This window comes from Vulpes vulpes, chromosome 1 (genome assembly GCF_048418805.1).
Source record: "Vulpes vulpes isolate BD-2025 chromosome 1, VulVul3, whole genome shotgun sequence".
Taxonomy (NCBI): Eukaryota; Metazoa; Chordata; class Mammalia; order Carnivora; family Canidae; genus Vulpes; species Vulpes vulpes.
In genome coordinates, this window is record NC_132780.1 from 3,670,944 (window position 1) to 3,729,428 (window position 58,485).

The window sequence follows — 58,485 nt, forward strand, 5'->3', positions numbered from 1 at the left end:
AGGGTCAGAGAAGCTCTAAGCAGATAACTGAAGGTGAGGGAGTGAGTCATGCGGCATCTGGGAGAAGGACATTCCAAGCCAAAGGAACAGTGAATGAGTGAATGCAAAGGCCCTGCAAACAGACAGTGCTGAGAGCGAGCGCCCACGCAGCAGCCCCACTCCCAGAGACCCCGGTTTGGAAGCCCTGGGCGATGCAGAGGGGATTTTTAACAACATCCTGGTGATTCTGACTCATGCCAACTTCTGACCCTCATTTTGAAAACCTGGGCTTCCAGATCTGGTTTTCATCTCAACCTCACCCCGCCCCCCCCCCCCCCCAGTAAGCTGAGCTTCGTGTTTCCCTTCTGTAAAAAGGAGTTTGGGAGTGGGAGTGGGATTACAGCAGCCCGGCGGAGACAGGGCTCTCGCTTTAGGTTCAATAGGGACGTCCTGAGCATCCCCACCCCACCTCACCGCAGGCTTGTGCCAATCCTGTGGCTTTTTGTTTCCGCTTTCTTGGCTCCTTTCTTTTAGTCTTCTCCCCCCCCCCTTTTTTTTCTTTCTTTTTTCTCCCGAGCCTTGTCTTCTCTCTTTTTAGTCTTCTTCCTCCCTCCCCTTCTTTCTTCCTTTTCTTCTTTCTTTCTTCTTTCTTTCTTTCTTTTTTTCTTTTTCCTTCCTTCCTTCCTTTCCTTTCTCCTTCCTTCCCTCTTCTCCCGAGCCTTGTCTTCTCTCTTTTTAGTCTTCTTCCTCCCTCCCCTTCTTTCTTCCTTCCTTTTTTCTTTTTTTTTCTTTTTCTTTCTTTTCTTCTTTCCTTCTTTCTTTCCTTCCTTCCTTCTTTCCTTTCCTTTCTCCTTCCTTCCTTCCTTCCTTCCTTCCTTCCTTCCTTCCTTCCTTCCTTCCTTCCTTCCCTCTTCTCCCGAGCCTTGTCTTCTCTTTTTAGTCTTCTTCCCCACGTTCTTTCCTCCTCTCCCCTCCTCTCCTTTTTTTCTCCCGGGCCGCCTTAACCATGCACATTGGAGCTGCAGGGTCCCTGAATCCTTGCAGAGGTTTGGGAGGGCTGCACCTGCCAGCCTAGGAGCGACCTGCACAAAGCGCGCGTGCGTGCGCGCCCCGGGAAGCTCAGGCACCTTCCAAGCAGGTGGCGGGTGGGGGTGGGGTGGAGGTGGGCTGCGAGGTTGCAGGCGGGGAGAGGGGGTCGGGGGCCAACAGGTGCAGGCGGCGGGGCGGAGCCGACGTCCCCCAGTGCCAGCCCCGCGGCGGGACTTCGGGGCGGCGTCCAGCTCGTCCCAGGCGCCTCCTGCGGACGTAGGATGGGGCGTCGCGGCTGCCGGGCCTGGCTCTCCCGCGACGACTTTGCACGCCCGGGCGCAGACCCCGGCCTCATCGGCTCCGCGGAGCAGAAAGGGCTGCGGGGTTTGGCCCTTCGAGGCTTCCGTCGCGAGGGGGCGGGGCCCGGGAGGGAGCGCGATGGCGGCGCCGGACGGCGACAGCGACGAGGACCTGGTCAGCTACGGGACAGGCCTGGAGCCGCTGGAAGAAGGTGCGGGCCGCACTGGCCGCCGGGCTCCGTGGGAAACAGACCCCGGGTTCGGCGGAAACGCTCCGCCCTGCGCCGCGCCTCGTGCGGTCCCGGGTGCTGCGCGGGCTCAGGGTCTGCAGGGGCGGCTGGGAGACCCCGGAGGGCCGGGAAGCAGGAGGGCGGAGCGGGCTCGCGTGGGGTGGGGGCGGCCAGGACGGCCGAGGTCGGACTTGAAGCCGGGGGCCGATGGGGTGGAGGGAGCGGCGAGCGCACAGCCCCCGGAGTCGGAGACCGCTGCGGGTGGAGCCGCCGGCGCGGGCGGGATGACGTCACAGGCGCGGGGAGATGGCGTCACGGGCGGGGCGGGGATGACGTCAGAGGCGGGGGCTGCACCTGCTCCGCACATCTGGGGTGTCTTGGATTCCGCTCCGTGTAGAGGAGCCATTGCGGGTTTTTTTGTTTTTTGTTTTTTTGTTTTATAAGATTTTATTTATTTATTCATGAGAGACAGAGAGAGGCAGAGACACAGGCAGAGGGAGGAGCAGGCTCCATGCGGGGGGCCCCATGCGGGACTCGATCCCGGGACCCAGGGGTCACGCCCCGGGCTGAAGGCGGGCGCTCAGCCGCTGAGCCACCCGGGCTGCCCCATTGCGGGGTTTTACACGAGGGAGAGATGTACGTTTGTATGATTATTCCCCAATATTAAGATTTGGGGGGGGTAGGTGAGTTGGGGGTGGTGGGCAAGACCGAAGGAGGGAGGTCGTACACAGAAGTCTGGAGCCGAGGATGGCTTGGACTGGGGTGATGGCGGTGGCGGGGACAGGTGGTGGTCCGGGCTTGGGTTTGGGTTTGGGTGAAGGCAGAGCGGACTGGACTTGCTGGTGGGACGTGGGGGCGGGGGCAAGGGGAGGTAAGGCTCTCGCCCATGTGTGGTTCCGTTCTGATCCCTTAATGGCTTGGTTTGTTCGGCGGCGTGCTGAGCGCCCAGTAAGGGCTGATGGCAGTGCTTAGCCCTGTGGGAAGGACATAGGTGGTCAGGAGTCCCTTGCAGGCCTCCTGTGCTTCGGATCTTATTTCCCACCCTGACCACATCTTGGCAGGTCAGTTGTACTTAGGTACTATCCACTGATGACCCCTGTGTTCCCTACAAGCAGTTCTAAGCATTAGCAACTTTTGGAGGGATCCCTGGGTGGCTCAGCGGTGGAGCATCTGCCTTCGGGTCAGGGCGTGACCCCGGGGTGCTGGGATCAAGTCCTGCAATCCGGCTCCCTGCACGGAGCCTGCTTCTCCCTCTGCCTGTGTCTCTGCCTCTCCCTCTCTATGTCTCAAATGAATAAATAAATAAAATCTTAAAAAAAAAAAAAACTTTTGCCAGACGCTGGCCCTACTTCTACCCTCTGCTTACAAAACACAGAGAGACACTAGTCTCCTGAAAGCTTCTTCTGTGTTTGAAGACAGCTCTTGCATTTCTTCTAAGACAACTCCGCCCTACACTCTATCGACATCCTCTAATATATTCAGTTAAAAGGCCTTGAAACCTCAATGTGTCGGAGCCTTTCCTCCAACTATGGGACCAGAGTGTGGGTAGAGCAGGGCTACCATTAGTATGTCCTTCGTTCTAGATTGTAGTTCTCGAATACAAGCTAAGATCACATCAGCTTTACCGGCAAACGCATTACCTCATGATCTCAATTTGTTGACAAAGATCCTGTATTTTTTTTTTTAAGATTTTATTTACTTATTCATGAGAGACACACAGAGAGAGGCAGACACATAGGCAGAGGGAGAAGCAGGCTCCATGCAGGGAGCCCGGTGTGAGACTCGATCCCAGGACCTGGGGATCAGGACCTGAGCTGAAGGCAGACGCTCAACCGCTGAGCCACCCGGGCGTCCCAAAGATCCTGTATTAGAGGAGTTTCAAATCTAGCTGAGAACAAAAGTACAAGGTTTGCAAGTGTTGACTTAAGTGATGTAGACAGGAAATAGTCTACACAAGTTGGCAGAGAAGCCTGAGAGGGCAGGGTGGGACCCCTGAAAACCGGTTAGATGTCACTATGCAGGAAAAGGGCAGGGGTTAAGTATGCACGGATGGAGGTTATCCCAGCCTGGTTGGGCCTCCATTTACACATTTCTGTATTTCTGGTCTCACACCTGTTTCCTTGTGAGTGACATATTGTAAGCCATCAACCATTCGACCTACATTTTTCTAATTTTTCCTCTTCAATGATACACAGAATCTGAAATGAAGCCTAATGGCCTTATCATGCTTTTGAAATTGGGTTTGTAGACCACCCCCCTCCCCCACCTGGGTCTAAGATCATTCTTTATAACTTCTCAGCATTGGCAGTTTTTGAAGATTGAGTCATTGTTTCCTATGCACCTTGAAGTGTAAATGCACTGAGTACACTTTACAGTATAACACACCAAACCAATAATCACTTGTGCTTCTGCTTTGAAGTGTTAGTGACAGGTTGGACAAACATTGGTAGAAGAGGGACTCCACTACTTAATTAAAGTTGCTGGCCCTGACAGAGGGTTTCCTGGTTAAGAGACCGTGGCCAACCTGTCACACACAGACCCATAGGTACATAAGCCCGGAAACAGGGACAGAGTTGTGTTTAGTTTTCTACACCCAGGGTCTAGTACAGGGCTGCTTCCATGGCGAAGGGTAGGATGGGTGGTATCCCTGGCTTGGAAGCGGAACTGAGATCTGGTTTCACCTTTGTGCTTATTAGCTGTGGACATTACGGCAGTTACTTAATCAGGGCATCCTTATCAGGTATGATGAATGAGATAATATGTGTGAAAGGAAGGGATTAGTCGTTATTAGTAGCAGTAATTATAAGAGGGCCTGGCTAAAATGTCACTTCCTCCCTGGAGTTTTCTCCTGATGTGATTAGAGGTGGCGCCTCCTCCTCATGAGTGCTATGGGAGCCGGCTGGCCATGCTGGCCTGCCCTCATTATCTGCCCCCACAGGTTCCACTTAGCTGTCTGCAGATCTTATCTCCCCGTCCCCATTAAGAGCACCTTGAGAACTGGGCAAGAATAGCGCCTAGCGTCTAGCGTGGCAGGTGCTGCCCTCTCACCTTAACCCGTGGTTCTCATCGGGGCTGATTTTGCCCCTCGGTGGGCGTTTGGCAATGTCTGAAGACATTTTGGGTTGTCGTGCTGGGTGGGGGAGCAATGCTTACTGGCTGGCATCTGCTGTTCCAGGCCAGGGATGCTGCTAAACATCCTACAGTGCACAGGACATTCCACAGCAAAGAATTATCCAGTACAAACTGCCAATAAATAGTGAAGTGGAGAAACCCCACCTTAGCCAAGAATCATGCCAGGTGCACGAGTGGTGGTGGATTGTGTGTAATGCATTTCTTAGAAACAGTGAAAATCTTGGATGATGGGACCCAGGTTGTCATTCAGCTTTTTAGAGTGAAGTGAGATTGGAGCTGGTATTAACTGAGCTTCGCTATGACTGGACACTATGCCCAGGTCTCTGCGTGTGCACCACCCCAGCAGGTAGGTTCTGTTTATTACTCGACTTCTACAGTTGTAGAGGCTGAGGCTCGGAGAGATCGAGTAACTTGGCCAAGTTCACAAAGCCAGCAAGTGGTAGGGTAGGGGGATTTGAACCCAGCTCTCCTGGTCTTCAGGACCTGAGCTCTTGACTGTCCTGCTGTGGGTTATACTCCAGAAATGACTTTAAAGACCTCACAAGCTACCAGTAAGAATTTAGGATTATGAGGCTAGAAATTCCTCTACTTTTTGTTCCATCTTCCAAAAGTAGTAACTGGCTTAATTATTGAAAAACAGGTACACATGGGCTTACCTTCTGTATATAAAAATAATGGCAGCTTGTATTTTATTTTTATTAGTTTATTGTGTATCTCTCTTCTTGCTAAATGCTTTATAGGCATTATCTTCCTCAATTTGCATAACAACTGTATGAAATAACTATTAGCTATTTGCATTACCCCGATTTTATGGATGAGGAAATCGAGGCATAGAAAAGTCAGACTGAAGTCCTGGTACTGGTGAAGGTGGGGTGAGAGCGCTGTGACTTGCAGCTCTGTGCCTTTAACTGCCATATAACTTGCTTTCTGTGTTGAGTATTTGAAAATAACTTGATGGTTACTTTTTGTTTTAAATAGATTCAGAATTCTGAGTTGCAGTTGATAAAATTAGGCAGTAATTTGTGCCTGCAAGTTTAAACCTAAGGAACTTTTGGACTTTATTAAGTTCCTTATTGCTTATGTGTTGTAGTGAGTTACCTCTGTTCAGCAGAGCAGAAGAAGGAGTAAGTTTAAAGAGCACTAACTATGGAATCAGGAGATTGCAAGAAGTACAGAAACTCTTAAGATTTGGGGAGAATGGGCAATATCAAGTGAAAAATCTGGACTTGGGATGCTCTGAAGTTCTAGAAGAGATACAGAAATGTTCCTTTTGTCACAGATCTCTGCATGCCATGTGCCAGCCCAGCGACTTGCCTCCAGTACTACCAGTAGAGTTTACCTCCATCTGTTTGAAACCCCACCTCCCACCACCGTGTAATTCAGTTATGTGATGGAATTTAGTGGGAATCACTCCATTCTTGCTAAAATGTTTTTTTTTTTTTTCTTGCTAAAATGTTATGTCTAAATACGAATAAGAGATATCTATAATTGTCTTGGAACTATAAAGAAGCTTGATAAAAAAATAAAAAATAAAAAAAAGAAGCTTGATACAATGTGTTACTTTCTAAACTGTATAAGCTAGTAAAGTCTAGGAATTAAAAGCTTAGTTAAAGTTGTTTTTTTTTGAGGGGTGCCTGGGTGGCTCAGGTGGTTGAGCTTCAGACTCTTGGTTTCAACTCGAGTCATGATCTCAGGGTCATAGAATCGAGCCCTGCATCGGGCTCTACACTGTGTGGAGTCTGCTTCAGTTTCTCCCTCTCCCACTGTCCTTCCCCCTTGGCATGTACTCTCTCTCTCAAATAAATAAATAAATATTTTGAAAAAAATGGTTATATTTGAAATTACAAGAAGAAAACAATTCATTATGTTTAAGAAATGACATTTTCAGGGGCACCTGGGTGGCTCAGTCAGTTAAGCATCTGCCTTCAGCTCAGGTCATGATCCCAAGGTCCTGAGATCTAGTCCCGAGTTGGACTCCCAACTCAATGGAGAGTCTGCTTCTCCCTCTCCCTCTGCCTACTCATTTCTCTTTCTCTCTCTCTAATAAATAAATAAAATCTTAAAAAAAAAAAAGAAATGACATTTTCCCTAAATTTTTCTAATCTCCCAACCCTTTCTCTCTCATTCAAAATATTTTTTTTCAGGTGAAAGACCAAAGAAACCAATTCCCCTTCAGGATCAGACTGTCAGAGATGAAAAAGGAAGGTATAAACGATTTCATGGAGCCTTTAGTGGAGGTTTCTCTGCTGGGTACTTCAACACTGTTGGTTCAAAGGAAGGTATGATTTTCCCGCTTATGGCTCTAATATCACGGAAGCAAATGACTGAAATATCATACGTTTCTCCCTCTCTTCCACCTCTCCCTTTAAAAAAAAAAACAAAAAAACAAACAAAAAAAAAAACCCCAAACTTCTTTAAACATTTTAATATGCCTTAGACTTTTGTGTTCTTTCAGTGTTTGGCATGTTTGCAGTCTATCGGTATATTGTTCATTACAACCTGAGAGTGAAGGTTTCTTTTACTGAAAGAAAAAACAAAGATACATTCTCACCAGATGGCTAGATGATGATAATGACTTCCTTTTTACATCACATCTTGCTACACACAAAGTGCTGTTACACAGATTAACTCAGGGAACCTTCGTTTCACATGACTCAGTGACTGAGGAGGACAGGTATCATAGTTGCTTTATAGATGAGGCCTCTGAGGGTCAGAGCCACTCTCTCCTGACCCCAGGGCCCACCGCAGCACCGGTCAGTGCATGCTCTCGACCTGAAGAAAAATCAGTTAAAACTTTCACGTTAAAAAAAAATAATAAAATAAATAAAATAAAATAAAATAAAATGAAACTTTCACGTTATGCAATATAATAAATTCTGCATTGTTTAAAGTAGTGCATGGTTTTGAAATGTTTGCATATAGAAACTGGAAGAACATTGCTTTCCATGTCAGATCTGAGGAAAAGATGAACCTAGTAACTCATGTAGCAATTGTTAAGAACGAGATGAGGTGCATCTTTTATAGATATATAGTAACTTATGTAGAACAATAGTAAAATAAAGATGAAAAAAGCAGTGCAAGAAAGAACAAAAAGCCGTGTAAGAAAAACAGTTGGGGTAAATAAGGTGGTTTGAAGTTCAATGTCCAGAATGTATAAAGAGCAAATGATCGAAGTATTTAAACACTTTACTCCAGAGGAGATGGAAATGCTCTATGGAATATTCAGCGTTATTATTAGAAGAAGCAAAAGGTAACTAAGGCACTACTAAGTTAGCACACTTACAAAAATGTTAAAAATGATGGTAGGATTTATCACAAAGGAAGAACACTAATCCAGTGCTGGCTGTTGCAATTACAGCTGTGCCGTCTACTGTAATAAGACCAGCTCAAATGATTGTCAGGGAGACTGGGATAGGTTAATACACTGGAGTATCTCTTTACCATGAGGAGGACTGTGCAGAAATTGGGCGAAGACTGCAGAAATCCAAAGTGGAGGAAGGCTGTAGCTTGGAAGAGCTGATCCTCACTCCTGGATACCCCAGGGATGTCTCCCAGGCCTGCCCAGAAACCTGCTCCACCCACTGGCCAAGAATAGGTCTCTTCCATCCTTCTTAGGTCCACCAGACTCTTGTAGAATTTCAGAAGGGAGGTGTGTCAGTCTTAGAGAAAACTAAAAAAGTGTGTCTTAGAAGGTTACAGATACATTTGACCTCTAGTGCCTCACACGGTAGGTGTGGCTCAGGCTTGGTGGCCATGGACAGGGAGCAGGAGTGGTAGTTGTAGGACTCAGGTGTGTGACGGAACTGGGGACCTGGGATGGGCACTGCCTGCCCTTAGACCAGCCAGGTTGAGTCCTCGGGTCAGGGGAATGTTGTCTGCACTGCTTCTGTGACTCTGGTTCTAGCCACGCTTTCATAGCTGACTCGTGCACCCTGACTTGGTATTTCTGTGCTGTGTAAACAAGTTGGTGTCTGCGGCTGTTCTGCTGGTCTCAGAGTGGTCCTGCTTTTTAAAGTGACCTTGCATTTTTTTTGCACACATCTGCTTGTGAAAAGAATGCCAATTTCAGTGTAATTATTTGATTTCTCTTGGTTCCATATTTTTAGGGAGAAACCTCATGGCATCTACTAAGTTCTGACAACAGGAGATGGGGGCATTGATATGTTTATGTCACTTAATTATGTCTATGACCAGGGAGATGGGAAGGAGCTAAGAGTTTATAGGTATTGGGGGTTTCAGGTTCATAATTGCATTATTATTTAATTATTTAGTTATAAACCAAAATTGTAATATTCTAATTCTTTTCTTTCAAGGATGGACACCCTCTTCCTTTGTGTCTTCACGACAGAACAGAGCAGACAAATCTGTTCTTGGTCCGGAAGATTTTATGGATGAAGAGGTGGGTATGCAGAGCTTTAACTGCCACTTAGCCAGTGGGAGGTGTGCAGTTGGCTGTTGCAGCACCTTTACTCCCCCCGGAAAGTTCAGTGGACGATGCCTTCTTTGTTTGCCAGGCTTTATCTTTTAGGTATTTGGACTAGTATGCTCTGTACATCAATGGATTCTTGTTCACTGGGATAACATCTTATGCTGGGGCCAGTTTCTAAAGTTAAGAGTGGAGAGGAAATTTATTTATAGGCAAGTTTCTTTGAAAAAGCTCCATTTGCCCCCAAGGTGCAGTATCCATGGAGCTGAGTCTATAGCCCTTCACAGTAACTGCTGTGCCCCCTGCAATTTAAGGAACAGTGAGCAACTAGACCAGGAAGGAGTGAAAGGGAGCCACATGCAGGCATCTACATCATTAAAACAACGATGACCACCAACTTCTTAGGAGTAATTGAGGGCTGGTGAGGAAGTTCCTGCTGGCCTAGGGATGTGTTCCATTTTGTTCTAAAATTAAACCAAAACCCATTTGTGGATTCATTTGCAGTAAAGATTAAATAAAACACTATATTAACATGCTTTCGGCTGTAGAGAAGAGGCAAGCAGAGGTCCTCTTCCTATTTGACTAGCATAATCTATAAGGAAACGTGACTCATGCTGCGAGAAGTCTATATGTCAGCGAGGCCCAGGTCAGTCGTCCCTTCTCAGCCATCTTGTGTGAGTCAGCTTCTTACATTAGCTCTCCCTGTGGTCCCAAGGTGGCCGCAGTAGTTCCTGATGGCACATCTGCGAGGGCATTAGCCAGTGGAAGGAAGACTTTTCTCTTGTATCTTTTCTTGAGAGCAAGGAAACCATTCACATGAGTCCTGCTGTGGATTTTCCCTCACATCTGCTTGGACAGATTGTTGTTTTGTTTCACTTTGTTTTTTGAGATTTATTTATTTATTTTTAGAAGGGGAGTGTGTGGGGAGTGGAGGGAGGGGAGAGAGAGAGAGAGAGAGAGAGAGAAGGAGAAAATCTGGAGCACCCCCCCCCCCCCCCCCCCCCCCGCTGAGTGGGAGCCCAGCATGGGGCTCGCTCTCACGACCCTGAAATCATGACCTGAGCCAAAACCAAGAGTCGGACGGTGACTGAGCCACCCAGGGGCCCCGGGCAGATTGTTTTATGTGCTCATTCTTAAAGCAGTCCTTGGCAAAGGAAACGGGATCAAAGGACTGTCATAGAAATGACATGAACCTCACTCCCTAACCCTTCTCTGGTCCCAGCATGCACACCAGGACCCTGCTCCAGGAGTGCATGGTAGCACGGAGGAACGCAGGTGCCTACACAGCTTCAGGGCTCTGTGAGGAAAGAAGGAGAGGCACAGGATGTTGGAAAGTGAAAGGCAGCCAACAGGAAATACAAACACACTTAAAGGAGCACGTAGGTGCTCAGGAATGCTTGTTGGCTGTGACTCTAAGATTTGCCCCCTGCACTCTGACCTTTGAAATATCATCCAAGAGGAGCATACTTACTGTAGAAGTAATTAGTAGATTTTAATTACTTCCTGTCTTCCTAGCTTGGCTGTACCTGATGTGACCTCACCGAGTAGTTATTGTCATGCCTTGTGCTCCATCACTGGCCTTAGCTTATGTGAAGCTCCAAAGTCAGATGTAAAGTCAGGTGCTCCACTGATTCCTACTTCAGTTGTGTGGTTTTTGTTTGTTTTTTAAAGTGTTAATTCATTTATTTATGTAATCTCTATACCCAACATGGGGCTGGAAGTCATGACCCTTGAGGTCAAGAGTTGCATGCTTTTCTGAGTGAGCCAGCCAGGTAACTCAACAGTTGTGTAGTTTAAACTTTTGTTTTTTTTAAAGAAATAAAGCTAGGTGATGTGTTATGGTTAATCACTTACCAAACGATGTAAGCAATTCTGTTTGAACTTTTTTTTTTTTTTTTTTTTAAGGATCTTAGTGAATTTGGGATAGCACCTAAAGCAATTGTTACCACGGATGATTTTGCTTCCAAAACCAAAGATAGAATACGAGAAAAGGCCAGGCAGTTAGCAGCTGCTACTGCCCCCATTCCTGGAGCTACTCTGCTTGATGACCTCATAACACCAGCAAAGTGAGAATTTACTTATTTATTTATTTTAAAGATTGTGTTTATTTATCTGAGAGCATGTGAAAGAGAGAGAGAATAAGCATGAACAGAGGGAGGGGCAGAGGGAGAAGCTGACTCCTAGCTGAGCAGGGAGCCCGATGTGGGGCTCAGTCCAGGATCATGATCTGGACCAAAGACAGATGCTTAACCGACTGAGCCACCCAGGCGTCCCAAAGTGAGAAGAATTTAATTCTTACTTTTCTGATCTTGGCATCAGTGCTTTGCATACATATAATGATCTTAATTACAGATAGTTTGGTTACAAGTAGGAGAAGCCTAGCTTGAGTGCAAACGGGGTTTTTGCCAAAAGGATCTTGTACTTTTATTGCATGGTATGTTCTAGAGCTCCAATGACTAGCTGTGCTGCTGGGGCTTGTGGAGGCTGGTGAGCCATTAGGAACTGGGGTACCTTCCCTCCCACCCTTTCCTTCAGCAGCCTTAAGGGCTCTCTCCTGTCTGCCTCATTCTTTTTTTTTTTTTTTTTTTTTTTTTAATTTTTATTTATTTAGGATAGTCACAGAGAGAGAGAGAGAGAGGCAGAGACACAGGCAGAGGGAGAAGCAGGCTCCATGCACCGGGAGCCTGACGTGGGATTCGATCCCGGGTCTCCAGGATCGCGCCCCGGGCCAAAGGCAGGCGCCAAACCGCTGTGCCACCCAGGGATCCCTGTCTGCCTCATTCTACCCTCTCTTTCTATGAATCTCCTTGTTCTGCTCCTGGGCCTGTGGCCTGATGTGACAGCTTCAGACTTCTTGTTTTCTTCCTTCCTTCCTTTCTTCTTCTTCTTCTTCTTTTTTTTTTTAAGATTTTATTTATTCATTCATGAGAGAGACACAGAGAGAGGCTGGGACACAGGCAGAGGGAGAAGCAGGCTTCATGCCGGGAGCCCGATGTGGGACTCGATCCTGGAACCCCAGGATCACACCCTGAGGCGAAGGCAGACGCTCAACCCCTGAGCCACCCAGGCATCCCGACTTCTTGTTTTCTAGATCACAGACTAGACAAGAACCATTTAGAGTCCCCAGGTGGCCATTCCAAAGGCCCAGCAGAGAGGGCATCAGATCAACTTTCCCAGGTCAAGTGTGGACCCAAATCCAGTCAGCTGTGGCTGGATCAGCAGGGCCATGCAGTTCTGATGTGGAGCAGGGCGGGCTGTGTTTAGGGCTCAGGCAGGACTTGGGTGTTGGCTAGACAGGGACTCAAAGGCTGCTTATTTCTTACTGTCCTCTAGTGATTATAAGAGAAGGTTCACGTTCAGTGTCTTGATATCCTAGATTATCTATTGGTTTTGAATTGCTAAGAAAAATGGGTTGGAAGGAAGGACAAGGAATCGGCCCTCGAGTAAAGAGAAGACCACGCCGACAAAAACCTGGTATGTCTATCAATTGTCATCCGTTCTGTAGCATACTTTTTTTTTTTTTTTGAGAGAGAGAGTAAGAGTGAGAGAAGGAACATGAGCCAGGTGGGCGGGGGGCAGAGGGAGAGGGAGAAGCCCACTCCTCGCTGAGCAGGGAGCCTGACCCAGGGCTCCATCCCAGGTCCCTGGGATCATGGCCTGAGCTGGAGGCAGATGCTTAAGGCCCAGGCGCCCCCGTAGTATACTTTTTAATGGCTACATGTTTCTAGAAATAAAATTGCTGGATCCAGTAGTATGGGTATACAGTTGATTCTTGACTCTTGAACAAAGGGGTTAGAGGCACTAACCCTGGGGGCAGTGGAAAACCACGTGTAACATTAATTTGTTTGTTTTCAAGTATAATTAACATACAGTGTTATATTTCCACGTTACTTTTTACTTTGCCAAAACTTAACTGTTGGCCAGGAGGCTTACCTATAACAAAAACAGTCAAGGAACATGTATTTTGTATGTAATATGTATTCTATACTGTATTCTTACAATAAAGTAAGCCATAGGAAAGAAAATGTTATTAAGGAAATTAGAAGGAGGAGAAACTATATTTACATTAATGGTACTGTAAAAACTCTGTGTATAAATGGACCTGTGCACTTCAAAGCTGTGTTGTTCAAAGGTCAACTGTATTTTAAAAAAAAATTTAAATTTGAGTATAGTTGATACACAACGTTACATTAGTTTCAGCTGTACATCCTAGTGCTTTGACAAGTCTGCACTATGCTGTGCACGGTGGCGTGACTATAGCTACCTCTGTTGTGACACTTTTACAATATATTGACTCTATTCCTTGGGCCTTTTGCTCCTGTGACTTATTCCTTCTGTAACTCCAGGCCTGTATCACCCACTTCCCTTCACCCGTTTTGCCCCCTTCCCTCTAGGAATCATCAGTTTGTTCTCGGTATTTATAAATCTGATTCTGCTATTTGTTTACTTGTTTATTTTTTTTAGATGTCACCTATGAATGAAATCACATGATATTTGTCTTTCCCAGTCTGGCTTATTTCACTTAGCGTAATACCCTCTGGGTCTGTCCATGTCACAAATGGCATGATCTCATCCTTTTTTATGGCTGTGTAATATTCCATTGGATATTAGATATACCCCATTTTTCTTATCTATTCCTTTATTGATGGAAGCTTAGGCTGCTTCCGTATCTTGGCCATTGTAAATAAAGCTGCAGTAAAACATAGGGGTGCATGTATCTTTTCAAATTAGTGCTTTTGTTTTCTTTGGATAAATACCCGGTAGTGGAATTATTGGATCATAAGGTAGTTCTGTTTTTAATTTTTTGAGGAAAATCCATACTGTTTTCCACAGTGGCTTTACCAGTTCACATTCCCAAAAGGTCAACTGTATTTTAAGGCTTTTTTGTGTGTCACACATAATGGCCTTCTGGAAGAATTGCGCTAGTTTATATTCCTGCTAGCACCACGTGAAGCTGTTTCTTAGTCTTGTCAAAACTGTGACACAGTTCAACTGGATTATTTTATTTCTTGTCCTTGATCTCTCTAGCCAGACAAGGAACTCTTGGAGGCAGTAACGGTTTCCTTCGGGTTCTCCGTGATGCTGGGGCGGTAGTGGTTAGTTGTGGAGCACATTATTGCGGAGTGTGGATGGGGTAGGGGCTGGTGAAAACAATTCCTGAGTGAGCAGACTCTGACCGTAAAGCCAGAGCACCTTTCATAAGGGCTGTCGCGAACCCCTAAAGAGTGTCAGCAAGTCAGGTTTCTGTATTTTCTGTGGCTCATGACCAATATATTTGAAATCGCTTTTATAGATCCTGGAGTAAAAATCTATGGCTGTGCACTACCCCCCGGAGGCTCTGAAGGATCTGAGGTATGGTAAGGCATGACTGACCTCGAGTTTGGTACCGAAACATGTTACTTTACGAATGTGAAATTTGAGGGTCCAAACGGTGTTAGAAATCAGCTGGATCCCATTACAGTGAAGCACTCCTACCCTAAAACTACCTTCACGTCAGAGAATATATTCAGCAACATGCCAACACCTTAGATATCCCAAGTCTGTCAGATTCTTAAAGTGGTGTTATTATTTATGTTAGTATCAAGAACTTGATTTAGTGATTTCTGATGGAATGGAAGTTTGGTCAGTGTTCTGTTTGGAATTAATCATTTGAAAATAGCATTTACAGGACTATGCACCAGTCAATGAGTCACCTTCATTCCACTTTTGCATCATTGTGAATAGGAGGAAGATGATGACTATGTGCCTGAAAATGTGACCTTTGCCCCCAAAGACGTCACACCTGTGGATTTCACACCTAAAGATAATGTGCATGGACTGGCTTACAAGGGCCTGGATCCCCACCAAGCATTGTTTGGAACTTCAGGAGAACATTTTAATCTTTTCGGTGGGGGGTCCCAAGGGACCAGCAATCTTCTTGGAGAGATTGGAGTGAATAAAGGAAGGAAATTGGGAATTTCAGGCCAGGTAAAAGTTTCTGTTTCATGAACATGGCACCGCTGACGAATGAGAATGCTTTTCACATCATATTATGTATATAGTAGGCGCTCATTATTTGTTGACTGCATGGAGACTTTGAAGTGGTTCTGTTTTCCTCGGTCTTTTCTGAAGACCTGTCAAGCATACCTTCTTGATTTTTTAAAAAAATATTTATTTATTTATTATTTATGATAGACATAAGAGAGAGAGAGAGAGGCAGAGACACAGGAGGAGGGAGAAGCAGGCTCCACGCCAGGAGCCCGACGCGGGACTCGATCCCAGGACTCCAAGATCGTGCCCTAGGCCAAAGGCAGGCGCTAAAACCACTGAGCCACCCAGGGATCGCCCACCTTCTTGATTTTATTTTATTTTATTTTATTTTATTTTATTTTTTAAAAATTTATTATTTTTTTTAAATTTTTTTTTAAATTTATTTATGATAGTCACACACAGAGAGAGAGAGAGAGGCAGAGACATAGGCAGAGGGAGAAGCAGGCTCCATGCACCAGGAGCTGATGTGGGATTCGATCCCGGGTCTCCAGGATCGTGCCCTGGACCAAAGGCAGGCGCTCAACCGCTGCGCCACCCAGGGATCCCCAAAAATTTATTTACTTATTTATTTATGATAGACATAGAGACAGAGAGTGGCAGAGACACAGGAGGAGGGAGAATCAGGCCCATGCCGGGAGTCCGATGTGGGACTCGATCTCGGGACTCCAGGATCGCGCCCTGGGCCAAAGGGAGATGCTAAACCACTGAGCCACCCAGGGATCCCCACCTTCTTGATTTTAATATGTACTGCTGACATCCTGTGACCTGATGTTCTCGGAATTTGTGTGTTTCTAGGACTGAGGACTGCTTTCTCACACCCTTGTGAGGCCGAGCAGAAAACCACACCTCCCCCTTTGATTGAGTTAATAGTTGAATTGCAATCTGCCTCTCCCAAGTTCAAGTCCAGATTTTACTGCCTCTCAGACTGTTTCCTAGTGCTGCATGACTCAGGTTGGAAACATGAATATACATTTCACGTGGGAGGCTGGCTTTTTACCTTTAGGGAGATGGAGAGCTTTCATTGATTGCCTGTGCTCTCAAATTGATTCAGAGGCTCTTTCTTAAATTACATTTAGAAAGTGTTGTCATTACCTTTCTTTCCCCAGTTTTTTTTTTTTCTTCAACAAAAAGTGATACTTGTTAGAGGCCACGTTCCACAAAGATTAGGAGTTCTTACAATAGCTGTTTCAGAAGTGGTGGCCTTCAGATCTTGGTCACCAGCCCTGGCCCCAGGCCACACTGAGCAGTAGATGAATATCCTGCCTTTGTCCTTTTGGAGACCCTTTTCTCCTCCTGCATTGCTGCTCGGCTGTGTTCTCCACCCCTCCCTGTGCTGGGACCCAGACCTGTAGCTGCTGCTTGGCCCAGAGGGAGCTCCAGCACTGGAGGCATGGCATTCACTTCTGGCCAGTGTCTCTAAGAGGACTTGAGTCTGTGTGTTAAGCTGGTCTTCCACTTCTCTTTTGGTGATCTTGTGGTGCTAGTGTGGTCTGTTCAATCACATCCTTAAAGTAGCTTTGTCCTTCAGTGGAGACACACCCTAAAACCTGTAATTATTCAGTTCAAAACCTTGTTTTTGAAGGCTTTTGGTGTTGGTGCCCTGGAAGAGGAAGATGATGACATCTATGCCACAGAAACTTTATCCAAGTATGACACCATTTTGAAGGATGAGGAACCTGGAGACGGACTCTATGGCTGGACAGCACCCAGGCAATATAAAAATCAGAAAGGTAATCCCGAAGATTCACAATTGATGGTAGGACCAAATGTCGGGGTATTACAGGAAGAAAGGGTTGCAGAACCAACACTGGAATGTCAGCCTCTGTGCCTCTGTGGAGTTGGGATTGTTGGTGAAAGATGCAGGGTGAGAAACAAAATGAGGAGAAGAGAGACCCAGTCGGGGGCTGGGGGGGGCGTGTAAGGCAAAGGTAGATGTAGACTGGGTCGGAGCCAGAGCCAGTTGTTGAGACAAGGTCAAAGTAAGGAGAGGAAAGACGTCTGGAATCAGGGGAGGGAGCAGGCATAAGGCCAGGAGCTTGTGCTGCAGGGTAGAGGTAGCATGGTGTCAGAGGGAAGCCTGAGGCCCTGGCCAGCTGGCCAAGGTAGGCCAACTCAAGCATCAGGCCAGAGGCCAGGCGTGGGGACCCGCAGCAGGAGGGAACTTGGCACCCAGCCTGTCTCCTTACTCGAGTCCCTGGCTCTTAGGCCGCTCTTCTTGGGTGAGGAGATGGACACCTCTCAACACAACTTGGATTTCTGGTCAGAGTCTATAGGGATTCAGATCCTATGGTTCTAAGTAGTATTTCAGTGTTTCTTTCCAGAGAAGGTGTGGGTAGCATGTGATTTGGAGTCATGTGACTGAATTTGGCTCACAGCCATCTGCTGCTCAACAGCGGGGCCTTGGGTGAGGCTTATGACCTCTCTGGGCGTCATTTGTAAAGTGAGGATCAAATCCACTCTGAAGGTCATTGTGAGGATTAAGTGGCATAACTTCATGCTGGGCACAGTACCTGCCCAAAGACTGAATAAATAATGCTGCTCTTCTTTGTTTATAATAGTAAGAAGCACCTCAATGAAGTAAGGAGGTGGTTGCTGAGATAAAATAGTGTATAGAGATTTCTAGTTGTCTTCACGTAAAATCTGATCAAACTATAAAATACATCTGAAACATACGTGTTGAAATAATCTAAGTAATCGAAGCGTAACTTCCCAAAGGATGCCTATTTTGCATGTCTGGCAGAAAAAAAAGGAGGTGCAAAACAATTTTTAGGGGTAGTTTGCTTAATGTCTGTGAACACACGTTCTGAAGACAGACCACCTCCACTCCGGCCCTGTCATCTACGGCCTTGGGCAGACTGCTTGATCTCCCTGTGCCTCGGCATCCCTGCCTGGACGTGGGCATGACCGTGGCACCCCCATGGGGATGTTAAAGTACGAAAATGGTTTAAGAAATCCTGGGCACATAGCAAGCACTCTCTACGTGTCAGTGGCCTCTGTCCTCATCACCAAAAAAAGAATCTAGGGTTTCACACAAGATGCTAGAAGAGTGTGCACCTAAATGTTAGTTGGTGTTACCACTTCCTTTTAGTTACCTGTGTTTTCAAAATTTTCTACTAATACTATGTAATTTTATAACTTAAAAGAAAATGTATGGGGTGCCTGGGTGGGTCAGTCGGACTCTTGATTTCTGCTCAGGTCATGATCTCAGAGTCGTGGGATGGAGCCCCGAATGAGGCCCTGTGCTGGGTGTGGAGCCTCTTAAAATTCTTTCTCTATCCTTTTCCCTCTGCCCCTCCCTACCCTGTCTCTTTAAAAAAAAGAAAAAGAAAGAAAGAAAAGATGTGTACTAATATGTTATAATAATATCATAGGTTATACTAACATGTTAATTATTGCTTATGTTAATGCACTAACACTATTAATATATATTACATAATACCAATATATTAATTATATGATAGTTAATAAACTATAATAAATATATATATATAAATTTGCTTCCTGGGCCAAATCCCTGGCTTTTTCTTTATATAACACCTTTGGGCCTGTTGACTCAATTCCACCCTTCCCTTTGTCAAGCCTGACCTCCCCAGGCTCCCCTTACCCCTCTCCTCTCACACCAGGCACAAATTCTATAGTTTTGACTTGAAGGTTTATCACTGAGTAAATCTAAATTTAGTCTCCATGGTTGATTTTTAAACTATTCTTATTTTTTTTCATGATCCATATGGCTATAATAAATATTCTGTGGCTCTGTCTGCATATTTGCTTTTTATTTCTTCAGAATAAATTCATAAAAGTAAAATTGCTGGGCTTTAAATGAAAACAAAAATTTTAAGAGTATGAAGGGGTTTTAAATTTTAATTTAATTCTAATTCCAGTTTAGTTAACATACAGTGTAACATTAGTTTCAGGTGTACAATATAGTGATTCAACAATTCCATACATAACCCTGTGCTCATCACGACAGGTGCAGTCCTTAATCCCCATCACCTGTTTCTTTCTTTTTTTTTTTTAAAGATCTATTTATTTGAGAGAGTGAGCATACATGGGTGTGGGTGAGTACATGCAAGTCGGGGAAAGGGCAGAGGGAGAGGATTTTCACACAGACTCCCCACTGAATGTGAAGCCCAACATGAGGCTTGACTCCACAACCCATGAGATCATGACCTGAGTCGAAACCAAGAGCTAGAGACTTAACCGACTGAGTCACCTGGGCGCCCCAGTCCCCATCACCTATTTCACCCATCCCTCCATCCACCTTCCCTCTGGTAACCATTAGTTTGTTCTTTGTAGTTAAGAGTCTGTTTCTTGGTTTGTCTCTTTCTCTCTCTCTTTTTTTTTTTCCCTTTGCTCGTTTGTTTTCTCAAGTTCCATATATGAGTAAAATCATACAGTATTTGTCTTTCTCTGACTAACTGCTTTTGCTTCACATAATACAGTCTAGCCCCATCCATGTCATTGCAATTGGCAAAATTTCATTCTTTTTGATGGCTGAGCAATATTCATTGTATATATACACCATGTCTTCTTTATCCATTCATCTATCAATGGACACATAGGCTGCTTCCATAGTTTGGCTATTGTAAATAATGCTCCTATAACCATAGGGGTGCCCGGAGTGTGAAAATTAATCCCAAATTACCCTGGAGAATTTTAGGAACTTCAGAAGCTGGTACAAAAGTTCCACATGAGTTGAGCTGCAAAGAATGACTTTGTCGGGGAGGGGTAGTTACAGGGCTGGGCTGTGTTTTACGTGGCTGCAGGGCTTCAGCCCCATCTGCACAGCACGTGGCCGCATCTTCTTCAGACCAGCCAGCCAGCTTGTATAAGCACTCACAGTACTCGTGCAGAAGGAGCTTTTTGCTACAGAAAAATGCAGTCCGTGCGTATGATTTTTGACATAACCACTGTGCTCAGGAAATCCTTGAGAATCAAGAGCCCTGCCCATGAGGCTATCTCCACAACCAATGGCCGATCCCTGGCTCCAAGGCAATAGGGCACTGGTCGTTCTGTTCCATGAGTGATCTTTAGCTCTTGTTAGAATTTCGTTTGAGGAAAAGACAAAAGTACCTTTTAATTTGAATGAGATTAGATTACTGGCTGACCTGGTTGTATTGCCTTCTGTGCTTTCTTTGGATGGTTGCTAAGGAAATTGGGGGGTGGTAGTCTGCCCCTAGGTCCTTGCCTGGTTTTAGGAATGACTCCCTCATGGTTATGATTTTATTTTTAACCATACTTGTCCCCTTGATGGTTTTTCTTAAGATCTTTTACTCCACAGAGTATATTCTTTGGTGTCCCCAAGTGTAGCTTAAGACCTAAGTAATTTTTCTAAAAACAACATTGAGGCAGTTGTCATGGAGAGCCATAGCCTCACATCCGGGGCCACCTAATCAGCTGAGGGTGCTGTGGGCCGGGCTGCCAGTCACTGAGTCAACAGAGGTGTGAGGGCTTTACTGCCATTCTTCCCTCTCCTTTACTGCTATCTCTGCGAGATAATCACGTGTGACTTGTAGTGTGTATGTTCTTGGAGATTAAAAAAACTGACGTCTTTTGTCTTATTCTAATCTTTTCTGCTTCTGAAATTAATCAACGATATCATTTTGTAGAATCAGAGAAAGATCTTCGATACATTGGCAAAATTTTGGATGGATTTTCCTTGGCTTCTAAACCTTTATCTTCTAAGAAAGTAAGGAAAAAATTTATTTTTTTAATTTTTTACTGGTTTAGTACTTAAAATATTTGATGCTATGTAATCTAAGTTATTATATTACCAATTGAAAGTAAGTAAATTCTGTTTTCGAAAAGCAACAGTATAATTACTAGTGATTGTCCAGGAAAACATACTCTGCATTAGAAATTACAGTTGGTAATCACATTTTACCCAAAATATCTAATTGCTGATCTTTTTTTTTTTCAATCACTCATCTTCTTCTTCTTTTTTTTTTTTTTTAAGATTTTATTTATTTATTCATGATAGACGTAGAGAGAGAAAGAGAGGCAGAGACACAGGCAGAGGGAGAAGCAGACTCCATGCCAGGAGCCCGACGTGGGACTCGATCCTGGGACTCCAGGATCACACCCTGGGCCAAAGGCAGGCGCTAAACCGCTGAGCCACCCAGAGATCCCAATCACTCATCTTTTATTTTTTTTTTATTTTTTTTATTTTTTTTAAATTTTTTTTTTTTATTACTATTTATTTATGATAGTCACAGAGAGAGAGAGAGAGAGGCAGAGACACAGGCAGAGGGAGAAGCAGGCTCCATCCACCGGGAGCCCGATGTGGGATTCGATCCTGGGTCTCCAGGATCGCGCCCTGGGCCAAAGGCAGGCGCCGAACCGCTGCGCCACCCAGGGATCCCTCACTCATCTTTTAAATCCAAGCTCCACGTAGGGGGCTATTTCCATTTAAAAAAAAAAAGTTGCAGAGATGCCTGGGTGGCTCAGTGGTTGAGCATCTGCCTTTGGCTTAGGGTGTAATCCTGGAGTTCCGGGATCGAGTCCTGCATTGGGCTCCTACAGGGAGCCTGCCTGCTTCTCCCTCTGCCTCTCTCTCTGTGTCTCTCATGAATAAATAAATAAAATCTTAAAAAAAAAAAATAAAAGAATTGCATTCAAAACTGGTGGGAAAATGGAATTGATACAGTTCCAAGGGCAGTGTAACTTAAGGAAAAGTAGAAAATTTCAGGAAGTCATAAGCCCCGCCCCTGCCCTCCTGCCTCCTGAATGCCATGAAAAGTGTTGACCCGTGTGGACAGGGTTCCCTGAACTCCTTGTGTGGGCAAACAGACGAGAAAGAGGCTGCATGCATGCATGCTGGTCAAGCCCCATGGAGAACTCTGCATGCGTTTCCAGACAGTCCTGTTTTTGAGATTGCCATATGGCCTAGGCCGAGTGGTACTCATTGTCACCCATCAGAGCCATGTGCTCACAGGCAGGCATCACTAGGTGATAGGTCCTGGTAGCTCAAGTGTGGCTCCTGGCCATTTGCCTTGTTGGCATCCCTCTGTAGATTGTCCCATACTTCAGTTCTTTGTTTTTGTATTCAGCAAACGTTTGTTAAGTGCCTCTGTGGCTTGACCTGTTGGTTCTTCAGAATAGGGGAGGATGGGGGTGGTGCAGCTTAAAAAACCATATTTGGGGTTACAGCAGCTTTGTTTAGTTGGTATAATATGTCATAACAGAAAGCGGAATATATTCAGAACGGTGATGGGCACATAGTACGCTGCTGTTATTTCCAGAAATGTCAAGTAATGTCGAAGGAGAATGTGAGTTTTTTTATGTGTGTGAAAGGAGAGCATAAAAAAGGCTGAGAAGTACTCGCTTGACTCTGGGCTCAAGGACTCCCTCCCTCCAGGGCTCAATGGGACTAAGTCCTGGCCCCCAAGTCAGCCCTTCTACAGCAGGGGCACCAGAAGCACAGATTCCCTCTAGTGGGCCCAAGGGCCGTGACCGGGGTGACAGGCATTGGGGGTTCCCGAGGTGCTGCTTGCTGGAGTAGTGCTTTGTGCTCTGGTCACCTAGCCTTTCACAGACAGGTTTTCTACAGGTGTGGCCCAAAGCCAGCCCCTCTGTATCCAGAGGCTGAACAGAACAGTGATTTTGCAGAGGGAGGGAAATGCTTTGAATCCGATGGAGGATATTAAGAGTCGTGGCTGTGCACCCCTCCTTTCTGCCGTGCTCCTCTGGATTTTTGTGTTATGGCCATAAAGAAGTATCTGCCAGCTGATCTGGGAGTCCATGTGTTCACAGAAGGTGGTCAACCTAAGACCGTAAAAAAATGGGATTTCCCAGCAATGATGACTGTCATTGTGCCAGGTGCTTACCCAGGCTGCATGTTTCAGCCACCTGGGGAGCTTGGGAGACCCCACCTAGTGCCAGCTTTATGGGGTGGGACGCGGACGTCAGTGTCATTACACCCTCAGGGGAGCCCTGGGGACAGCTGCTCCCTAGAACCACAGCCAGAGAGCGTTCGGTGTTCGGCTGGTTACAGAGCTCAGGGTTTCAGGTAGCTGAAAAATCTAGAAAATGGCTTCAATAAGACTGAATTCACGTTTATTAGACTCAGAGCAAGGTTTAGCGAGTAATTTAAAAGTAGCTAAAATAAATAAATAAATAATAAATGTAGCTAATACTTTTCTTTTAATTTATCTGTTCTGTCATCATCAGTGCCTGAATTTCTCAAATATATTTCAATTTCAGTTTAGTCCACTCTTGAAAAAATCCCTCAGGTCAAAAAATAAGTCTTGAAGCTCTATTTTGGAACTGAAACGTAACCAGAAAAAGAATTTTGAATTTAAAAGCAACTTGTTCAAAGTTATCATTTTTTTTCAAAGTTTTAATCATACTTTTCTAAGTTTTCTGATTTACACTAAGCCAGTTGTGTGTGTGGGCTAATGCATTGTGATAACTATTATTGTCCTTCTTACCACATGAAACATGCATGTTAGCATCTCTCTGCAGAAGTGGGCAGGGGGACTATTAAAAATGTGTGGCCATTAGAATGATGCGGTCCCAGTGGCCCTCCAGATCCGGAATGGATGTGCCCAGTGTGACCTTCCTGCTGGAGGTTGGCCTGGCGAGGGCAGGGTTAACAATACTCACAGGTTATGGGTTTTCTGGGTTAGGTCAAACGTGGTCATCTCGCAGCCTGTCTTTTCTGAGTTTTTGTTTTTTGGGTTTTTTTGAAGACTTACCCACCACCTGAGTTGCCAAGAGACTATCGACCTGTGCATTACTTCAGGCCTGTGGTAGCTGCAACCTCAGAGAACTCCCGCTTACTCCAGGTGTTATCGGAGTCAGCTGGAAAGCCCGTGCCTGACCCAGGGACGCATAGTAGGCACCAACTGAATGCCTCCAAGCGGGGGGAGTTGCTGGGAGAAACACCTGTGCAAGGTAGGTGCCACGAGGAAGATTGAGAACATCACGTTTATAATAATTAGAGTTGCCAAAATCAAAATGGGAAGTTGTTTTCTCAATGACACCTTTTAGCTGGTTTAGTATTCTCACACGGGGAGAACAAAATTGTGTATTGTGACTGGCACACGTAGCAGCCTATGGATCTCTTACTTCTTGAGACTTGTCTTCTAACATAAGTTTGGGTTGTGCCATTGAAACCACAACCCTGGGCAGCCCCAGTGGCTCAGCGGTTTAGCGCCACCTTCAGCTTGGGGTGTGATCCTGGAGACCCGGGATCGAGTCCCACGTCGGGCTCCCTGCATGGAGCCTGCTTCTCCCTCTGCCTGTGTCTCTGCCTCTCTCTCTCTCTCTGTCATGAATAAATAAGTAAAATCTTAAAAAAAAAAAAAAAAAAAAGAAAAAAACCACAACCCTGGTCTTAAGCTCAGCAGTTTTCAGACTTATAACGATTGCTGGGATGTGGCGCAGACAGAGGTGTGGGGGCCTTCTCTGTCCTTGCACAGCCTGGGGGAGAAAGTACTGTAAGCTCTTCCCTGAACACCTAAGCATCTGAAAGTATGGGCAAGTGTGGAGAATCCTTTGTAGGTTGGCGCAGAAAGACCCACTGTGAGAGGTGAACTTGGACTTGGTAGTCGGGAGTCTGATAGGTATTTCAAATAAAATAGAACAGAACAGACTTGCTCTTCCCTCGGTCTTCCCATTGTCAGTGAATGATGCCACCAGAGACCCACTGCTTAGACCAGAATGTAGGAATCGTAAATCCTGCCACCCCTGCCCCCACCTCAAGTCCATCAGTAGATCCTCTCAGCACTACCTCCAGCAAGCTGGGACCCCGTCATGTCTGCATGTCTGCTGTTTCCAGCTGGGAGTGAGCACCCATCCTCCCTCACCTGGCCCATTGCGGGGCCTCATTATTGGCCTCCTCACTTCCCTGCCTTCCTCTCTGCAGTCTGTTCCCCTCAATGGCAGCCTCTCTTAAAACACTCCAGTACTTCTCATGCTAAAGGAAAATCCAGACTTCCCACTAGGCCACGTGATACAGCCCGATCTCCTCCTTCAGGCCATGTCTTACCCCAATCTGTCTTAAAACCCCTGGGGTGCAGCCCTGTGGTCCCACTTTCTGCCCTATGCCCTGTCCACCATGGCGTACCACATTGGGGCCTTGACGTTCACTGTCTCCTCTGCCCCTGCTCTTTCCTCACACTTTGGCTGTATGTTTTACTTAATTTACCACAAATTATCTCTTTGGAGGGAACTTCCAGGCTTTCACTGCCCTCCTGCCCCCCTACACTAGTGATTCCCCATACCCCACTCCCAGGCCTCACTTCTAAGTCTCCTTCAGTGGTATCACCCTGTTTCCTTTATGGTTCTCTTGTAGCTAGCCTCTGGGTTGCCTTTGGGCTTTGCTAATGCCCACGCCCCCTGCTAGCAGGAGTAGGGCCTTGTGTTCAGTGTCCTCTGGCCCAGGCCGGGGCTCTGGGGGTGCTGTGACGGGAGTGAACACTGCAGGGGCAGCTGGCTCTGAACCAGGGCTTGTGCTGGGCCTGGCTGCTGAGCAGTGGCCGCCTCAGGCTGGAGGCCCGGAGCCCGGGATGTCAGCTTCCTCATGCTAGGACCATTCACTTACCTGATAAATATCCAAAAGGCCTCCATTTTTGCCCGCCATAAAACTAGAGTCTTATTATTTCATGGCTGTCTGGTTCACAGGGATGCTATGAATACAGGTGAAAAACTAAGTGTAAAAGACTCCGGTGACATGCATTTGTGATATAGAACACGAAGGTACCCCAGGAGTATCAATATAGTTGTCTTACGATACTCTTCATCTCTTCCTATTACTGTTTTTATTTAGGTTCGGCTACTTCAGTGTTGGAGTTTCTGTCCCAAAAAGATAAAGAGAGGATCAAAGAAATGAAGCAGGCAACAGACCTGAAAGCAGCTCAACTCAAGGCCAGGAGTCTGGCCCAGATTGCCTCAAGCAGCAGATCCCAGCCCTCCTCTGCAGACGTCGGACACTGCTCGTCGTGGCACATGGCATTGAGTGGTAGGACAACCACCACCAGAGCCAGCAACTTCAAACCTTTCGCAAAAGATCCAGAAAAGCAAAAACGATATGAAGAGTTTTTAGTAAATATGAAGCAGGGTCAGAAAGGTGGGTGCTAGGCCTGGGTCTCCTCTTTCTGAGCCAAGGGAAGCACTCTTGCTATTCTGGCCCCAGTCCCAGATTTAAAGTTGATGTGTCCCATTCTGCTGGTGTTTGGCTTTGGCCTGCTGCAAACAGTGCCAAGATTGTAGTTCCTGGCTTTTGACCTTAGAAAGTAAGAACAAGTAGCTTGTGTTTCTCCCTATCTCAGGTCCCAAAGATAGCTGTTTTGAGTAGAGAACATGCTTTGGCAATGGCTCATGTTAACCCACAGACCGTTTACTGTTTGCAAATGCTTGCCTTCTGTAAGTGTTGCATTTTACACCAAGGGAACAAGGTCATCTCCCACTTTATCTTAAAATCCTAATCAACCAGCCCTATATCACGGTCTAAAATTTGATTTAAGAAGGTAGTTGGCTGTTGAACCATTCCAAGGGGAAAAGAAGTCACCCTCCAGTCTACCGAGTAAATATGGACAGACTGAGCAGGATTGCTGTCATTCAAGTCGTCAGCAAATCTGAGGCCTTGGTCCTCAAAAGCAGATCTTGGCCTACTGTGCTTCACTCCTTACTAAGAAAGAGCCCACCCTCTAATGTTTATTAAATTAAAAAAAAAAAAAAGTTAGAAAAAGGGGTGTTTTTCTGCCAAGACTGAGCAATATACAGTTGGGATGAACTTATCACTGGCTGGGAGTGAGAGCAAGTTCCTGGCTTTGAAGATTTAATGAGCATTAGTCCCCAAATGTTTTTCTCTGTTCTGTGCTGTAGACAGAATTCAGTAAAAGAACTATGTTGAGGGGGAGAGCACTGTTACCTGACAAGTACTCCCAGGGTCAGGATTTGTGTCCCCTCTGGTAATCTACAGGCATACAGTGTGGCCCACTGGATAAGCCCTGTGTTTTTCCTAAGACAAGCAATGTTTTGTTCCTTGTATCATAGATGCCCTGGAACGTTGCCTGGACCCCAGGATGACAGAGTGGGAGCGAGGCCGCGAGCGGGATGAGTTTGCTCGGGCAGCTGTACTCTATGCGTCTTCCCACTCCACCCTGTCCTCCAGGTTCACGCATGCCAAGGAGGAGGATGATTCAGATCAAGTGGAAGTCCCTCGAGACCAAGAGGTCTGTCGCCATCAAGTCCCTACCTGATGAATTTTAGAATTAGAGCAAATATTTTCGATGTCTCAGTGGAATGATCACAATAGACACAGCATTATTAGAATAAGAAATGATTTTATGCTTTTAGCTTCCAATGTCAGTTAGCGAAAGCATTGTAGCATAAGAGCTGTTTTGTCCTTTTGGAAAATTGCTTGAAAACTTTTCAGTGGAAGAGCAGTCAGGTCAGTGGTGTGACCACTTGATGAAACGGAATAAATGTCTTTTCCAGAATGATGTCAGTGACAAGCAGTCGGCTGTGAAGATGAAGATGTTCGGGAAGCTCACCCGAGACACATTTGAGTGGCACCCTGACAAGCTTCTATGTAAGAGGTTTAATGTCCCTGACCCTTATCCAGAGTAAGTTGGATAAATCTGCCCTTACATCAGTATTCATTCTCCCATATTAAAGCTAACTTTCCCCCTTACCTACTCATATAAATTCCCTGTTTCTAGATGAATTTACTTGTAAATGCATAGAGTTGCAAATTTTACAGATTTAATTTCCATTGATTTGCTACTAAAAAAAAAAAAAAAGCAAACACCCAGGAAACAAACTGTATACAAAGCTCAGATATGTCAAGTTACAAAAACGTAATGCTTGATTAATTTGTCACCTTTTTAATGATGCACATATAATTTACATTTAAAATATGACATGCTAATTCTTTATAAATGTTTTACACTTGATTATAAACACTACAAAAAACTTATGATTGAATCAGAGGTTTTGTCAGAAAATGTAGGTATATTTTTAGCAGTGGAATTTTTCCTTCATGGAAATACATTTTCTTTTTAAGTAGGCTCTGTGCCCAGTATGGAGCCTAACGTGGGGCTTAAACTCACAACCCTGAGATCAAGAACTGAACTGAGATCAAGAGTCGGGTGCTTAACGGACTGAGCCACCTAGGTGCCCTGGAAATACATTTTCAAAGTTAAATTCTCCCTCTTACTATGATAGGAAAAACCTCAGGGACCCTGAAGTCAGCCATTCCAAATTCTTAAACTGCCTTGAGAAGCAAAATCACCTTCGGAGACCTTTTAGCAAGTAGAAGAGCTAGTGGTGAAAAACATGAGATGGAAAGCTTCACGAGAATTAGATTTTAAAATTATATACATCTTTTCTTTTCAACCCACAGTTCAACTTTGGTTGGCTTACCAAGAGTAAAACGTGACAAATACTCAGTCTTCAACTTTCTGACCATCCCAGAGACAGCATCCTTGCCTACAACTCAAGCATCAAATGAGAAAGTACTACAGCACCAAGGTCCTGAAAGTGAGTGGGGCTTCCTCGGGTCCATGTGCTGACTGTGGTCTCAAGCCCTATCCCGTTGGGAAAACAGAAGTCTTAAGGGTACACAGAATACGTGCTTTCCCTCCATTAAGAGACTTGTTCATATGAATACATTAGCTCATGTGGTAAGAGTCCACATGTATACTCTTAGGGGTTGGTGCTCTGCCTCAGCATCTGCCACATTCTCAACACCTTGCACCAGGCCTGGCCCATTGTAGGTTTGCTTCTGGAATGAATTAAAGAGCCATAATGGAGAGCTTGCCTTTTGCTTGCTCATTCTGATAATTACGTCCGTGTTCTACCTTTCAGAGTCAAGAAAACCATCCAGATGGGATACATCTAAACAAGAAAAGAAAGAAGATTCCCTTAGTGAATTTTTAAGTTTGGCTAGATCAAAAGTTGGTCCACCTAAACAAGAGTCCGGTCCATTAGTAATCAGAGAGGAAGAGACTGTGACGGAATCACTCTCAAATAAGGTATGTGGGGCTTCCAGGTTTTCTCTGCCAGGCTGACTGTGGCGTCATAGTCCTTCTCTTTGATGGTGCTTTGTCATCACGTCTTGGAGGGGTCTGCAAACTTTCTGTGAAGGGCCGGGTATTAAGTATTTTAGGCTTTGTTACCATATAGTGTCTCTCACAACCACTCAACACTGCTGTTGAATGTGAAAGAAATCACAGGCAATATGAAAAAAATTGGGTACATCCATGTTCCAGTAAAACTTTATTTACAAAGCAGACAGTGGGTTGGATTTGGCCCATAGGCTGTAGTTGCTGGGTTCTTCCACTCAGTATCATACCTCTGAGATTCATCAGTAGTGTATTATCAATAGCTCATTCCTTTTTATTGCTAAATACTATTTTGCTGTGTGGCTACATCACAGTTTGTTGGTCATTTACCCTTTAAGGACGTATGGTTGTTTCCATATGTCCTTTTGGCTTTTGGCTCTCCTAAATATAGCTGCTCTGAGTGTTCATGTGCAGAATTTTGTGTAAATACAAGTTTTCATTTCTCTGGGGTAAATACCTAATAACGAGATTGCTGGGTAATACAGAAATGTAGATTTAACTTTTTAAGAAACTGCCAACTTTATACCAAAGTGCTTGCTTCATGTATTTTGAAACTCTCTTGTTAGGTGCGTACACATTTATTTGTATTGTTTTATCTTTTTGCCGAATTGAACTTTTTATCATTATGTAATATTACTCTATCTCTGGCAATTTGCACAGTATGTATTTTTTCATCTTTTTACTTTTAGCCTATTTGTTTCATTGTATTTAAAGTGGATTTTTGATAAAAAGCATGTCATTGTCCTTGGGTCCTTTTTTAATAGTACATTTAGATAATCTATATGTTTTACTTTGTGTGTTTTAACCATTAGCATTTAATGTAATTTGTTGATCTAGTTGGATTCAGGTCTACAGTTTTGTTTTCTGTCTGGTCCCACTCCTTTTTTGTTGCTCTCTTTTTCCTTTCCTACCTTCTTTTATATTAGTTGAATAATTATCAGTATGCTATTTTAATTTATCTATTACATTTTTAAGCCCTATTACATTTTTAACTCATTATTTTTTTAATGCTTACTTCAAACAGTTAATTTAGAACTGACAACTGTAGCACCCTAAGTGGAATGTGGAATCTTTACTGCTCTCTAGGTCCCTTCACTCTCCCAGCTTTGTGATGTCACCTATATTACGTGCAAACACACTGAAAACCTCATGAGACAGGGTTGTAATTTTTGCTTTCAGTTGTTAGCCGTGTTTAAAGAACTGATGAGCTGATAGTCCATTTTATTTACTTGGATATTTACTGTTGCTGTTGCTCTTTCTTCCTTCCTAAAGAGCTGGCTTTCCCTCCTATCATTTCTTCTGTCTGAGGACCTCCCTATTTAGCATTTTTTTTAGAGCAGTTCCAACCACTGGTTTTCTTAATTTTCCCTCATCTGAGAATGTCCATGTTTTATCTTCATTCCTGAAGGATGTCTTTGCTGGATATAGAATGATGGGTCAACAGGTCTTTCCTTTTAGCCCTTTAAAGAATGTTGTGCCACTTCCCTCTGGACTTCCTGATTGCTGATAAGAAATCTAGTTATTCAACTTGTCCTTCCTCAGGATGACATGACTTTTTTTCTGGCTGCTCTCAAGATTTTTATTTGTCTTTGGTTTTTTGCTGTTTGATTATGATGTGTCTGAGCATGGATTTCTTTGAGATTCTTTTGTTTGGGGTTTGCTGAGCCTCCTGAATCTTGTCCTTCACCAAATCTGGGACATTTTTAGCCATTATTTTTTCAAATAGTTTTTTCTCCTCCACTTCTCACACCTGTCCTGGGACTCTGGTGACATAAACTTTAGACCTTTCAATATTGCCCCATAATTCAATTCTCTTTTCAATCCTATTTTTCTCTCTGTTCAACTCAGATAGCTTCTATTGATCAGTCATCAAGTTCACATACCCTTTCTTCTGTCGTTTCTATTCTATCAATCCCATCCAGTGAATTTCTTGTTTTGGTTACTGAATTTTTCATTTCTAAAATTCTCATTTGGTTTGTCTTTATATCTTTTATTTCTTTGCTGAGATTTCTTTCTTTGCTGAGATCTTTTTATCTTTCCACCTGTTTTTTTTTTTTTTTTAAGATTTTTTATTTTATTTAATCATGAGAGACACAGAGAAAGAGAGAGAGAGAGAGGCACGGGCACAGGCAGAAGGAATAGCAAGCTCCATGCAGGGAGCCTGCTGTGGGACTCAATCCCGGGTCTCCAGTATCACACCCTGAGCTGAAGGTGGCACTAAACTGCTGAGCCACTGGGGCTGCCCCTTTCCACCTGTTTAACCTTATTCTTGGACTGTAGCTGTAATAGCTGCTTCAAAATCTGCCATACAGTTCTTTTTTTTTTTTTTTTAATTCTGCCATATAATTCTAACATTTTTTGTCATTTTAGGTTTAGAGTCTATTGATTGTCGTTTGCAAGTTGAGGTTTTCCCAGTTGGTTGTAACCAAGTGGTTTTGCATTATATCCAAGACATTTTGATATTTTGGACATTATGTTATGAAACTTTTTTTTTTAAGATTTTATTTATTTATTCATGAGAGACACAGAGGGAGAGAGAGGCAAAGACATAGACAGAGAGAGAAGTAGGCTCCATGCAGGGAGCCCGATGTGGGGGACTCAATCCCGGGACTCCAGGATCACACCCTGGGCTGAAGGCAGACGCTCAACTGCCGACCCACCCAGGCGTCCCTATGTTATGAACTTTAAGTCTTGTTTGAATTCTAGGGAGAATAGTGAAAATTTGTTTTGTTTTGTTTTGGCAGATGGTTGACCTAATTAGGTTTAGGCTATATGTTCCAAGCCATCTGGGTTCAAATGTCATTGCAGTTTTCAGAGTCTTTGTAGTACTATTCAAATCTTTCCTGCGTGTATACTTCCCAGCAGCTGATCTGGGACCTGGCTGGTAGTTAATCCCCTAGTTCTGTTATCAAAACCTTTGGTTTGCTGTTTAGAGTCAGATTTACACTTGCATGGCTCAGAGGTGAGCCAGAAGCTCACAGACATTCCATAGGATTACTCTTGAGCTCCTTTTCATGATCTTCTTGACTCTGTCTGACTTTCAGGCTGCCCCTCACACCCTCCAGTCAGAAGGCTGGGACTTAGTTTCCCTGCTCTGGGTTGTACTTCCTCTGACTTTATCTGTGGCTGGATATTATTTACTTTATCAAGTGGCAAGAGGGCAAGAAGGGGGAAAAAGCAGTGGGATTTGCTTCAGATTGTTGAGACCACAGCTGCTCCGGTCAGAGAAAAAGTTTCCTTTCCTTCAAAGCCTGGAAGCTGCTGCCACCACCTGTGCCACCATGGATTTGGAACCTCCCCATGGGGTTTCTACTGTAATTTTTAAAGATTTTTTTTTTTTTTATTCTTGAGAGATAGAAGGAGAGACAGAGCCAGAGACATAGGCAGAGGGAGAAGCAGGCTCCATGCACCGGGAGCCCGACGTGGGATTCGATCCCGGGTCCCCAGGATTGCGCCCTGGGCCAAAGGCAGGCGCCAAACCGCTGCGCCACCCAGGGATCCCTCTACTGTAATTTTTAAGACAGCATAAAACCTTACTCAGAGATTCTGGCTTTGCGATGTGGTCATTGGATTAGAAAGACTTTTAGATTGTCTCAGAAATCATGTTGAGATAGTATTTAGATAATTTTGCCCAGAAAAAGTCTTAGTTCTTTCTTGCTTTTTCACTTCTTAGCCAGGTGACCTTAGGGATCTCACTTCTAGTCTCTGGGCTATTTAATTTCCTTCCTTGAAAACTTTTTCTGAGTCAGCACAATGTTAATGGCCAGAACTGTCTATAAACACGAGTATCAGCCAGCTGCCATTCAGTTATGGCCTGTGCACATGACATTGGTATCTGTGGTTTGTCATAAAGACATCAGATTTGTGAGTTTTCTAGATGTTTGAGTTTGCCGTGATTTCCTGTGCTTCACTCTCAGCCTCTCTTTCCTGACTTCATGTATACCTTTGAATAATTTTTTTTTTTTACCTTTGAATAATTTTGAAACACTGTCAGAAGTTTAAATATAATTTAGATAATTTTGTCTCTGAGCCACTTGAGCATAAGTTGCCAACCAGTATGCCTGGCTGTCCTGTGTTTCCTTCAAGGAAGGGCGTTCCCCTATATAGCCTCAGTACATCCATCAAGATCTGGAAATCAGCATTGATGCATTACTGGCATGTCTAATCCTTGGACCCATTCAAGTTCCACCAGTTGTCCTAATAATGTCCTTTATGGCAGGAAATGCAGCTCAGGGTCACTTGTGACCACTTAGTGGTCACGCCCCTTTAGTCTTGTTTAGTCTGGTACAATTCCTCAGTCTTCCAGGATCTTGATACTTGAAAATTATAAGCCAGTATTTTGTAGAGTGTCCTTAGTTTAGGTCTGTCTGATGTTTCCTTAGGACTAGATTCAGGTTGTGCCCTTTCAGCAGGAGCACCTCAAAAGGGCTCCGGCTAGGCTCTCACTTTATCCTGTCAGGTGGTGCATGGTGTCAACTTGTCCCATTGCTGGTATTCACTTTGGTCACTTGAGTAACGAAGTATCTGCCAGTCTTCTCCATTGTAAAGTTAGTTTTTTCCCCTCTGTAATTAGTAAGCACCTTTATTTACCGATTTATTCCGAATTTTTACTTTATTATTATTTTAAAAAAGATTTTATTTACTTGAGAGAACATATGAGAGAAAGAACATACGAGAAAACATGAGTTATGGAGAGAAGCAGAAGGAGAGGGAGAAATAGGCTCCCTACTGAGCAGGGACCCCCACCCAGGACCCTGGGATCATGACCTGAGCTGCAGGCAAATGCTTAACCAACTGAGCCACCCAGGCACCCCAAATTTGTACTTAATTATTTTAATAAGTATAAAGGAGCTCTGAAATATATAAGCATCCTGTTCTTCATCAAACTGTGGACTCACAGTTTCCTATTCTATTTAAAGGCTAAATCAGTACTACCATTATTTATTTAATGCTTTGTCTTAGTTGGCTGATTGGAGCACCTTCAGGTTGGCTTCTGTGTTTTTCATGTGTCCCTCTTACTCTGTGAGCATGTCTTGGTGGTCTGGGCACAATTATTTCTGGGCTCATCTTTGTGTTTCTCAGCCCCAGCTTTGGAATCAATCCTTTCTCCAAGGTGCCCTGGTTATTTTTAGTTGGGAATGGTATACTTTTCTTCTTTAATTTTTTTCTATGAAGAGTTGACTTTTATTTTTATTTTTTATTTTTATTTATTTATTTATTTTTTTTAAGAGTTGACTTTTAAAACTACAGATGTCATGTCTTGTACTCTTTTCCTCAGTGTGGGTATTTGTACTCTGCTCCAGAAACTGGAGGTGATATGGTAGGGGAGTGACTCTGCTGAGGGTGAGGAGAACTTTGTGGTAGAGTCCAGACCCACCCCTTGGCAGACATTTGCACTCTTGAGTGCATCCTCATGTCTCTGGCCGGGTTCTTCAGTTGAACGGTGGAAGGACAGAAGTGGATCCTGATCTAGGCCAGTCTTGGTGCTCTCTCATCACTGCTGTTTGCACTTAGCACATTAGATTACCCCACACCCATCTGGGGAGAAGCTCTTGGCCAGGAAGGAGTCGTGTCTTCTTCATGCCTTTGCTCCCTGTGGATGTAATTGAGTTTGTACAAAGTTACTGCTTGTTTGTTTGGCTAATCTGATTGTCCGTAGCTGGGCTTTTTGTACCAATGGTGATGTGTAATTGCAAAGGGAAGTTCCGTGATGATGGTATCCATGTGCTCCCAGCTCTCTCCCCACCATGTGGAGGGCTAGTTTTCTCTTCGGCATTTTATCTGAGTAGAGTGCCTTCATTAACCTCTAATCTTGGACCTCTGAAGCCTCCACAGACTCCTGTAAACAGGACAGAGGCCCTGTGCTAGTTCCTACTGCATTTCCGTGGGTCCTTTGCAAGTCTGATGAAAGACCTATCTCTAGGAGAGGCTTCAGCTGCTTCTACCAGTGGGCTTGTTCTGCAGTTGGTGAATCAGAAACCTCACAAAAATAAATGTCATGTGAGCTGTCATTGTGTAGTTAGGCAGTACGTGGGTGTGGAACGATGTCCCTGACCGTAGGTGTGTATGTCTAGACAGTCTGACTCCCCTCACCTTTGCTTCTTCATTCCTGACTCTTATTTCATTGTTAATGCAGAATATAAGCAAAGGTGTGGATTCACAGACGGAAGAAGGGAGCCGCCCATCCATGGACTTATTTAAAGCCATCTTTGCCAGCTCTTCTGATGAGAAGTCCTCATCCTCCGAGGATGAGCAAGGCGACAGCGAGGATGATCAGGCGGGTCCTGGGGAGGCTGACTTCAAAAGCTCCCAAGAGACTAACTCAGTGGAGACACCATCTGTGGCACACGGTACATGGATACTTTAGATTTGGGGATCCAAAGAAGAAAATGAAGATGTCTCTAGAGAAGCTGCCGCTTTGTTTCGTGTGCAATTGTAAACCAGGACAATTAGCAAGCAATGACGTTTTAATCTTTTACATTTTTAATTGTGATATCAGATATAATTTCCAATGTATTTTCAGGATAGCTATGTTTGAGAATATTGATTTTCCTATGAATCCTAGTTGAGAAGAATTTAAAACTAGTAAAATTTGTGTTTAAAAAATAGCTTTTTTTTTTTCTTCTTTTTTGACCTGGTTGATGATGAGGTGCTAGGATTATTGGCAAATTTGGTCCCGAGGTATACAGGGCTCTTCCCTGAGCCCAGAGTTTTGCCATGGAAAAGGAGGCCATTTGGCGCTTGCAAGGGTAGGAGACTTTACAGATGGTTGAGTGGGCGGACAGAATTTTCTATCTCAGTCTTTGGGTGGTCTGTTTGCCCCTGTTAGTCTGTGGTAGACTTGAGTATAATTTATAATGCCTTTAACCAAAAAGTTACATTGAAATATAAAAAACTGTTTATTCTTAGGTGATTTGCAAATGCCTATTTCATATTTCTATGGGAAAAAAACTTCCCAACTTATTTTTTATTTCAGTGATATATACTTGAATTTTAAAAGTTTAAAAATATAGAAATGTAAAAAGCTTAAATCCCTTGGCATCTCACTTCCCCGAGATGAACATTATTGATACTTTGATCCATACTTTTTGTGTTCTTCTTTCCACTATCTGAAAACATAGTCCTCTGTTTAAAAAAATGAGATTATTAATATCACCATGATAATTTGTTTATATTCAGTCCCCCCCCCCCTTTTTTTAGCTTTCAGTTCCCTCTCTTTTTTTTTAAACTTTTCCCTCTCATTGATAATTTATTTTGAGTAAAATTAAACTTTATGAGCTGGGTCATAGTCTTAGATCCCTGTTTGTAAGTTTTATTCTTCTCAGAGGACATCTTTCCTTGAGGACATCTTTTAACCCTTCAGGTCTCAGTGGGGTGATGCGGAGTGTGTGCTATACACACCCCTGTGTCACAGCCACTGGTGTACTTGGCTGCAGGTGCCTGTGTTGACAGGACATTGCTCAGATGTCCACGAGTTTGGAGGTCAGGTTCGTATGCTCACTGCTGTGTCTTCAGTGCCCGGAGTGAGCTAGTTAAAGTGGTGAAGAAAAGCACACATTATCTGGTGGCATTATCTGGTGATATTAATTGAAGAATCAAACACATTAATATTAGTATAATATTAATTACTATTAGTATAAATAGACGAAATTAATACCCTGGTGTTTTTCAGCTAGCGAGCCGGCACCCCAGGAGCCTGCACCTTCCTTCCCGATCCAAAAGCTGCAGATAGATGAAAGAGAAGCATTTGGCCCACGGCTGCCGCCTGTCTTCTGCCCCAGTGAGTCAAGAGCTCCTTGGTTCTCCTGTTTGCATTGGCACCAGCGTCTCCCTTGAACTGTGACAACTCTAACCATGTTTTCACCTCTACCCATAATCCAACACAAGGCCAACCTCATACATGCAGTTGACCCTTGAGCAAGGCAGTATTTAGGGGCCCCAACACTATGCACAGTCAAAAATCTGCATATAACTTGACTCCCCCCCCAAAACTTTACTAATAGCCTAGAGTGGACCTGAAGCCTTACCAATCACGTAAACAATTAGCACTTTTCATATATGTTATATGTATTATATACTGTATTCTTAAAGTAAGTTAGAGAAAAGCAAATGTTATTAAGAAAATCATAAGGGAGAGAAAACACCTGCACAGTACTGTACTCATCGAAAAAAATCCACACGTAGTGGCTTTGCACAGTTTAAACTCGTGTTGTTGAGGGTCAACTGTATACACATTTGTTCCTGGTGTATTTGTTCTCAGCCACATTTGAATCCCATTACTTCCACCTAAACGATAGTTCTTGCTTTATAGCCTCAGAGACCTTTCAGCTTTTTTTCTTTCTAGCATCTCAAATGTTGTCATTTCTGTTGTCACAGAAATAAAAAAAAGTAAAAATAGGGGCACCTGGGTGGCTCAGTCAGTTAAGCGTCTGCTTTCAGCTCAGGTCGTGATCCTGGGGTCCTGGGATCAAGCCCCATGTCGGGCTCCCTGCTCAGTGGGGAGTCTGCTTCTTCCTCTCCTCCCCACTCTGGTCTCTGTCGCTTTCTCTTAAATAAATAAATAAAGTCTTTAAAAAAGAGAGAGAAATTACAAATCTAGGACACAAAGATAGGTGAGGAATTACAGGGAGAAGCATATTGGGAGACTTTTTTTTATACTTTGGCTCATGTAGTGAATAAAGTAAAAGTAATTTTTTCAGGAGTAAACACAGTTCATTCTCCTTTCCCAATATCAATCAACAACGTCTGAAGTGGACATATTGTTAAAATGTTTAGACTGGCTTATTATCTCCTTGAAGGCTAGGTTAGCAAACATCTGATAACCTGGCCTAGGTATATAAATGATGTAATTCTATTATCTACTTTATATAGCACCTGCATATTAAATATTGGTTTGGTTAATGAAGCCAGCCTTCAAAGAGGTGATAAAAAAGTATAAGGCTTTGAAAAATGGCAGGGAGTATATTTCCTATTTGCTTTAGTTCAGATCTTCAGCTTAAAATAAGTGTATCAGCATCTAAAAGTTGTTGGTTATTAGTTGCATAAGTTATTTATGCCCATTTCCCAGACCATCCTCAATGGCCTTGTAATAGTTAACAATTTAATTTTGTCTATGGATTATTGAGGGAAAATGTTTTTTTAAAAAACAAGCATTAAAAAAAAAGTTTGGGAGGTCAGATTTTTAAAATATCTGACTAGATGGGACTGGAGAGTTATAAGCACCTGTTACCTGGGTTTGGAAAATATTCATGCTTCTGAAACACCTTTTCTGTAGGTGGAAGAAATTGATTTAAAGATCTACATTGCTTCTGCCGTTGTTAATTTTTGCTGATTGGTTACCTGGAAATTAATGCCCTGTGAAAACATTTTGGTCAAGGTTTGGAGGTTGAGAATTTAGGCCTCTGCCCCTTGTTTGGTCTTTTTTTTTTTTTTATTTTTTTAAGATTTTATTTATTCATTCATGAGAGACATAGAGAGAGAGGCAGAGGCAAAAGGCAGAGGGAGAAGCAGGCTCCTTGTGGGGAGCCTGATGTGGGACTCGATCCCAGGACCCCGAGATCACAACCTGAGCCGAAGGCAGACGCTCAACCACTGAGCCACCAGCCAGGTATCCCTTGTTTGGTCATTTTTAGTGACTATGTACATTATGTTTTTTTTTTTTTAAGATTTTATTTATTTTACTCATGAGAGACTGAGAGAGAGGGAGAGGCAGAGGGAGAAGCAGGCTCCATGCAGGGAGCCCGATGCGGGACTCGATCTCAGGTCTCCAGGATCATGCCCTGGGCTGAAGGTGGTGCTAAACTGCTGAGCCACCGGAGCTGCCCAACATTATGTTTTTTTGATGCTAGTTTTCTAGCTTATAAGGCAAATGCAAATATAATGTGCTTTCATTAAGAGAGGATGATGTAAAAAAAAAAAAAAAAAGAGAGAGGATGATGTGAGAAGGGCTCTGACATTTATTAGCCAGATTCTAGGCTGTGGGATTCATGTGCACGGTTCCATCCAATCCCCTATGTTCCTGAGGGAACAGTCTTACTATCTGTATCTGTAGTTGGGGAGACTGAGGCTTGGAAAAGTTGAACAATGAACAGAAGATCATGGAGCCGCCACTGGTGACTGAGGGGAAGTTCAGCCTCTGGTCTGTCTCTGAGCTTGCCCAAGGATGTTAAATTATAAAAAGCTTGTGCAATCTGGTCCACCTTTATCTTCATCTGACTCATCGAGCAGATAAGGCTGTGGCCAGATACTGGTTGGATCACACAGGTCTTGCGAGGTTTCTGGCAATTTCTAAATATAGAGTGACCAGGTGACATGCTAATCCGTGTGTTTGTCAGGGAGGCAGGGCAGGAGTTCCGCCTGAATGTTAAACATTCCATCTACATCACGTTCCCAGTTCAACAATTTAGTCTTTATTTTCCCCAGTAGTTCACGTGTTTGTTACATTTGTGTTTCAGATGTTCGTCAGAAACTTGAGGCGCCTCAAAAGGAGAAACATAAAAAGAACAAAGACAAACACAAGACCAAAAAAGAGCACAGACGGAGGAAAGAGAAGGTGAGTTCCTTCTGGGTGTCTTGGGACAGGAGGCAGGTTCAGGTGTCCCCGCTTCTGTCGAGCAGAAAAGCCCCGCCCCCTGCCAGGTGTGATCCCAGGTGTGAAGCCAGTCACAGAGACGGTCTGGTGCCAGGATGGGGGCACGTGGGCCTCTCCGTACCTTGGCAGAAATGTTGACAGTCACGTAAGCCTTCGATTTTCTTGGTTTTTCTTTGGGGCAGAATATTTTAATTACTCAGTTGGACCTAAAACAATTTTTATTTGTGAACATTAAGAAGTAGGAAAAAAGAACATTTAAATGCTCTAGAGTAATGATCGAATATTAAATAATAAAATAGATTAATTGTTATTCAATATTGAATGAAGATATTATTTTGAACATTGTTTTTCAACAACTTCGTCATCACTGCAAGCAGAGATTTGGGTCCATAGCTTGCTATTTGAGGTGCAGGAAATCCCACGTCCTTGTGTTTTCAGTGATGGCACAGGCTTCCGATTCAGTTAATGTTGGTGTTGGGTCTCAGAGTGGTCTGGGTGGTAGCAGAGTTGATGACAAACAGTTCTGTGATTGGCTTCCTGAGAGAAAGGATTCCTGAGCATGGAAGATGATGAAAGTTCTCTTGTGGTGACAGGTTAAAAACAGGTGCTGCTGCGTTCAGAAACCAGATTCATTTGCTTCTTACCCGTGCATCTTGCTCTTTTCTGACCTTCTGCTGGTTTCTCTGTTGTGCTTTTCCATCGTGCTTGCCATCCTGGTCGATAGTTTACTATCATGTGCACCTAATGACATGGACCAGTGAATTTCATGGGAGGTGCAGCAGTCACCTTGGATAAGATGGGGGCTAAGTGGCGAAAGGCGTCCTCCTGCATCAGCCTGGTTCTGCTGCATCTGCCCTAGAGGACTGGTTCTGAGGGGCTGAGGGGGTGTGCGGTGCAGAGTGCACACAGCTGTGTGTCCCGATCTGCCCCATGGGAGGCTTACTCCGAATGAGGAGCTTTTTCTTTGTTTTTGAACGATTCCAGCAAGCACATGCCTCCTTAGCTTGTCACTGCTCGAATCAGGGGGAGAAACATCCATTTGTCATCCCCGCCACACTCTTCTTTTTCAGAAAAAGAAACACCGGAAGCACAAACACAAAGGCAAGCAAAAGAATAAAAAATCAGAGAAGAGTAGTAGTTCTGAGAGTTCGGACAGCAGTGACAGCCAGAGTGACGAAGAAGGGCCTGCAGACCTGTCACCCCAGGAACTGCTGAGAAGGTAGGCAATGGGGGACAGGGGTTTTCAGACACTTTCCAAACGCTGGTTGGAATATTGATGTCTTTGCTGAGAGGCAAATGTCAGAAATGATCAATTTGTGTATTGACTAGGCCTTTTAGAAGTTCATTTTTTTACTTAGACAAGAAATATGTGAGCATATTATTACTGTGAAAATTTGAACCTTACAGATAAAGCTTCACGCGGTCCTTGCCCAGTTCCCCAAACCTCTCTCTCCAGCAGCCCCTGCCATCAGCTTCATGTGTAACTTTCAAAACTCTTTTGTTCAGCCTTTCTCTCTCTCACACACACACATTTTGTTGCTGCAGACTTTTAAAATAAATATTTTATGTAGCATAAATCTATAGAGTATGAACATGTAGAATGAATAACTGCTGCCAGAGTATTTTGTATCCATTTAAAACATGAAAGCACCTTGTTATTCCATCAGTTACAAACTGTTCAGAAATGTTTGCCGGCAGGATGGGCGAAGCATGGCATCTCACTTGAATCTGTATTTCTTGGACTGGTAATGAGGTGGAGTGGCCCGTGCTGTGAGAGGCTGGAGGACAGCCGTGCCCGGGGCTCTCTTGTGAGTGGTTTGCTCACATTCTCTGCACAGAGTTCTGTTTTCTGTTACATTGTCTGTTTTTCTTGTTTCAGTCAAGGTACTATTTTACTGATTTTTTAGGAATTAAAAAATAATAATTCTGGATATTAATCCTTCTGTTTTAGTGTGTTACCGCTCATGTGGCTTTTAACTATCTTTGTTGCACAGAAGCTCTAATTTTTGGTGCCCTCCATTTTACCAGTTTGGCAGGGGGAGTATGTTTTATATTTTTGTCTCCTACAGGCCTTCCCTAACCCAAGATTTTATATATGTATATGGGCTATTCTCATGCCTTCATAGTTTTGTTTAATCTATTTGGATTTTTTGGTTTTGTTTTTGTGAACAGAGTAGGCACCTAGCTTATTTTTCTCCAAATGACTAGCTAGTTGTACTCATCAAGGGAGTGAGCTAGTGCTGATGAAGAAGAACCCCCACATCCCAGTGGCATGGAGGGTGGGGGGTGCCCGGCCAGCTCTGTCGGTTGAGTGTGCAGCTCTTGATCTCAGGGTTGTGAGTTCGAGTCCTGCATTGGGTATAAAGCTTACTTAAAATAAATATTAAATAATTAAAAAAAAAAAAACACCAAGTAAGTTTCCCAGGACACCAGTTTGTTCCACTTGAGTGCATGGCCCTCATAGGAGGGGGAGGGTGGGAGTGGAGCGCGAGGGGTCATCGTGGTTCTGCCTAGATATTACAGTCCTCGCAGCTGCACAGCCTGGCTACCGTGGGGCCAGGGAAGAGGAAGTCCAGCCACAGGCTCAGGATGAAGGGGGAGAGGCACAGGTGAGCTCTGACCACGTCAGCCCTGCACGTGGCTCATGGAGGGAAGAGTAGCTTGGTCATGTACCGAGTCCCCATATGGGCTGGCTCCTCCAGTCTCTCCTCTGGTTTCCTAGCCATTTGGTATTGTTCTGTCCACACTGTTTTAATGACTCTGGCCTTGTAAGCAAACATATCTTGCTGTCTGGAAATACAAGTGCCACCCCCCTCATTCTTTTCCATTTAGTTCTTCAGAATGGACGATACATTCGCATGATTCAAAAGTACAAAGGAGATGAGCATTTCAGTTTCATTCCGAGCCTCCTGAAGTGGCTGTACCCACTCCCTGTTTCCCCGTCCTCCAGCACGCCAGCATGATGGCGGGGGGGCCAGGGGCTGTGGGGGCACCCTGCCTTGGTTCATTTCATCCTCATGCACCCCTGTGAGGCCCACACCTGGGGCCCCTTATCTCGTAGGTGGGACAGCCGGGCCTAGGGAACCTCGCCCACACCTGAGGCCCTCACCCTTGAGCATTTGGCGCTATCTGATGAATCATTCCTGCAGGGGAAGCCCCTCAGCACCCGCCACCTCCACCCCTTCCCCCCCCGAGACACTGGTCTACATCCTGTGTCTGTCAGTTTGTCTTATTCTAGAATTATACAGACTTAGACTGACCCATGGTTTAGTAAGCGCTGTAGTGCACACACATACATACATGTGCACAGACCAGAAGCTTCCCCTGATGCATCCTTACTGCCCGACAAGGGATACACCAGCACCCGGCAGCTGCTTGTGTCTCCACTTAGCATGCCCACCCCCATTCCCAAAGGTACCCCTCAGGCTGGCCTCTGTCACTACTCTCTAGCGCTTGGACTTTACTTAAAGGAACCTGTAATGTGACTCTTAGATCAACTTGTGAGAACCCTCCCCCCCCCCGTTATTCCTGCAGCAGCAGCTGGCTTGTCTTCATTGCCATGGGGTGTCCCTTTATGGGACCACACCAGAGTATTCATCTCTTCTGCTGTTGGGGACATCTGGTTTTACTTTGGGGCTGTTGAGCAAGGATCTAGAGCCAGTATGGCCTAGATCCTGCTCAATGAATGCCCCTGTGTGCACTGAAGCTGGGATTTAAGATTGCCAGCTCGGGAGCTCTTGGCCCTGGAGCATGTTTTTTTTTTTTTTTTTCAACTCTCTCCCAGAGGTCTTACACGAGACAGGTGAGTGGAACCAGGATTAGAACTTGTTTTATAAACAGGCCCTAATACGAGATGTGGGGTGTGAGTCTCCCCATGTGTTTTGGGGGCAACAGAAAAGCATTTTTAAAAGGCAGATTAAATGATGCTTTCGTGGTTTGTGGTCATCCTTTGTGTCTTGTGGGTACCCGTGTGCCCCTGTGACTCAGGGAGGTCTGGCATGCTCGGCCCCCACAGAGCTGTCTCGCTTTCAGTTCTTACCTAATTGTCCTTCCCTCTCCTTTATGTCCTATTCCAGACTGAAAAGTCTCCCACTAAGGAGGCAGTAATTGAATTCTGCGCCGACCTGTCCCGGACCAGATCTCCTCCATGATGGAAGCTCATCGATTGCTCTGTTAATACATTGTACAGATTGTATTTATATGTAAATTAATGCTGTAAAATAATTTTTAAAACCTTGACATTTCAAAGGCTGCCTTGGAAGGTTGTAGAAATTGATTTCTATTTTTAACTTCAGTTGGTGTCAGAGGAAATAATTCAGACTGTACAGTTTAATTAAAAATGGAATTTTTCTATTTTCTTCTTGCTTTTTTATTTCCTGAAACTTTTACAAAGAAATTTAAAGTGAAGGGTTTTCCCTGGTTTTGCCCGTGAAGAAAGCCTCGTCCAGATAAGGGCAGTTGGACTTAATTCAGGACCTGTAGGAGAGACGGGATGGGCATGTGGCTGCTGCGTCTGGTGGTTGATGGTGGAGCCAGGAGTGCGGCAGGGGGCCTCAGCCTCTCGGGGTGGATGTCACCAGAGTGTCCTGGACAGTCTGCGAGACCAGGAGCCAGAGCCTGTGCGCCCATGTCTGGGTCCGCTCCCATGCTGCCTCCTCTGCCCTGATGACACGTCTGAGCAAAGTGCAGGAGTTCAAAGCATCAGAGCGATTGTAAAAGCAAGAAGGAAGAAAGCTGCTTCTCCTTCTACCGCCCAGAGGTGATAACCCTTAGTATTTTGTAATTTCCACCCCGTCATTTCCTATCGGTGGGGCTGCTACCACCCTAGAGGTGACACTTGTTCTCTGTCACTCACCTTGTGACAGCTATTTCCTTCATGCTCTGATACATTAGGTGTCCCCGCCCCCGACAGCTCTATCTTAATTCACCCAGGGCCCATCCTACTCTGGCGCAGGCAGGACGTGAGGTGGGTCAGGAGCCCCTGCGACCTCCCTGTAGATGCAGCCAGGAGGAGCTGATGGGAGGCCGAGGGGAGGGGGCTGCCGGCGCCACGCGCTTCCTCTCAATCATTCTGTGCCCAGGGCTGGAAGCCCGTTTTTCTGGGCATAAGCGTGCTCGGTGTGGACGACAGGTGAGGAGACTGCAGTGCCCGGGAGAGCGAGGGACGTGTCATTCCTGGGAAGCGGGCACAAGGCGCAGGTGCAGGCCGTAGGGCACAGAGCGCACGTGTGGGGCGCAGGCCGCAGGCATAGCTGCAGGGCACAGGTAGGGCGCAGGCCGCCAGTGCAGGGTACAGGCGTGGGCTGCAGGCGCAGGGCACAGCGCAGGGCGCAGGCCGCGGGCGCAGAACACAGGCGCAGAGCGCAGGGCACAGGCGCAGAGCACAGGCGCAGAGCACAGGTGCAGGGCACAGGCGCAGAGTGCAGTGCAGGGCGCAGGCCGCAGGCGCAGAGCCTAGTGCAGGGCGGAGAGCGCAGGTGCAGGGCGCAGGCGCAGAGCTGAGTGCAGGGCCCAGAGCGCAGGTGCAGGCGCAGAGCCTAGTGCAGGGCGCAGGGCGCAGGTGCAGGCCGCAGGCGCAGAGACTAGTGCAGGGCGCAGAGCGCAGGTGCAGGCGGCAGGCGCAGAGCCGAGTGCAGGGCGCAGAGCGCAGGTGCAGGCCGCAGGTGCAGAGACTAGTGCAGGGCGCAGAGCGCAGGTGCGGGCGCAGGCGCAGAGCCTGGTGCAGGGCGCAGGCGCAGAGCCTGTGCAGGCCGCAGAGCGCTGGTGCAGAGCGCAGGTGCAGGGCGCAGGCACAGAGCCTGTGCAGGGCGCAGAGCGCTGGTGCAGGGCGCAGAGCGCAGGTGCAGGCCGCAGGCGCAGAGACTAGTGCAGAGCGCAGGTGCAGGCCGCAGGCACAGAGCCTGGTGTGCAGGGCGCAGAGCGCTGGTGCAGGGCGCAGAGCGCAGGTGCAGGCCGCAGGCGCAGAGACTAGTGCAGGGCGCAGAGCGCAGGTGCGGGCGCAGGCGCAGAGACTAGTGCAGGGCGCAGAGCGCAGGTGCAGGCGGCAGGCGCAGAGCCGAGTGCAGGGCGCAGAGCGCAGGTGCAGGCCGCAGGCGCAGAGACTAGTGCAGGGCGCAGAGCGCAGGTGCGGGCGCAGGCGCAGAGCCTGGTGCAGGGCGCAGGCGCAGAGCCTGTGCAGGCCGCAGAGCGCTGGTGCAGAGCGCAGGTGCAGGGCGCAGGCACAGAGCCTGTGCAGGGCGCAGAGCGCTGGTGCAGGGCGCAGAGCGCAGGTGCAGGCCGCAGGCGCAGAGACTAGTGCAGAGCGCAGGTGCAGGCCGCAGGCACAGAGCCTGGTGTGCAGGGCGCAGAGCGCTGGTGCAGGGCGCAGAGCGCAGGTGCAGGCCGCAGGCGCAGAGACTAGTGCAGGGCGCAGAGCGCAGGTGCAGGGCGTAGAGCGCAGGTGCAGGCCGCAGGCGCAGAGCCTGGTGCAGGGCGCAGAGCCCGGTGCAGGGCGCAGGCGCAGAGCCTGGTGCAGGGCGCAGGTGCAGGGCGCAGGCGCAGAGCCCGGTGCAGGGCGCAGAGCCCGGTGCAGGGCGCAGGTGCAGGGCGCAGGCGCAGAGCCCGGTGCAGGGCGCAGGTGCAGGGCGCAGGGCCGAGGCCTCCGCGCGTGGCGCCACCGTTCGCGGCCCGGCCGAGGTGCCGGGGTCGGCGTCCCGCGGGCCAGGCTCCGAGATGGCCTCGCAGCCACCGTGCGCCCCCAGCCGCCCGGAAGCCCCGGACGAGGGCGGGAAGGCAAAGGGGCAGCTGCCCCCGGTCAGCCCCGGCGGCCTCGGGCAGCCGCCCCACACACTGCCCTGTGCGGCCCTGGTCAAGGCCTACGGGCGCTTAAAGCTGTCGATGCTGGAGGCGCGGCAGGGCCGGCTGCTCGCTCCCGTCGCCTCCCTGGAACTCGCCCGGGCCTCCCCGCCCCCCGAGGAAGAGTCGACGCCCGAGAGGAAGTTCTGGGGCGACCAGGAAACCCTCTCCAAGGTCAGACCGGGAGGGCGCCGAGAGCCGGCCGAGGCAGCCGTGAGGCCCCGGCGAGGACGGGCTGTCCTAGGGGGTTCACTGGGGGCCTGACCCAACCAGGTGGTGGCTCGGGCTGCGCCTCCCAAACCAAGCGCATACCCCTGGGTCAGTGAAGGAGCCCCCTGCGCCGTGAAACAGCTCCAGAAGCAGCAGAAAACCCAGAATTAGAACAAACAGGGAGGGGCACAGCGTGGCTCAGCGGTTGAGCATCTGCCTTGGGCTCAGGGCGTGACCCCGGGGTCCTGGGATCGGGTCCTGCGTCAGCCTCCCTGCACGGAGCCTGCTTCTCCCTCTGCCTGGGTCTCTGCCGCTCTCTGTGTGTCTCTCATGGATAAATACGTAAAATTTTAAAGAAAAAAAAAAACCTCACCATCATCTTGCCTTGTCGGTGATACTTGAGAGAGACATTGCTTCAAACAAAGGCTGGGAGGAGGAAATAACCCGTGAACAGAGAATTCTTGGGGATGAAGAAGGATTTTCCAAATCAGAATCCTCCATGGAGGCTTTAAGATCAGAACAGAGAAGTGAAACAGAAAATTAGGAAACAAGCCCTCTGTGACCCGAGGAACATATACAAAGGAATAATATCCAGGAGAGAGAACGCGTGCCAGAGGCATGCAGGAGAGGGGGTCTACACGGAGGAGGTGTTGGAGAGGAAGAGGGAGCACAAGGAGGCAAGATACAGAAGGAAACTGAAGAAAATCGCCCTCGGCTCAGGAAGGCGGTGGTGGTGCCCCCTCGGCTAGAGACAGTTGAGTTCCGTGCAAGGTTGCAGGCCAGTACAGCCCCCCCGTAGTGAAGGCCTGCATTGCAGGGGTGGGGGCAAGGCATGGCGCACACGCTGCAGAGGGAGAAGCCTGCGATCAGCTTGGATTGATCAGCTTGGATTGCTCGACCTCCTGGCCAGGCCTGAGAACACACCCGGGAGCAGAGCCCACCAGGAGGATTGCCGATTGGCTGTGCGATCTCTAAAAGCAAAGCATCAGGGATTTTAGTTATATTTATAATGACTTTTTAAAAATATTTGTTTATTTATTTACTTACTTATGAATGAGAGACAGAGAGGCAGAGACACAGGCAGAGGGAGAAGCAGGCTCCATGCAGGGAGCCCGACATGGGACTCGATCCCGGATCTCCAGGATCATGCCCTGGGCTGAAGGTGGCACCAAACTGCAGAGCCACCGGGGCTGCCCAATGATTTTTAAGTCAAATGAAAGGACAGCACAGAAATTGTTATTTTCTCCATAGAACCTCCCTAAGATTCAGATTCAATAGATATAAAACAATTTTTTCTTAACCAAGTCTCCCTAGCAGCCTTGCCCCCCACCAGCCTCAGTTCTCTCTACAGAGGCAAGAAACGTTTCTAGTTTGTTCTGTAGCCTTACAAAGATAATTAATGCATTTCCCAGCACATACATGTATATCTCCCTTCCTTTTTTTTTTTTACGTAAAAGCATACTTTAGACCCCTTATGCACCTAGTTTTAAATTATTTAGTGTATTTTAGAGATTTTTCTATATCATAAAGATACAACATCCTTCTTCTTTTTTTATGGATCGCTCTGTTTTATGGATAGGCTCCCACTGGCTGGCCATCTTCTGATGACTAATCCGTCTCTTGTGGCTGCACATTCAAGTGGCTTAATGATTTTATTTTTGGCCTAAGGTTTTTATGATCCATTAAGATGACAGAAGTTGAGAAGTCCTGCAGTTTCTCCCAGAAGAAGGTTTCTGACCTAAGAATTCTTTACCTGGCCAAACTGCTGATCTGCAGCAAAGGCGACAGAAAGACATTTCTTCAGACCTGCAAACACTCAGAAATGATACTTCTTGTTGAGGACAAAGTTACTCAGGGGAGCACTCCAGCAAACAGAAAAAAAAGAAAAAATCCAAATGAACTCCTGTAAAACAAAGAGCAGTTTAGAATAAATAGAGGGAACCAGAGACGGAAAACAATACACTCTGGCTAAAGTATCTTTGTAGCTTAGTGAAGATGTTAACAAATGATCCTTTAAAATGAAGGTGCACAAATCCAAAACTAACAGTGTTCCAGATGGTTTCATCGAAATCTCTGAGATGGTTTACTAAAGCACATTCTCAATAGATAATGTTCCATTCCTAGTGTTTATTTAGTGCACACTCACACACGGATGTGTCACAGTATTTTAAAAATAATTGGCTCAGGGCGCCTGGGTGGCTTAGTTGGTTGGGCGTCTGCCTTGGCTTAGGTCCTTATCCCAGGGTCCTGGGATTGGGCTCCATGTTCAGCCTGGTGTCTGCTCCCTCTCCTTCTGTCCCTCCCCCTGCTGTGCTCTTGCTCGCTCACTCTCTTTTAAATACATAAATAAAATCTTTTAAAAAAGGTAATAGTTGGCTCAAGAGCACCCCACCCCCCTTCCTCTTGCTTTTAAGATGAAGTCCAGAGATCTGACCATGACCTCCCAGGCCATTTTGCATCTGGCTCATCTCCCTGTTGCCCCCCTCCCATGACCTGTGGACCTCCAAGCAGGCCCACTCCCCCATCCCCCACCTCTACCCCCACCTGGAGGCTGTTGGACGGCCTCACCCACCAGTCCTGGCCAGAGAGGCCCCCCACCCCAGGCCTGCTACCGCTTTGGCCTGGGGTCTTTGCTGGCTCTGCAGCACCTGCTTCAAGGCCCAACGGAGGCTACGATGCATTTGTTGCTCAAGTGTAGTCGAACTCTACATAAATATATAAAAACAAAAAACAAAAAACAAACTGACTTTGTTTTCACAAAGTCCTCTATATGCCATTCTTGTTTGTGCCTCTGAAGATGTCTCTGTATTTGGAATGTCTCTCCGCAGCGCCCAGGGGGCCCACTCCCTTGGTGAACCCCAAAAGTACTGTGCCTGGAAAAAAACTCAGAATGGACGTGCCCAGAAGGATGATGGGGTTGAGGGATGGCCCCTGCTCCTGCTGGTCTGTTTGCCTATAATGAGGCCCTGCTTTTGCCTTTGAGAGAACAAAGAAGTTGGAGCCGGAGGCAGCTTCACAGTGGGGAGCTGGGACCTGGGCCGCCCAGCTGGTTTCCCAGGGCTGCTGGAAGCCCATGCCAACCCCCGTCCCGCCTCTCAGCACTCCTGGGTGGCTGTGCCGGCCTCCTCCTCCACATCCCCACACCCCTGTGCTCCCTGCACAGGTGCGCGTGCCTCTGCTCACCCCTGCACCTGCAGCTGAGCCCGCCTCACTCTGGCCTAGTGCCCATCCAGAGTCCCTGCATCCCCCACACTACCTGGCGGCGGAGCCCCAAACCCTGGCTGCCGGATCCCTCATTCCATCCCTACCCACAGCTCGGCACCCCCACATCCCCGACACACACCCAGGCCTGGGTAACACAATGGGGGGGAGGGTGGCGATGGGGGGCAGTGGGCCATTTCAGGCTTGCTCCTTCTATGCCCCCCTCTCTTTAAAAAATACTGCTTTATTGAGATGTGATTCACCCATCCTACAATTCACCTATGTTAAAGTGTGGGGTTTTAGCTCTTGGCAGAGGTCTGCAACCAGCACCACGTCATTGCAGGACAGTTCATTGCCTGGAAAAGAAGCCCCCGTACTCACTAGCAGTCAATCCCCACATCTCCAAGCCGTCCTCCCAGTGCTAGCCAACTACTACTGATTTACTCTGTCTCCACGGACTTGCTTGTTTTAGACCTTTCCCAGGAGAATCAAATGCATGGTCTTTTGTGACTGGCATCTTTCCCTTCGTGTGATGTTTTCGAGGTTCATCCACATTGCAAGACGTCCCACTGCTTCATTTACTTAAAAGTACATATATATGCATATAATAAACATGTGTTCTATGCATCATAAATAGCCTGTTCTTTAGAGCTGTGTTGGGTTCCCAGCAAAGCTGAGCAGAAGGTGGAGAGATTTCTCGTACATCCCCCACCTTCATACAAGCATGGCCTCATTATCAACACGCTCCACTAAATAAAACATTAAAAAAAAAAAAAAAGATGATCCTGCTATGATACCCAAAGTCCGCAGTTCACATTACAGTTCACTCTGGGCTGTTGTACCTTGTGTGGGTTTGGACAAACATATGATGACGCGTACAGTCTTTATGTTACCATACAGAGCAGTTATATTGCCCTAAAAACCTTCTGTGCTCCGCCTGTTATCTCTCCAAACCTCCCAACCCCTGGCAACCACTGATCTCTTTACTGTCTTTATGGTTTTTACCTTTCCCAGAACGTCATATATCTGGAAGCATACAGTATTTGATCTTTTCAGGCTGGTTTCTTTCACTTAGTAGTGTGAATTTAAGTTTCCTGAATTTTTTTTTTTTTTTTTTTTTTTTTTTTTGTCATGGCTTGTGTGTCTTTTCATGGCTTGGCGGCTCATTTTTTCTTAGTGCTGAAAAATATTTCTTTCTTTGGGATGTACCTTAGTTTATTTATCCATTCACCTACCGAAGGACATCTTCAGGTTTTTCAAGGTTACTTCCAAGTTCTGGCAATTACAGATGAAGCTGTAAAAACATCGGTGTGCAGGTTTTTCTGTGGACATAAGTTTTAGATTCCTTTAGCTAAAAACCAAGGAGTAGATTGCTGGATTGTGTGTTGAGTCTATGTTTTGTTTTATAAGATACTGTCAAACTGTCTTCAAAGGTGGCTGCACCATTTTGCATTCCCAGCAGCAGTGAATGAGAGGTCCTGTTTCTTCACATTTTTGCCGACATTTGGTCTTGATAGTATTCAAGATTTTGGTCATTAAATATGCAGTGGTATGTAGTGGTATCTTATTGGTGTTTTAATTTGCAAACCCCTGATGACAAATGATGTGGAACACCTTTTCACTTGCACATATATTTTTTGGTGAGGTATATGTTAAGGTCTTTGGGTCATTTTTTAATTGGGTTGTTTATTTTATTATTAATCTTTCATAATTTTGGATGATGATCACTCATCCTATGTGCCTCTTGCAAATGTTTTCTCCCAAGTCTGTGGTTTGTCTTCTCATTCTGTTGACATTGTGTTTCATAGAGCAGAAGGTTTACATTTTTATGAAGCCCAGCTCATCAACTATTACTTTCATGGATTGTGCCTTTGGCATTGTACCTAAAGCATCCTGGCCATACCCCCGATCACCTAGATCTTCTATGTTATTATCTAGGAGTTCTTTAAATTTGCATTTTACGTTTAGGTCCGTGATCCATGTTGAGTTTTTGTGAAGGTTGTAAGGTGGATGTTTGGATTCAGTTCTTTGAATGTGGATGTCCCAATTGTTTCAGCACCATTTGTTGAAAGACTGTTGTTACTTTACTCCCTTATCAAAGAGCAATTGATTACGTGGATCAATTCCTGAGCTTTCTGTTCTGTTCCATTGATCTATTTTTCTATCCTTTCACCAATACTACACTGTCCTAATTACTGTATCTTCACAGTAAGTCTTGAAGTTGTGTAGTGTCAGTACTTTGTTCTTCTCCCGAATCTTTTGCCTCTCCATATAAACTTTATAGTCATTTTGTCAATATCCACAAAATAACTTGCTGGGATTTTGATTGGGATTGCATTGAATCCATAGATTGAGCTGGGAAGAACTGACATCTTGACAGTATTGAGTCGTCTTATCCATGAACATGGAATATATCTCCATCTACTTAGTTCTTTGATTTTGTTTATCGGAGTGTTGTAGTTTTCCTCACATAGCTCTTGTATGTATTTTGTTAGGTATATGCCTAAATATTTAATTTTGAGGGGTGCAAATGTAAATAATACTGTTTTTTAAATAATACTGTTTTTAAAATTCCACTTGTTCATTTCTGGTATAGCATAAAGTTATTGATTTTTGTATTTCAAGTCAACCTCATTTCCTGCAATCTTGGTAAAACTGCTATTAGTTCCAGGAGTTTTTGTTGATTCTTTTGGATTTTCTACATAGGTGCTAATATCATCTGTGTGTTATGACAGCTTTGTTTCTTCCTTCCCAACTTTATACCTCTTATTTCCTTTTCTTGTCTTATTGCATGAGCTGGAAGTCCAGTACAATGTTGAACAGGAGTGGTGAGAGGGGGAAGTCTTTGCCTTATATATGATCTTAGTGGAAAGACTGAGCTTCTCATCACTAAATATCATGTTACCTGTAGGTCTTTTTTGTAGATAGTCTTTGGCAAGCTGAGAAGTTCCCCTCTATTTCTAATTTGTTGAGAGTTTTTATCATTAATGGCTCTGGAATTTTGTCAAATGCTTTTTCTACCCCTATTGATATAATCATGTGATTTTTCTTTTTGAGCTTATTGATATGATGAATTACATTTAATTGGTTTTTGAATATTGAAGGAGCTTTGCATACCTGGGATAAATCCCCCTTGTATATGATGTATAATTCTTTCTATACGTCATTAGATTTAATTTGCTGGTATTTGTTGAGGATTTTTGCATCTGTATTCATGAGAGATATTGATCTGCAGTTTTCTTATAATGTCATTATCTGGTTTTGATATTAGGGTAATGCTAGCATCATAGAATGAGTTAGGGAGTATTTCCTCTACTTCCATCCTCTGAAAGAGATTGTAGAGAATTGGCATAATTTTTTCCTTAAAGTTTTGGTAGAATTCACCAGTAAACCCATCTGGTACTGGAGCTTTCTGTTTTAGAAGGTAATTAGTTACTATTTCAATTTCTTTGTTAGATAAATGACTATTCAGATTGTCTATTTTCTCTTGTGTGACTTTTGCCAAATTGCATCTTTCAAGGAATTAGTATTTCATTTCAAACTTGAAATTAGTCCATTTCATTTCAGGTGATTAAATTTGTGAAAATAAAAAAAAAATTGTGAGAATAGAGTTGCTCAGAGTATTCCTTGATTATTTTTTTATTTTTATTATTATTTTTTAAAGATTTTATTTATTTATTCACGAGAGACACACAAAGAGAGAGAGAGAGAGAGAGAGAGAGAGAGAGGCAGAGACACAGGCAGAGGGAGAAGCAGGCCCCATGCAGGGAGCCCAACGTGGGACTCGATCCCAGGTCTCCAAATCACACCCTGGGCTGAAGGCGGCGCTAAACTGCTGAGCCACCTGGGCTGCCCTGATTATCTTTTTAACATCCGTAGGATCTATATTCATTTCTGATATTAGTATTGTGTTATCTCTTTTTTTTTCTTAGCCCGGCTAGAAGCTTATCAATTCTATTGATCTTTTTTTAAAGAACAGTTTTTGGGTTCATTGATTTTCTCTGTCAGTTTCCTGTTTTCAGTTTCTTTGATTTATGCTCTAATTCTCATTGTTTCTTTTCTTCTGCATACTTTGGATTTAATTTGCTCTTTTTCTATTTTCCTAAAGTTCAGGTTTAGATTATTGATTTTAGATCCTTCTTTTTTATATATGCATTTTTATGTTATAAATATTCCTTTAAGCACTTATTTCTTTGCATCCCACAAATTTTGGTAAGTCTTATTTTAATTTTGTCTAGTTTGGAATATTTAAAAACTTGAGATTTCTTCTTTGACCCATGTGTTATTTAGAAGTATGTTGTTTAGAGGTGCCTGAGTGACTCAGCTAAGCATCTGACTCTTGATCTCAATGACTCTTGAACTCAATGCAGGGGTGAGTTCAAGCCCTGCATTGGATTCCATGCTGGACATGGAGCCTACATTGAAAAAAAAAAGGGTGTTGTTTAGTCTCCGTGTATTTTGGTATTTTCCAATCATCTTTCTGTTATTGATTTCTAATTTAATTCCATTGTGTTCTGAGAGCATTGTATGATTTCTGTGTTGATTTTTTTTTTTTTAATTTGTTAAGGTGTGTTTTATGGCCTAGAGTGTGGTCTGTCTTGGTAAATGTTTCATGTGAGTTTGAGAAGAATGTTTATTCTGCTGTTGTTGGATGAAGTAGTCTGTAGATCTTCATTGTATCCAGGTGACTGATGGTGGTGTTGAGTTCCACTGTGTCCTTGACAATTTTCTGCCTGCTAGATCTTCCTCACAGGGATGCTGAAGTCTCCAACCATGATGGTGGACTCATCTATTCCTCTTTGCAGTTTTAATAGCTGTTGCCTCACATAGTTGATGCTCTGGTGTTGGGCACATATATGTTAAGGATTATTATGTCTTCTTGGAGAATTGACCCCTTTGTCACTATGCAATGCCCCTTTCGACCTCTGATAACTTCTCTCACTGTGAAGTCAGCTCCACCTGAAATTAATATAGCCAGTCTTGCTTTCTTTTGATTAGTGTTAGTATGATCTATTTTCCTCCATCCATTTACTTTTTTGTTTGTTTGTTTTGTTTTAGAGAGACAGAGATTGGGGAGGAGGAGCAGAAGGAGAGGGAGAGAGAGAGAGAATATTTTTTTAAATTAATTAATTATTTTTATTGGAGTTCAATTTGTCAACATATAGCATATCACCCAGTGCTCATCCCATCAAGTGTCCCCCTCAGTGCCTGTCACCCAGTCACCCCAACCCCTCACCCACCTCCCTTTCCACTACCCCTTGTTCGTTTCCCAGAGTTAGGAGTCTCTCATGTGAGAGAGAGAATCTTAAGCGGGCTCCACGCCAGCATGAAGGCCAATTCAGGACTTGATTTCACGACCTGAGCTGAAATCAAGAGTGAGACACTTAACCAACTAAGCCACCCAGGCGCCCTCATCCATTTACTATTTTTTTTCTTTTTTCTTTTTCTTTTTTTTAGAGAGAGAGAGAATGAATGTGAGTAGGGGTATGGGGTAGAGGGAGAATCCTTGTGATTCTCTCTCTGGGTGTGGAGCCTGATGTGGGGTTCTGTCTCATGACCCTGAGATCATGACCTGAGCCAAAATCAAGAGTTGGATGCTTAACCAACAGAGACACCCAGTTCTCCTACATTTAATCTCTATGTCTTTATATCTAATGTGGGTTTCTTGCAGACAACTTATTGTTTGGGTCCTGTTTTATCATCCACTCTGACAATCTTTGTCTTAACTGGTGCATTTAGACCATTCCAAGTGCTTACTGATATAGTTAGATTAATATCTGCCATGTTTGTTACTGTTCCCTGTTTGTTTCCCTTGTTTTTTGCTTCTATTTTGGTCTTCCACTCTTCCACATTTTGTAGTTTTAATTGAGTATTCCATGTGATTCCATTTTCTCTTTCTTAGCATATCAGATATATATTTTTTTGTGTGTGTGCTTTTCTTAGTTGTTGCCCAAGAATTTGAATACATGTTTACAGTTATCTCAAGTCCACTTTCAAATAACACTATGCCACTTCATGGGTAGTGTCAGTAACTTAAAATAACAAAATATTTCTAATTACTCCCTCATGTCCATTGTATCATTGCTGTCATTCATTATGTATATACATACACACACATATATAAAATATACATAATTAAAATTTAATTATATAACATATTGCTATTAGAATAATATATATAATGTAGAATGTTATAGCTATTATTATTTTGAAAAAAACTGTTATCTGTTAAATAAGTTAAGAACAAAGTTTTTATTTTACCTTCACTTATTCTTTCTTGGGTACTCTCCTTGGTTTGTGTAGATCTGAGTTTCTGACCTCTCATTTTCCTTCTCTCTAGCATTTCATGCAAGGCAAGTTTACTCGTAACAAGTTTCCTCCATTTTTGTTTGTCTGAGAAACAAATTTGTCCTTCACTTTTGAAGAATACAAGTTTCTGGGTTTTTTTCCCCCTTCTAGTACCTTAAATGTTTAATGATAGTCTCTTGTGTGCATGGTTTCTGAGAAGTTGGATGTGATGCTTATCTTTACTCCTTTATCAATCAGGCATTGTTTTCCTCTAGCTTCTTTCAGGAATGACCTTTTATCTTTGACTTTTTGTAGTTTTTTGTTTTTTGTTTTTTTTTTTTTTTTTTTTTTTTGCATTTATCCTGTTTGGTGTTCTCTGAGCTCCCTGGATCTGTGGTTTGGTATTTGAAATTAATTTGGGGGAAATTCTCAATGATTATTGTTTCAAATATTTCTCTCCCATTCTCTTGTCTCCTTCTGGTATTTTTATTATGCATATACTAAACTTTTGTAGTTGTCCCACGGTTTTGGCATATTCTATTCCATTTCTTTAAGTCTTTTTTTTTTCCTGTTTGCTTTTTATTTTTTGGAGGTTTCTCTTGATACGTCCTCAAGCTCAGAGAGTCTTTCCTCAGCTATGTCTAATCTAATAATGAACACATCAAAGATACTCTTTATCTGTCACAGCGTTTTTGATTTGTAGCTTCTTTTTGGTTCTTTCTCTGAACCTTCATCTCTCTGCTTACATTGCATAATGTGTACTACGTTCATTAGAGCTGTTGGCCTATTAACCACAGGTGTTTTAAATTCCTAATCTGATAATTCCAACATCCTTGCCATATCTGGGTCTGGTTTTGTTGTTATGTTTCTGCTTTCTCTTCAAGCTATGTTTTCTGCCTTTTAGGATCATCCTTTTTTTTTTTTTTTCTTGATAGCCAGACGTGCTGGGTAGAAGGAACAACCATAAATAAGCCTTTAGTCATGTGATGCTAAGGTATAGGACGGAGGGGAGAAGTCTGTAGTCCTATGACTAGGTCTCAGTCTTCTGGGGGGCCTTTGCCTCTGGATTGTGAACTTCATACGAGCTTTCCAGTCTGCACCCCACCCACCATGTGCTACCCTTAGGTTAGGTGGAATTGGATGGCTACAGTGGACGGAGCTGGTGTTTCCTTTCTCCCATGTGGAAGGCCAGAGCTGGCTGGGTTTGGATATTTTGGGTCAGTCAGGCTCCAATAAAACCCCAGCCGGTTATGTCCTGGTTAAATAGTTTCTCCTGACAGTAGACCTTGTTAAGTAGAACAAAATGCCGCTGTGAAATATTTCAGAATGTTTCCTCTCCCCCTTCTCCTAGCCAGAAGCTGGGATTTTTCTCTGATATTCACTGTAAGGGCGAGGTCAGCTATTGGAGGTGATGCTGACATAACTGTGAGGGCCCCTCACACCTGGGTCCCCCTGGAGTTTTTAACTTTCAAAGGTATCCACACTGTGCCTCTAGCAATTTGTCAGTTATAGGTCAAAGTTTCCCTCTCCTGGGCCTGGTTCCCATGGAGGTTGCAGCTTCTGGATTTCTGTTCTATAATTTGGGATTTCTTATAGTTGCCTGGGTCTCCAATTTGGGGGGGAAGCAGTCCGCTCTGTGACCTCACTTGTCTTAAGAATCTAGGAATAGTTACCAATTTCTCCATTTGCTCGGCTCTTGATTTGTTGTGAAGATGGAGTGGTAGCTTCCAAGCTGCTTACATGGCAGACCAGGAATGAGAAGTCTTTCATTCCTTTCGTATTACCCTAGTAATAGTTCATTGTGTGAATATGCCTCATTTTCTCTGTTCATTCATCAGTGGATGGATATTCGAATTGTTTCCTTTTGTTGTTGTTGTTGTTGTTGTTTTTAAAATTATTCCAGATAATACTGCTATGAGCACCCATATTCAAGTTTTTGTGTGGACATATGTTTTCATTTCTGTTAGGTATACACCTAGGAGTGAAGTTGCTGGATCAGATATGAGCACATATCAGGAATTACTGAACTATATTCCAAAAGGGAGGCACCATTTTACATTCCCACCAGCCATGTGTGAGAGTTCTGAGTCCTCTATGTTCTTGCCAACACTTGTTATTATCTGACTATTTGATTATAGACATCCTAGTGGGTATGAGGTGGTAA

The 58,485-nt window shown here is 44.8% G+C and overlaps 1 protein-coding gene across 1 annotated transcript; it reads left to right on the forward strand.

Annotated features, from left to right (window-relative positions):
• The first annotated feature begins 1,246 nt into the window (after positions 1-1,246).
• Positions 1,247-44,141, forward strand: GPATCH1 (G-patch domain containing 1). Its single transcript, XM_026010169.2, has 20 exons — positions 1,247-1,519; positions 6,814-6,948; positions 8,983-9,068; positions 11,001-11,161; positions 12,472-12,569; positions 14,389-14,447; positions 14,820-15,062; positions 16,708-16,855; positions 20,735-20,814; positions 23,816-24,020; positions 25,897-26,196; positions 27,126-27,304; positions 27,570-27,697; positions 28,477-28,613; positions 28,941-29,107; positions 35,334-35,547; positions 36,870-36,977; positions 39,652-39,749; positions 40,859-41,007; positions 43,865-44,141. The coding sequence occupies exons 1-20, from the start codon at positions 1,447-1,449 to the stop codon at positions 43,893-43,895; spliced, it is 2,799 nt and encodes a 932-aa protein (XP_025865954.1). The 5' UTR covers positions 1,247-1,446; the 3' UTR covers positions 43,896-44,141.
• The last annotated feature ends 14,344 nt before the right edge of the window (positions 44,142-58,485 follow it).

What these genes read in the sequence shown, in the direction of transcription:
- GPATCH1 (XM_026010169.2), top strand. Translation starts at nt 1,447, where the DNA reads ATGGCGGCGCCGGACGGCGACAGCGACGAGGACCTGGTCAGCTACGGG. An exon ending in GACCTCATAACACCAGCAAA is followed by an intron (nt 11,162 to 12,471) that starts GTGAGAATTTAC and finishes TTGATATCCTAG; the next exon opens with ATTATCTATTGGTTTTGAAT. An exon ending in ACAGCACCAAGGTCCTGAAA is followed by an intron (nt 28,614 to 28,940) that starts GTGAGTGGGGCT and finishes TCTACCTTTCAG; the next exon opens with AGTCAAGAAAACCATCCAGA.